At 38.7% G+C, this 66071-nt stretch overlaps 4 protein-coding genes and 1 non-coding gene across 6 annotated transcripts; 4 read left to right on the forward strand and 1 right to left on the reverse strand.

The window, feature by feature from the left end:
• The first annotated feature begins 38888 nt into the window (after positions 1-38888).
• On the forward strand, positions 38889-43738 carry LOC110914112 (kinesin-like protein KIN-5C). Its single transcript, XM_035979377.1, has 8 exons — positions 38889-39009; positions 39239-39407; positions 40260-40341; positions 40905-41063; positions 41148-41231; positions 41319-41523; positions 41894-41995; positions 43209-43738. The coding sequence occupies exons 3-7, from the start codon at positions 40312-40314 to the stop codon at positions 41917-41919; spliced, it is 504 nt and encodes a 167-aa protein (XP_035835270.1). The 5' UTR covers positions 38889-39009; positions 39239-39407; positions 40260-40311; the 3' UTR covers positions 41920-41995; positions 43209-43738.
• A 906-nt stretch (positions 43739-44644) lies between these two features.
• On the forward strand, positions 44645-49315 carry LOC110912312 (actin-related protein 8). Of its 2 annotated transcripts, XM_022156999.2 has the most exons (9): positions 44645-45051; positions 45212-45404; positions 45575-45609; positions 46820-47305; positions 47805-47947; positions 48211-48326; positions 48542-48675; positions 48767-48885; positions 48970-49315. In XM_022156999.2, the coding sequence occupies exons 5-9, from the start codon at positions 47891-47893 to the stop codon at positions 49045-49047; spliced, it is 504 nt and encodes a 167-aa protein (XP_022012691.1). In that variant the 5' UTR covers positions 44645-45051; positions 45212-45404; positions 45575-45609; positions 46820-47305; positions 47805-47890; the 3' UTR covers positions 49048-49315. The 2 variants fall into 2 exon arrangements, with proteins under 2 accessions (XP_022012691.1, XP_022012694.1); XM_022157002.2 differs by lacking the exons at positions 44645-45051; positions 45212-45404; positions 45575-45609; positions 46820-47305 and having other exon boundaries at positions 47321-47947; positions 48124-48326.
• A 1060-nt stretch (positions 49316-50375) lies between these two features.
• On the reverse strand, positions 50376-51926 carry LOC118484006 (pentatricopeptide repeat-containing protein At5g66520-like). Its single transcript, XM_035979864.1, has one exon. It carries the CDS (start codon positions 51924-51926, stop codon positions 50376-50378), a length of 1551 nt encoding a protein of 516 aa, XP_035835757.1.
• A 3578-nt stretch (positions 51927-55504) lies between these two features.
• On the forward strand, positions 55505-56806 carry LOC118483787 (sufE-like protein 1, chloroplastic/mitochondrial). Its single transcript, XM_035979378.1, has one exon. It carries the CDS (start codon positions 55517-55519, stop codon positions 56690-56692), a length of 1176 nt encoding a protein of 391 aa, XP_035835271.1. The 5' UTR covers positions 55505-55516; the 3' UTR covers positions 56693-56806.
• Positions 56807-64036: 7230 nt separating this feature from the next.
• LOC118484476 lies at positions 64037-64143 on the forward strand. Its single transcript, XR_004873587.1, has one exon. It is a non-coding gene; the product is annotated as a small nucleolar RNA R71 (small nucleolar RNA).
• The last annotated feature ends 1928 nt before the right edge of the window (positions 64144-66071 follow it).

The raw sequence follows: 66071 nt of genomic DNA on the forward strand, positions 1-66071 counted from the left end.
AGTCTTTAGGATAGAATGTTAATAGTTTATTCCTTTTTGTTTTGCACGTGCACATCATTGTATGGCTATATATTGGACTTGTGTTTAATAAAATAGTGTAACCCCTTTCATTTTTATCGAAACAACAGTTTGCAAATCCTCTGCAATTTTTCCTTCGCATATACTACATACTTGCGTGAGTTTGAGAGTGTAGTGTGTGGGACCTGAACCAACATTTAGTATCAGAGCCTAGGGCTCGTGAAGATGGAGAAGGCCGGTTTGGGAGTCGGTTTCGAGAAAGGGTGTAGGATGTGGCACCTGGGGAAAATCTGCAGCAATCTTGAGTTACCACTTCATTTCTTTGGGCTTACTTATCAAATTTCGGGACGAAATTTCTTTCAAGTTGGGGATGATGTGACAACCCGAACTTTCAAGGTTAGTGTCGTTTAGTCTTGTGATTCTAACTTCTTATAATTCTCTCCTTCCACGTTTTTGCTATATTAAACATTTTGTAAAATGTTTTGCGATGATAACTTGTTAAGTGTAACGTATTTGAGTATGACTAAATGCATAGTTGGATTATTTAGATGTCAAGTTATTTATAGGAGCCGCAGATGTTATTGGGCAGCAACACATCAAATCTGGCCGTAGCATATGTTTTGGGCCACACACACACTCTAAATCTTCACATTACTCCCAATTCACCTCGACCCACACTTGTAATCAGGCCCGAATCGTCTGGGCCCAATCCTTTATGGGTTACGCATGCATGTAGAAATAGGAATACGCACTTATGATTTTGGAAAACAAGAACCAACCCTAGTTCTTTTCTCCTTCCTCTTGGCGACGACAACAAAAAGGAGGTCCTCTTCTTCTCGTTTCTGTGATCTCCTGCTTGTATCCCTCGGGTAGTAAGGTTAGTTATGTTAGAACCTTATTAAGTGTCTTGGTTATGTTAGACTTGTGAATAGTTGTTTATGATCTAGGGTTCTTCTTCTAGATGTTATGATGTGTGTTATTCTATGAATCTATGTGCGTGGGGAGGGGTTCTGATTTGGATTGGGCTGCGCCACTAGTTACTGTTAGAAGGTATCTTAATTGGAGTTCCTGTGAATCTCGATTTCTTGTAATCACTTGGTTGCTAGGAGGGAGCGAGCAAGGAAAATAAAACCGGCTAAGTAATTGTGCCAATTCTTTAGTTGCACACCCCTGGGTTGCATATGTACCCGAACTACACATGCCTTCGATGCCCACCACCCATGAACAAATAACACACTATTTTCATTAAACACGACAGTAGGTTGCAGGTTTGTGTTATGAGTCTTAGAGTTGATCACATGCTTTATTAGTGGGCCTTACATGCTATTTGGGCTGCACAGTTTAATGAATCGGGCATAACTATGGTTGGGCTGCACGCTGTCTCGGGGGCAGCCATACGCTCGAAGTGGGATGGGCCCTGTTGGGTCATTCACTCTCCAATAGGTTACATGTCAAATTGGGTCGTCAAGCCTGTTGGGCTGGTGCACATTGGATCGTACATTGGCAGCGGAGCTGCACACACTTAACTGTTGGGCCAACAGCCTTTGGGCCACGTGTTATAGGTACGGGTTGGGTAAATAATGGACCGCACAAGGTTAAGGGTAGAGTATGAGACTGTTAAGTGATATTGGGAATGTACGGTTGTGTTTGTGTTGTACGTGATCCAAATAATTAATGTAGATATACTATGTGATGAACTTTATGCATTCAATGTTAATCTATTGATTGAGAACATGAACCTGTGTTATGGTCCAGTGCATGTGCTAAATGTCTAATGTGTAATATGATATTATGTGCATAAGAATGCAATGTGTTAATTATGTAATCTAAGTGTATGCGAAAACTGATTTGTATTGGTGACCATGCTAGGACTTGGTTGACCGACCTTGAACAAAGTAACCTAATTAACCGAGCAAAACTAAGGTGAGTTCATTCCTTTTGAGCATGCGTCCCGGTGGGTGGGACAGTCAAATAGGTATTCCTGAGAGGAATAAGTCTTTTGGGTAAAATCCGGGATGTTTGATAATACACTCTTTTCCAATCAGTTTAAGTCCCACCATATACCGAATAGTTACCTGAGAGGTAACGGGGTATTAGTTGATAGCGCTATTAGGCTTGGCAACCTCACACCATACCTGAGAGGATGGGCGTGAACTAATGACCTTAATCATGACCGATGCTTAGATAGGGGGCATTGGGGACGGGCAAAACAATCTGGTAGCCATCTTGTACGGAACTCGAGTTATTATCAACATTATTATCAATGAACTGAACTAGACACTTGGTAACTAACGTTTTCATAAAACTATGAACTCACCAGCGTTGTCTGACATACGTGTTGCATGCTCGCAGGTCGTTAGATTTCTTGGATATGGAACTTGCTGTCTGGAATGGCTGGAGTGGTCATGGGTCGAACTGATTGGATACACATGACAGGCTTATTGATTTTAATACATTTGGTTTTGAAACATTTAAACAACGGTTTACTTATTGCTTCCGTTGAACTTGTTGGATTTTATTAAACTTATTGTTTGATACATTTTTATTTATAATTGATAACTCCATTTGAAATGATTATGAGTTCAATATGATTAGTGGCTAGATCCTGGTACGTCACACGCCCAACAGGGTTTTCTGCATGTGGTATTTTGGGGGTGTGACAGTTTGGTATCAGAGCCACTGGTTATAGTGAACTTGGTTTTAAAATGTTTTTATAAAACCAGATTATAACTAAACAGTTCCGAAATCGACCATGACACTCAGCTCCAGATTGCAAGGTTCGTCTCTCGTTTACTTATTGCACAGTATATCTGGTGTACACTTATGTATGACATAACACGTGAATGCACACTTGACACAATAGTATGAGTTCATGTGTTACTTGCCTATGTTATGTGGATGATAGAGTCATAATGCGACCTTCCTCTAGACTTTCATGACCCATGTTTTGTGATGTCTTTTGTCTCGTTACTTAAATTTTGTGGAACCTTTTAGCACAAGTTGAGAGGAGCTGAGATAAACACGCAAATTTCCTTGTTGTTATGGGTGCACACATAATAATAATGTGAGGTGCATGTGAGTCCCAGTGAGGCTTGACGAGTGTGAAAGGGATTCCGCTCTGTTGTCTGATGTAAACTTGGTAGTCTATAGAAGTCATCGTGATGTTTGACTCCTACTCAAGTCTGACCCTTAATCTTTTTCCCTTCTTTTATATAGAATCATGAATGGACGTAATGGTGGGCGTGGTGGTGACCGCGGTGGTGGACGTGGCAACATTGCTATGACTAAGGCCGAGTTAACCGATCTGATCAACACTCGTGTGGCTAAAGCCCTAGCGGCTTATTAGGCTGGTACGATATGTGCCAACTATCCCTTATCCCTGTGTTGCGTACCCAAATTTTAACCGTGTGTTGTACTCTCTTTTGTTTTTTAGGTCAACCTGCGAATCAAAACAATCCGCCTGTTTGCACGTTTAAGATGTTCATGGATTGTAAGCCACAGACATTCAGTGGGACTGAAGGAGCCGTGGGGCTACTACGATGGTTTGAGAAAGCTGAGTCAGTCTTTGCTATGTGTAATTGTCCCGTGGGGGACCGGGTGAAGTATGCTACAGGCACATTGGAAGATGGTGCCTTAACTTGGTGGAATGCCCAGGTGCAAATGTTGGGCATCGAAATGGCTAACGCAACTACTTGGGATGATTTCAAGGAATTGATAGTAGAGGAGTACTGTCCTCGTGATGAGATTCAGAAGCTTGAGAACGAGTACTACAATTTGAAGATGGAAGGGTCTGAAATTGAAGCGTACACAAAAAGGTCACATGAGCTCGCGAATATGTGTCCTAACTTATCACGACCACCACCCTGAAGAATCGAATTGTACATCAAAGGTTTAGCACCATCAGTCAAGAGTTTGGTCACTGCTGCAAATCTTGACAACCTGCCTCGAATCATCCGCTTAGCCCACAAGATCACGGATCAGGAGGTGGAGCGTGGCTCGCTACCACCACATGCTTCTGTTACTACTGCTACCACTGCTACAGTTGCTACTTCTGCTACTGACAGCAAGCGCAAAGGGAATGAGGTCGACAAAGTGTCCAACTCGACTCAGCCACAGAAGAAGCCAGACACTGGTAGCAACCGCAGTTTCAGTCAGTCGTCTTCTGTTAATCAGAACCAGAGCAACAATTCGAATCAGGGTACTTATGCAGGGAAGCAGCCAAAGTGTAACAAGTGCAACTTTCATCATCGTGGGCCGTGCACCCGAGTCTGTCACAGGTGCAACAAGGTGGGTCATGTGGCTAGAGATTGCAGGGCTCCACTCCCAAGACAGCAACAGCAGCAACTCCCACAGCAACAGCAGCCACAACAGCAGGATAGGCAGCAACCTCAGTAGAATCAGGGTAATCGCAAGGGCTGTTTTCAGTGTGGTGATGAGGGTCATTTCAGGCGGGATTGCCCTCAACTGAATCAGAATACTGGCAATAATAACAACAACACGGGAATAACAACAATGGGAACAATGGTGGGAACGGTGCACATGGGAGAGTGTTTACTATTGGTGCTGGGGAGGCTAGGAATGATGGCAACGTGGTGACCGGTACGTTTTCAGTAAACAATCTATTTGCTTCTGTCTTATTCGACTCTGGTGCCGATTGGAGTTATGTATCTTTGGGGTTCATTCGTCAGTTAGAATTGAGTCCTACACCCCTCGTAACCAAACATATAGTAGAACTAGCTGATGGTAAAACAATTGAAGCTTCACATGTTCTTATTGGGTGTAAACTCGATCTTATTGGTCAAGCGTTCGACGTTGATCTACTCCCCGTTAATCTTGGAAGTTTTGATGTGGTTGTTGGCATGGATTGGTTGTCTAAGCACCAAGCCGAAATCCTTTGTTTGGAGAAAATCGTGTTTATCCCTCTTTCCACCGGGGAATTCCTATCAGTTCAAGGTCATCATGGTGGCACAATGGTCGGCATTATCTCAGCAATGAAAGCCCAGAAGTGTCTACGAAAGGGCTACCCTGCTATTCTAGCTCTTGTTATTGAACCTCAACCTGAGGAGAGAAGGATCGAAGACCTTCCAGTTGTTCGTGAGTTTTCTGATGTGTTTCCTGAAGAGCTTCCTGGTTTACCTCCACACCGTCAGGTGGAATTTTAGATTGACCTCACACCCGGAGCAGCTCCGATTGCCCGTGCTCCTTATTGTCTTGCACAAGGAGAGTTGCAGGAGCTGTCAAATCAACTCCAAGAACTGTTGGATAGAGGTTTCATCCGAACCAGTTCTTCGCCTTGGGGAGCCCCAGTTCTGTTTGTGAAGAAGAAAGACGGGTCCTTTCGGATGTGTATAGATTATCGTGAACTCAACAAGGTGACTGTCAAGAACTGTTATCCTTTACCACGAATCGACGATCTGTTTGACCAGTTGCAAGGGTCAACTTTCTACTCAAAGATCGACTTGAGATCGGGCTATCATCAGGTGCGAGTCCGAGAGGAGGATGTTCCAAGAACGGCTTTTCGAACGCGGTATGGCCACTATGAGTTTTTGGTTATGCCATTTGGGTTGACTAATGCACCAGCGGTTTTCATGGACCTCATGAACCGCGTGTGCAAACCGTATCTCGACGATAACGTTATTGTGTTCATCGACGACATCTTGATCTACTCCAAGAGCAAGGAAGACCACGAGTGACACTTGCGTCTTATCTTGGAGCTCCTGAGGAAGGAGCAACTTTACGCGAAGTTCTCTAAGTGTGATTTCTGGATTAGAGAAGTGCACTTTCTTGGCCACATTGTTAACGAAATGGGGATACACGTGGACCCCGCTAAGATTGATGCTATCAGAAATTGGGTGGCACCGAAGAATCCTTCGGAGGTGTGACAATTTCTTGGTCTTGCTGGGTACTATCGCAAATTTATTAAGGATTTCTCAAAGATCGCTCAACCTCTCACCTCATTGACACAGAAGGGCGTTGTATACTCTTGGGGAACAAAGCAGGAAGATGCTTTCCAGCTCTTGAAACAGAAACTCTGCAGTGCACCGATCTTGTCTCTACCTGAAGGCACCGAGGATTTTGTGGTATATTGTGATGCTTCTATTCAGGGTCTCGGTTGCGTGCTAATGCAACGCGAGAAGGTAATAGCTTACGCTTCTCGGCAGTTGAATGTTCATGAAAAGAACTACACGACTCACGACTTGGAGTTGGGGGCCGTGATTTTAACGCTAAAGATTTGGAGGCATTATCTGTACGGTACCAAATGCACTATCTATACTGATCACAGGAGCCTTCAGCATGTTTTCAATCAGAAAGAGTTGAACATGCGACAGCGTCGCTGGGTAGAAATTTTGAACGACTACGACTGTGCCATCAAATATCACCCAGGTAAAGCTAACTTTGTAGCTGATGCACTTAGTCGAAAGGAGACGAAGCCTGAGCGTGTCCGCGCTCTGCAGCTCACTATCCACTCTAACTTACCAGATCAGATTTGTTCCGCTCAGACCGAAGCATTGAAAGAAGAAAACCTTGAGGCTGAGTACTTACGGGGCATGGAAAAACGACTTGTGGAGAGATTTGACGGCATTTATTATTTTATGGAGCGGATATGGATTCCTTTGTATGGTAATCTTAGAGAACTTGTGATGGACGAAGCGCCCAAGTCTCGGTATTCTGTTCACCCAGGTTCAGATAAAATGTATCAGGATCTGAAAGTCATGTATTGGTGGCCGAAGATGAAGGCTAACATAGCGACATATGTGAGTAAGTGTTTGACTTGTGCTAAAGTCAAAGTAGAGTACCAGAAACCCTCAGGCCTGCTTCAACAACCAGAGATACCCATGTGGAAATGGGAGCAGATTGCCATGGATTTCATCACTGGTTTGCCTAGAACTCAAGGTGGAAATGATACCATTTAGGTGATCGTTGATCGTCTCACGAAGTCAGCGCAATTTATCGCGATAAAAGAAACGGATAAGTTCTCACAATTAGCTGTTGTTTATCTCAAGGAAGTGGTTTCTAGGCACGGGGTGCCAACCTCTATTATCTCTGATCGTGATCCGCGATTCATATCCGATTTATGGCAGTCAATGCATAAATCATTCGGCTCACGTCTCGACATGAGCACTGCTTACCACCCACAGACGGATGGTCAAAGCGAACGAACCATCTAGACGCTTGAAGACATGCTGCGGGCGTGTGTGATTGATTTCGGTAAGGGGTGGGAGAAACATTTGCCGCTGATAGAGTTTTCTTACAACAACAGCTACCATACCAGTATTCAGGCAGCTCTGTTCGAAGCATTGTATGGGCGAAAATGTCGTTCCCCTCTTTGTTGGGCTGAGGTGGGTGACAGCCAGATCACAGGTCCTGAAGTTGAACTTGAAACTTCAGAAAAGATTGTCTAGATTAGAAAATGTATGGCGGCAGCACGCGACCGTCAGAAAAGCTACGCTGACAAGCGTAGGAAACCTTTGGAGTTCGCCGTGGGCGATCGAGTTATGTTGAAAGTCTCGCCTTCGAAGGGTGTAGTACGTTTTGGGAAGCGCGGCAAGCTTAATCCATGCTATGTCGGACCATTCAAAATTCTGGAGTGAATCGGTAAAGTGGCTTACAAGCTCGAGTTACCTGCTGAGTTGGGTAACGTTCATTATGTCTTCCATGTTTCGCAACTAAAGAAGTGTTTATCTGATGAAACACTTGTGGTGCCGTTTCAAGAGCTGAGGATTGACGACAATTTGCAGCTTGTCGAAGAACCTATCGAAATTATGGATCGGGAGGTCAAGGTTCGTAAGCATAGTCAAATCCTGATCGTGAGGGTTCATTGGAACTCAAGATGTGGACCAGAGTTCACGTGGGAGCGCGAGGATCAGCTGAAGCTTAAATATCCTCAACTCTTCCCTACTGATCAATCTAATTCTGGCACAACTGGTGAATTTCGGGACGAATTCCACTTCAAGTTGGGGATGATGTGGCACCTGGGGAAAATCTGCAGCAATCTTGAGTTAGCACTTCATTTCTCTAGGCTTGCTTATCAAATTTCGGGACGAAATTTCTTTCAAGTTGGGGATGATGTGACAACCCGAACTTTCAAGGTTAGTATCGTTTAGTCTTTTGATTCTAACTTCTTATAATTCTCTCCTTCCACGTTTTTGCTATATTAAACATTTTGTAAAACGTTTTGCGATGATAACTTGTTGAGTGTAACGTATTTGAGTATGACTGAGTGCGTAGTTGGATTATTTAGATGTCAAGTTATTTATAGGAACCGCACATGTAATTGGGCCGCAACACATCAAATCTGGCCGCGGCATATGTTTTGGGCCACACACACACTCTAAATCTTCACATTACTCCCAATTCACCTCGGCCCACACTTGTAATCAGGCCCGAATCGCCTGGGCCCAATCCTTTATGGGTTACGCATGCATATAGAAATAGGAATACGCACTTTTGATTTTGGAAAACAAAAACCAACCCTAGTTCTTTTCTCCTTCCTCTTGGCGACAAGATCAAAAAGGAGGTCCTCTCCTTCTCGTTTCTGTGATCTCCAGCTTGTATCCCTCGGGTAGTAAGGTTAGTTATGTTAGAACCTTATTAAGTGTCTTGGTTATGTTAGGCTTATGAATGGTTGTTTATGATATAGGGTTCTTCTTTTAGATGTTATGATGTGTGTTGTTCTATGAATCTATGTGTGTGGGGAGAGGTTCTGATTTGGATTGGGCTGCACCACTAGTTACTGTTAGAAGGTATCTTAATTGGAGTTCCTATGAATCTCAATTTCTTGTAATCACTTGGTTGCTAGGAGGGAGTGAGCATGGAAAATAAAACCGGCTAAGTAATTATGCCAATTCTTTAGTTGCACACCCCTGGGTTGCATATGTTCCCGAACTACACATGCCTTCGATGCCTACCACCCATGAACAAACAACACACTATTTCCATTAAACACGATAGTAGGTTGCATGTTTGTGTTATGAGTCTTAGAGTTGATCACATGCTTTATTAATGGGCCTTACATGCTATTTGGGCTGCACAATTCAATGAATCGGGCATAACAATGGTTAGGCCACACGCTGTCTCGGGGGCAGCCATACACTCGAAGTGGGATGGGCCCTGTTGGGTCATTCACTCTCCAATAGGTTACATGTCAAATTGGGTCGTCAAGTCTGTTGGGCTGGTGCACATTGGATCGTACATTAGCACGGAGCTGCACACACTTCACTGTTGGGCCAACAGCCTTTGGGCCACGTGTTATGGGTACGGGTTGGGTAAATAATGGACCGCACAAGGTTAAGGGTAGAGTATGAGACTGTTAAGTGATATTGGGAATGTACGGTTGTGTTTGTGTTGTACGTGATCCAAACAGTTAATGTAGCTATACTATGTGATGAACTTTATGACATACAATGTTAATCTATTGATTGAGAAAATGAACCTGTGTTATGGTCCAGTGCGTGTGCTAAATGTCTAATGTGTAATATGAGATTATGTGCATAAGAATGCAATGTGTTAATTATGTAATCTAAGTGTATGCGAAAACTGATTTGTATTGGTGACCATGCTAGGACTTGGTTAACCGACCTTGAACAAAGTAACCTAATTAACCGAGCAAATCTAAGGTGAGTTCATTCCTTTTGAGCATGCATCCCGGTGGGTGGGACAGTCAAATGGGTATTCCTGAGAGGAATAAGTCTTTTGGGTAAAATCCGGGATGTTCGATAATACACTCTTTTCCTATCACTTTAAGTCCCACCATATACCGAATAGTTACCTGAGAGGTAACGGGGTTATAGTTTATAGCGCTATTAGGCTTGGCAACCTCACACCGTACCTGAGAGGACGGGCGTGAACTAATGACCTTAATCCTGACCGATGCTTAGATAGGGGGCATTGGGGATGGGCAAAACAATCTGGTAGCCATCTTGTACGGTACTCGAGTTATTATCAACATTATTATCAATGAACTGAACTAAACACTTGGTAACTAACGTTTTCTTAAAACTATGAACTCACCAGCGTTGTCTGACATACGTGTTGCATGCTCGCAGGTCGTTAGATTTCTTGGATATGGAACTTGCTGTTTGGAATGGCTGGAGTGGTCATGGGTCGAACTGATTGGATACACATGACAGGCTTATTAATTTTAATACATTTGGTTTCGAAACATTTAAACAACGGTTTACTTATTGCTTCCGCTGAACTTGTTGGATTTTATTAAACTTATTGTTTGATACATTTTTATTTATAATTGATAACTCCATTTGAAATTTGATTATAAGTTCAATATGATTAGTGGCTAGATCCTGGTACGTCACACGCCCAGCATGGTTTTCTGCATGTGGTATTTTGGGGTGTGACAATGTAGCCCTTGGCTGCGGGGCAGACCCAGCAGGAAGAAACCGAGTTTTGGTAGTTATTCTTCGCAGCCTGTTTTTGGGTTTTCAAAACAGGGTATTTGCGGGTGTTTTGGGACAGCAGGGTGGGCTCTTTCGATGTCGTTTTACAGCAGAAGACAAAGGCGTTAAGGTGTTTTCGGTTCAGTCGTTGTCGGGTGCGACGACAGGGGGTGACCGGTGATGAACATCAGGATTTTTCGTAGCTGTTTGTCATGATTAAAGGCATTGAAAGGGTTGTTTGGTTGTTAGTTGTGGGTTTGCGCTACTAGTATATAACCGGTGATAACAGTAGATGGTGAGAACGGGTACCTTGATTGGCATGTTCGTGATAAGAGGAAACCAGCGTGTTGCGTGATAAACGGGCGTAAGAGATCTGTCAAAGCAGGTGTCTTTGGATTTGGTTCGTTTGGCAAGGTGAGAAAACGTTAAAAACGGGTGGTTTGTTTTCTTGGTCGGTGGAGAGGCCTCTTGAATAAGGTTGATAGGAAAAAAGGTATGGTTAGAGAAAAAAAATAACACGGGGTGATATTATGGCGTTGGAGTTCAATCGGGTGGCTTTGGATGTGGTCGGGGTAGGTCGTTGATCCGTGATAAGTCAAGATGTGAATGAACGATGTTCCAACATTATGCCATGTTACATGTTACGGGCATGGTGTTTTTTATTCGGGTTGAACCGAGACATTGGATGTGATCGAGGTGAAGATCGGGTGTCCGTTAGATGTCATAGTGGTTCGAAACCGAGGTGATTCGGTGCTGCGCTGAAGGCGTATACAAACACCGATTAAGGGGGTGATTGTTGGATTATTCGGGTTTGTATACGAGTCACGGGTCGGTGCGTTATCGGGTTCGTTTACGGGTCGGGTCAAGCTAACAATCAAGAACGTGGGAGCTGGAATAAAGGGATTAGTCACATTCTTTATTAGCTGCACATTAATGTGAAATAGTCACTTTTGACCGAGAATTGTGGATGTGGACGTTAACTAGTTATTTACGTGTACCTAGTCTTTAGGATAGAATATTAGTAGTTTATTCCTTTTTGTTTTGCACGTGCACATCATTGTATGGCTATATATTGGACTTGTCTTTAATAAAATAGTGTAACCCCCTTTCATTTTTATCGAAACAACAGTTTGCAAATCCTCTGCGGTTTTTCCTTCACATATACTACATACTTACGTGAGTTTGAGAGTGTAGTGTGTGGGACCTAAACCAACAGTCATGATCAAAATGTATATCTATTTCGACACGTTTTGGTGCTAAACTTGATTACGAGTGAGAAAAACGACAAAAGCATTAACGCAATAGACAATAGTAGCTTCACGAGTGGTGACACTGAATTCAAGAAGTAAGTTTCGAATCCAACTCGATTTGAAAACTGCAACAGAGAACCCCCCAGTTCGCATCTGAGTAAGCGATGAGTTTCGTGGACGTAGATGGTGTAATATGAATGCCAAACTCAAGAGTGCCTTTTATGTAGTGAAGAATCTGTTTGAGAAACGACAAGTGTGGCTCCCGGGGATTGTGCATGAACAAACATATATGATGAACGACATAATATATATATATATATATATATATATATATATATATATATATATATATATATCTGGTAAGGGTGAAAGTAAGTTATTTAGAGCACCCCTGCGAGGTTTTGGTATAGTCTACCATCGACAACAGGCGAACCAGAATCTGCACTAAGTTTTGAGCCAATGTCCACAGGCGTAGAAGAGGGCTTACTAATGAAATATAGGGAGAATTCATATACTCATTCATTTGTAATATCACACGTTATTAAGTTACTTTGGACGTGTTTATGTTTTGTGGTTTAAGTTGTGCAGTTATTTTAGTTGAAGGTTCTGATATGTACAACTACGAATCTTTGGGACTTGGAACGGAACTTTGAAGGGTGCAAAGTGAAACTTGTGATAGATGCTGATATAAAAGGAAGATTAGGGTTTCAATCCCTGATCACTCTCTCTCACTTCATAATATACTGTCTCTCACTAGATTCTGTTTAGTTTTGATTACTTTCAGTTGATCCGTTGGGATCTTGTATCATTGTATTGTTTGTGATGATCAACTAATATTTCATCAGTTGATCGTGTTTGTATTCTTGTTGTTACAAATCTTACACTTTGTAAGATCTAGGGTTTGGTGGGAGATTTTTCGGGGTTGGTTAAGCAATAAAACTTTTATGCACTGTTTTCTCGCTACATCTCGTGTTCTATATCATTTTGGTCATTTTCATCATGGTATCAGAGCCATTAAGCTCTTGATTGTTGGTTTTTCCGCTTATATTCTCTTATTTTTTTGTTCGATCTGGGCTGTTTTAGGGGTTTCTTGACTCAGAAACCTATTGCTGTGTTCATCGGAGTTCTTTAGGGTTCTTGATTGTTGAAGATTTTTTTGGGGGTTCCTTAGAGATTTGTAGCTGATTGTAGATTTGTGTTGGTCTCTGTAATTCTTATAGATTACAGATTACAGGGCAAACTGACCAGATCTTGGTGTTGGTTATTCTGATCTGTAACTTGTAACCCTAGAAGGTTACGGTTCAGATCTGCTTGAGGAGGGAGTTAAATGCCTTTGTAAGATCGTTCTAACTTTTCTCTTTATATATCTTGTTGCATTTGCTGTCTGAGTCTAGCCATTTCTGTTGCCGGAGTAGTGTGGGTCAGCCTTGATCGAGTCTTTGTGATATATGTGTTGCATTGTTGTTGCTATACTTTTGCATCTTTCTTGTTTTGTTTTTCTCTTTGATTGTTTGGTTATTCGTTGGTTATTCGCTGGGAAGGCAAACGCGGCGCCGAGTTCACTTGGAAACTCGAAAGTGATATAAAAGCTAAATATCCACAACTCTTTGTTACGCCTGCTCCTTAATTTCGGGACGAAATTTCCTAAAGTAGGGGAGGCTGTAACAACCCGACTTTTCGGGTCATTACTTATCGTTGTTATTCTTCTCGTAAACGCTTGTATTCCCGAGATTTTGATTATCGCAAAGGGTTAAACTATATTTCAAACGCACATCTTAAACGCTTATTACAACGCTTATTCAAAATGCAGTTAACGCATTTAAACGCTGTTTATAACGCTTACTACTTAAACGCATTTTATCGCATGTTACATCGCTCGTTTAGACTAAACGCTATCGCAACGCAAACTCAACGCAGACTCGAAACGCGGATTTACTTATTTATTTTATGTGTATTATTTGTGTGATTATTTGTTTAAATGTTATGTGGTTATCAACGCAACGCTTATACGCTCAAACACTCACTCGCAACTCGATTAAACGCAACACAACACCTAACAAACGAAACGAAGTTGGAAAACTAACTCGCGCACACACAGCTGGTCGAATGGCCTACCGATCGAATGTACATCCGACCGGATGACCATCCGATCGGATGACCATCCAACCAGATGACCATCCGCCACAAACGCTGCACTCTCCATCGCCTTAACTCTCCACCCTCACTCTATAAATATTGCCGTACACCCTCCTTTCTCTGATTTGACACTTCCATCCGCTCAGTCGCTCTTAGTCACTCTCAATCGCGAATCAAGGCTATTTTGTAAGCAATTCTTCTCAATTCTTGTACAATCTTCATCTCTAATCACTTCTACATCATCTTCTTCTTCAAAATTACACACAAACACTAACTTTTCTCCTGAAATCACTTATTTGGACCTCTTGAAGGTGGTTCTCCTTTCGGTTTGCTTAGGCAAGCTAATATGGAGCTCCATTCAATCGAGATTGGTTCAGATCTAAGGGATTTCCACACATTTTAACTTAATCTCAATAAGATTTCAACACTTTTCACCTATTCTCAACTTTTCTTCACTTTTCTACTCAAAACCGATAGAATATGGACTCAACCAAACTCTCGACTCGTTCCTTAGTCGAGAGCCGGCTTGAAAAGGATTTCCACCGGAGAGATGACCGATTAATGGGTTGAACATGGATCATCATCAAGAACAGCAAGTTTGACCGAATGGGCTGAGACCATCTGATCGAATGAGCTAGACTTGGTGTATTCCCGTTGTTTGACACGTCATCACGCCGTCTCTGTTAACTCCGTTAAACTTCAAACTTTTTACTTAGAAAATTTTACAAGTTTTCAAATAACAGATCGCTCACTCGAATGGCCATCCGACCGGATGACCATCCGTTTAGATGACCTAATCCTTACAATTCTCAATGATTAAACGTTTTAACTAAACTTTGAATTTTCAACAATTTACAAATACCGCACACCACTCGAATGGCCACTCGTTCGAATGGTCATCCCCTCGGATGACCATCCGTCCGGATGACCATCAGCTCGGATGGGTTATACCCATTCGCCCGGATCACCATTCGACACTCAAGTATCCGACATTCTGTTTACGCACTGTTCAACACCCTGCTCAAGACTTATGCTTCTGTGCACAGGCTAACTCAATGCGCTCCCTTCAATCCAATCAGATTGTGTTTACTAGCTAAACACGCACTGTGAGTATACTCGAACCCATTTTCATTTAACGCATTTTTGGGTGTTACATACGTTCTATATCAAAACACAACACACAACGCAAACACTTTATAACGCAAACCGTTCCCGCATGCTATACGTGATCTATGAATGCTTGTACTATGCTTATACAGTGTTACACTATACCGCCTCTAGCAACGATAGTACTATAGTTTGGACTCAGCACCTGTCGTAGACAGAGGTTGCTAGGGATCACATTACTTTACTTCACGTGTTCGCTGAACATGTGTCACGCATACTCTACAACGCAGTCTTGTGGTTAAGTTGTAATCATTGTTTGATAGTTACTTGCTTCGCCCGTTACGTGTTACATGCTGGTTATGCGTAAACGCTTTTCATACTATATGTTATGCAAACTTATGTACTCACCTTTACATTTTATGTATTGACTTTATTTTAACGTATGTGACAGGCTGATAGGATGTTATGATATGCTGAATCAAGTTAGGATGTCTAGAAACCCACAATAAAATCTGAGTTGTCAGAATAGACTTGTTTTTTAGATTTATTATCTGTAATGACTGTTTTTGCTTTATCTGTTAGTAGTATGGGATATTAACATTAAAGATATTGTCATTTAATAGTTGTTGTGGATTCTCTTGAACAATCTGTTTTGCTCAGTGCCACACCCCGATGATTCCGCCATCGGTTGGGGTGTGACAGACCGGTTGTGGAAAGGTGAATGATCGGCGATGATCGCTCCGATGGAAAGTAGGTGAATCGTATGGTGTGTGTTTTAGAAGATTGGGTTTCCATAAGCACAGGGCATTTTGGAAGAGAGAGGGGAGGTGTGGTGATGATGGGTAGTTTGTTTTTTGTTTTATGTACGTGTATAGGAAGGAATATGTATATATACATATGCGCGTATTTACAAAAATCATCCTTTATAGGTAAAAAGACTAAAATACCCTCATGTGATTTGCACGTGATGAGATTTAACAAGAAAATCTAACTGGGTTAGGATTAAAGGACAAAACGTGCAACAAAATTGCCTATAAAAGGCAAAATCTGTCAAAATTCGTTGAAAAGAACACCGCCTACAAAATGGTGTTAAGATAAAAGACAAAACGTGTATTTTTTTCTTTTTAATAATATAAGGTTTGTATGGGATTAACATGACTACATGTGTAAATGTGTAATGAGTGAAAATCGTTGGTTAAATTCAAATGAAGACATCAATGTGTTGAACGTTGAAGTAGCTGATTGTACGGCTACACAACATCCAACTTGAATTGCTCGGTTTCAAAGTGACGTGTACGATTCAGATCATCATGTGTTCGTCAGGTGAATTTGATCGGATCACTGTTGATATATTTGTGCAAATATTGGAGCTAAAGAGGCGGTTAAAGCTGACAGTTGTTTGTAAGTCATGGAGGCTAATTGTTTCTGGTAATTTGTTGTGGATATATTTCCTTCAGAACCAGCTCGATCCCTGGGACTCTAAATTCTTCTCTGAAACCACCTTACACTCCAGTTATCCGCTTCGGTTAGTTAGTTTCTGTTTCTGGCTGTTTTTATAAATTTTTCATATATTGTTTGTATTAATTCACCTTGATTGTTGTTAGTTTAAATCATATGGGTCTAAATTGAAACTGATGTGTGTCAGTGTGTATATATTTTAGGTGTATATTTTAAGCCCTTTTTACACTTTTTAGCCAAGTTTTAAATTTATAAACACGATATTCACTAACACTAAACACACATATGGGCAAGTGCACCCATCGTGGACGTAGTATAGTGTTGGTAAGATACCGAGGTCGTCCAAGGACACAAGAGCTTTTAGTACCGGTTTATCCTCAACGTCTAATCAAATCAGAATGTTAGAAAAAGATTTTTAAACTAGAAAAATAAAACTAACTAAAATGCTGAAAAAGAAAATAAAAGTAAAAACAGATAGATAAGATGAATCACTTGGATCCGACTCATGTGTAGTGTAACCTTTGATTATTTTCGCACTTTTGCACTTGCTTAAGAGATTATCTTAGTTATTGTAGTAGGCCCCTCTTTTGAAGGTGACGTTACCCTCAATCCAGTAGTTTGAGTCAGCAAGGATAGAATCCTAAAGTGTCGGATTATTGAAAGATAATTAATTAAGTTATTAATGCATAATGTGGTAGGCCCCTCTTTTGAAGGCGACGTTACCCTCGGCTAAGTAGTCTGAGTCAGCAGGGATACAGTCCTAAGTAGCCGGGTTAAAGTTTTAATAGTAGTTTAACTTATGAGGGGATCAAAGAGTTTGGACCCCCGCCATCCAATACCGTTGGGTATTGAAGGAGGTCCTACTAAATTTGACCCAGGTCCTTTGCAGGATCTATACACTGAACAATGGCAAGACTCTTACCAAACCGTTCCCTTAACCCCCGACCAGGTAGCCAACATACCTCCATATAGACCGTGGAGATATGAATGGTGAAAATCTTTTATTTTATATAGACAGTAAAATAATGCCAAGACACCACGGACAAACGATAAGGAATAATTACCTTCAACATAAGAAACTAGTAATTAAAGTCATTAATACAAAACCAATTAAAAAGTGCAAAAGATTAAAAATAAAAAGTATTACACTAAACACTTGTCTTCAACAAGTGATGTAAGAGACTTAGGCAAACATGGCCTTTGATTGTCAATAACTCTTACGATCAATCTTGGACCGAGATGACTCACACACGCTATGATGGACAATGGATGATGGTGGTGGATGATGGTGTTGTGATGGTGGTGGGTGAAGTGTGAGAGAGGTGGTGTGCCAAGGGATGAGTTGCAAGAGCTCCAAGCACTCCTATTTATAGGCTGAACAGAAGCCTGGGCACGGCCCCGTGTCCATCCGAGTCTCCCTCTTCATTAATTGCAATTCGAAATTTCATTAAATGCGTCTGCAATAGTTGACCACGCCCCCGTGTCCGCTGAGCATAGCCCCGTGGTGGGCAGTAGAAGCTTCTATCACTTTGTCTTTTCTGCTGACACTTGGGCACACCCCCGTGCTCACTGAGCACGGGGCGTGTTCAGCCTTCTGCCTTCTTAATTTGCTTTGGGAAGATGCTGTCGGGAGGTCGAGCATGCCACGTTTGTTCCTTTTCTTGTATTTATGTTAGATTTAGCTGTATTTTTGCTTCTTTTGTTCATTTGAGCTCATTTAATCCTGAAAATACAAAAGGAAGACAAAAGCACACTTTTTCCAACATTAGTACTAAAAAAGGGTTAGTTTTATGACACAATTGATGTAATTTATGTTATGGGTCATTTTCTGTGCGTACATATCCTGACTAATATCTGCTTTTGGTTTTTTGTTTGTGATCAGGATACTGAATCGGGATACTTGTAACATCCTGAGCGATATCCTGGTGTTAACCTAATAATTCACGTGCAGGTAAGAGGCTACAAGTCACCAACGGTCAGATGGACTTCTTCTCCTCAAGACTCGGGCGTATCTGTTACGTGAGAGACGTTGAACCTGAAAGACCAGGTCTACAACGTTCGAGTGGGGAATATTCGCCGGATCCCGGTTATTTAGGATAGTTTGTTGCATTTCTTTTACTATAAATAGATGGGGGCGGATCAGATTAAGGCACGCAACTTACACACACACTTTTGAACACTTTTGCTCTCTAGCTCACTTCAAACACTATACACAAACACTTGTATTCGAATTACCTTGTAACACCTAGTTGATCCGCACCACATCCTGCACTGTATCCTGATATTTGAAGCAATAGAAGAACTAGGCAGCTGCGACTGTCAGCTCCCGAGGTTTTGTGCCGGCGATCTAGATTGATCAAGGGCTTTCCTCGTACATCCCGTGTCAACCTTTACTTTTTTGCTCATTGTTTGATCATAGATACACCTCTATATTCTGAGCTGTATCCTTAAACTGTTTTTTGTAATTAACTTGGCTAATATATTGTTCAACACACATTTCTAGCACACTACCTCACTAAACTAATTTGATTACTTAATTACTTCGGTAATTTTTGACCAAAACAATTTGGCGCCCACCATGGGGCAAGTGGTGCTATCTTTACTCAAAATCTTTGTAAAATCATTTATTGGTTTTCTGTTTTCAAAGCTTTTTGCCACATTACTTGCAATGGCCACAAGATCAAGCATGAGCTCCTCCACTGTGTCTGCTACGACTTCTGCTACTACTGGCTCGGTGCTTCCACCACCTCCTCCAAGGATGCCCGCTCCTTCACAACCTCAGGATGTTATCCATACTCGGAGTATTCAGGGATCTGCTCCCGTTTTAGCTTCTAATGATGAAATTCTAACCTTATTCGGAAGTGTGCAGGAACAAATGAGGCAGCAACAGGAAACAAACCAAATGCTGTTAAGGGAAATACAACTCTTGAAATCTGGTTCAAGCAGAACCACTGAAGATATCCTCACTCCTCTACAGCCTAGGGCTTTGAACTTCAGCTCTGCAGTTTACACTGAGGATAATCGAGGAAATATTGTGCCTAGCCATCCCCAGAATCCTACTCTTGAGATGCCCTCTTCGGTTAGAGTGTCGACTATGAGGAGCTCAGGATATGCTTCAGGATATGGCCAAAATCCTCAAATCGGTAATGTGTCTAGTAATAATAATACTCTTGCCACTAACAGTGTTGGATCTTTGCAGGATACAGGTGTGACGTCGGCATTATCTAGGGAGCTTCAGAAGCTGAAGGATATGATATCCAGTGTACCTGGGGTGGTTCAGCCGATCCCTGAAGTGTCCCAGGATAGCCACAGGATATCTCGGTTTGTGCATCCCATTTGTGATGCTGAAATCCCAAAAAGATCCAAACTCCCAACATGAAGCTTTATGATGGAACCACGGATCCTGAGGAGCATATTGCCCAATATAGGGAATGGATGGAAATCAACCCTATCCCTCTAGAACTTAAGGAAGCATGCTTATGCAAGGGTTTCGGCTCTACTCTAACAGGATCAGCCTTAAAATGGCTGCTAAACGTTCCTCCTCACTCAATTACTTCTTTTGCTCATTTGGTTAACTTTCTTGCAGCCGGAGTTTTGAGAAATTAACCAGTGACCTTTACAGGATAACTCAAGGACCTCATGAATCCTTGAGGGATTATGTGAATAAGTTTAGCCGAGAATCCTTGGATATCCCGCACCTTGATGTCGCAACAGCTGTGCAGGCTTTCAAGATGGGATTGCAGAAAGATTCCCAGTTTTACCAGGATCTTGTTATGAATCCCTGCAGAAGCCTGGATGAAGCTCGTAACAGGGCATTGAGATATATCAGGCTGGAGGATGATAAGAAAATGCAAGAGAGGATGAATGCATCCTCAACATATGAGTCAACTAACAGGAAGTCAGAATCCTCGTACAAGCCGTACCGCTCCAAACCGTATGGTAGAAATGATAACAAGAAAGTGAATGTTGTTGAAGACGAGGATCATGAGGAGTATCCGAAGTTATCTGAATATTGTTTTTCTGTTAATATACCTGAACTAATGTATGCTATGCAGGGTTTAGGAGACAAAGCCAGGTGGCCTCGGAAGAATCAACAAAAGGCTGACTGGAAGGATAAGTCCAAATGGTGTGCCTTCCATGAAGATTTTGGACATATTACAGAGGATTGCATTGCTCTAAGGAAGGAAATAAGCTATCTCTTGAGCAAAGGTTATCTGAAGGATCTCCTGGGAAGAAAGAAAAACAAAGGTCAGGATACTGAGAAGGATTCTGAACGTGCAGCATCACCTCCTACGGATGCCAAGATAATCAACTTTATTTCAGGAGGATCCGACATTTGTGGAACTTCATATTCAGCAGCCAAGAGGCATGCAAAGGAGGCTAAAGCTGAAAGAGGGGAGAGACCGACTAGGATGACAACCCTCACAGCTGATAAAGTGATCACTTTTGATAGCGATGACAGGGATACTGTGCAGGATCCTCACCATGATGCTCTAGTAATAACATTATATGTGGCTAACCATTTTGTACGCAGGATATTGGTGGACAATGGAAGCTCCGTCAACATAGTCCAATTAGAGACATTAAAGAGGATGAATGTATCCCCAATGGATATCACTTCAAAATCCACTGTACTCGTTGGCTTCAGTGGAGAAGCTAGGAATACCGTGGGAGAGATTAAGTTACCAGTATATGTTGAAGGGGTCAATTCGATACAACGCTTCTGTGTAATGGACTCCCTATCCTGCTATAATATTATATTGGGCAGGCCATGGATCCATGATATGAAAGTTGTGCCATCGACTTACCATCAATGTATCAAAATCCCTACACCTTGGGGAGTTGTCAAAGTAGACAGTGATCAGCAGGAAGCAAAGGAGTGTTACTCATCCTCCATGAAATCTTTACAAAACCTAATGCCGCATAGCAATTAAAGATACGGGCCCAGGATATCGCGGAAGCTTCGGAGCAGGATGTGAAAAAAGTTATCCTGGATCAAGATAATCCAGATATCTCGGTGCTCGTAGGGGCCAATATCCCGCAGGATATTGAGCATCAATTGACTAACTTTTTGAAATGCAGGATGTCAACATTCGCATGGAAACACGAGGATATGACAGGTATTTCCGAGGATGTTATAACACACAAGCTTGGCATTGACAGGTCATTTAAGCCTGTCCAGCAGAAAAGAAGGAAATTTGCTCCGGAACGAAATGCAATTATTCAAGAGGAAGTAGAGAGATTGTTGAAGTCAAAAATGATCAGAGAAGTCAAATTTCCAAGGTGGCTAGCAAATGTAGTAGTGGTACAGAAGAAAAACGGGAAATGGAGAGTTTGCGTGGATTATACAGACTTGAACAAGGCTTGTCCAAAGGACCCATTTCCTCTCCCTCATATTGACTCAATGGTAGATGCCACTGCCGGCCATGAAATGTTAACCTTCATGGATGCATCCTCAGGATTTCAACAGATCCAAATGGAACCTTCGGACCAGGAGGATACTGCCTTCATGACACCAACAGGTATTTATTGTTATACTGCTATGCCTTTCGGTTTGAAAAATGCAGGTGCAACATACCAAAGATTGGTGAACATGATGTTCAAAGATAAGCTGGGAGACACAATGGAGGTATACATCGATGATATGGTGGTGAAATCTAAAAAAGCTGAGGATCACCTCCAGGATTAAGGGAGCATTTGATATCCTGGATCAGTATAACATGAAGCTGAATCCCGCTAAGTGCCATTTCGGAGTGGGGGCAGGAAAGTTTCTAGGATATATGGTAACCAAAAGAGGAATAGAGGCAAGCCCGGAGTAGATAAAAGCCATCTTAGATATCAAATCACCTTCAAATATGAAGGATGTTCAACGGTTAACAGGACGAGTAGCGGCGTTAAATAGATTTATCTCAAGATCCTCAGAAAAATGCAAGGAATTTTATGATATTCTGAAGAAAAATAAGAAGTTTGAATGGGGGGAGAAGCATGAAGCAGCCTTGCAAGATTTGAAGCAGTATCTATCAACCGCACCTCTACTGATGAAGCCCGAGGATGGAGAACCATTATCCCTGTATCTTGCAGTATCGGGGAATGCAGTAAGTGCTGTCCTTGTAAAGGATCATGAAGGTCAGCAGTATCCTGTTTATTATGTTAGCAAAAGTTTATTAGATGCTGAAACTAGGTATTCTTATCTAGAAAAGCTAATATTAGCCCTAGTTATGGCATCAACAAAACTTAGACATTACTTTGAGACGCATAGGATTCATGTTAAAACTAATTATCCTGTTAAAAATGTGCTTAGGAAACCAGAGATGTCCGGTAGAATGGCTAAGTGGTCGGTGAAATTGAGTGCTTATGACTTAGTGTATGAACCTAGAAATGCCATAAAGTCTCAGGCTCTAGCTGACTTTGTGGCTGATTTCAGTAGTGACATCCAAAAAGAAGTAGATTTAGAAGTACAACACCTAGGAGAAAACTTAGAATCCTGGATATTATATACTGATGGTGCATCTAATGTAAGAGGTGTAGGTCTAGGTATACTACTAAAATCACCACAGGGGGACATATTACCCCAGGCTATTAGATGCGAATTTCCTGCCACTAATAATGAAGCAGAATATGAGGCTTTGATTGCGGGATTAGAATTGGCTAAGAACATGAATATTAAAAGTTTGCAAGTATATGTTGACTCCTTGTTAATTACTAATCATTTTAATGGATCCTATGCAGTTAAAGGTGAGAAATTAATCGAATACCTCGATATTCTCAAAAAATTAGCAGGATATTTCGATGTTTTTACACTTGAACAGGTACCAAGAGAGGATAATGCTAAAGCGGATGCCTTGGCAAACTTAGGATCGTCAGTCAGGATACCGGAGGGAACCCAAATACCGATACTTCATATCCTGTATCCTGCTACGGATCCCTTCAAAGCTCAGGATAAAGAGGTAACAAGCATTCAGGATTCTGGTCATGATCCTGAAAAGGATACTGGATCCTGGATGACTCCAATCATAAGATATCTCAAGGAAGGACGCATTCCTGAAGACGAAAATCCTAAGGCATTTAGGATGAAGGTTCACGATTCACAATTATAAATAATATTTTGTATAAGAAATCTCTTGCAGGTCCATACCTAAGATGCTTGAAGGATCCTGAGGCTATGGAAGTGCTTCAGGATATACATGAAGGGGATTGTGGTAACCATACTTGGGGCAGGTCATTGTTTTCGAAAGTATTGAGGACAGGATACTATTGGCCGACAATGAAGAAAGATGATGCGGAATATGCTCGAAGATGTGACGTATGTCAGAGGCATAGCAACATTCTGCACCAACCAGCTGAACCATTGTATCCTATAGTTTCCCCTTGGCCATTCATGAAATGGGGGATGGACATAGTAGGGAAATTACCAAAAGCTCTAGGAGGAAAAGTCTTTATGTTGGCAATGACTGATTATTTCTCTAAGTGGGTGGAAGCTGAAGCATTTGTGTAAGTCAGGGACCAGGAAGTAGTATCCTTTATAAAGAGAAATATCCTGACCAGATTTGGAGTACCAGCTGAAATCATTTGCGATAATGGATCCCAGTTTATAAGCAAGAGGACTACCAATTTTTGCGAAAGTTGGGAAATCAAAATGATCACATCCACACTAGTACATCCTCAAGCGAATGGACAAGCGGAATCCTCAAACAAGATAATTGTCAACAACCTGAAAAAGAGACTAGGAGCCAAAAAAGGAAGATGGGCAGAAGAATTACCCTTTGCTTTATGGGCTGATAGGACAACGGTGAAAAATGCAACTGGCCAAACCCCGTTTTCCTTGGTGTTTGGAGCAGAAGCGGTGATCCCGACGGAAATGGTAATACCTACAGCAAGGTCCAGCCTCCGGGATCCTGAGCGGAATCCTGAAATCCTATGCCAGGAATTGGATACTATTGATGAGACAAGAGATGCAGCAAGGCCAAGGATGGCAGCATATCAACAGAGGATATCCAGAGCATACAACAAAAATATAAGAACTAGAAGGTTTCAGGTTGGAGATTGGGTATTAAGAAAAGCTTTTCAGAATACTACCAATCCGGCCAATGGAAAGTTAGCTCCAAAATGGGAAGGACCCTATGAGATTGAATCAGAATCGGGGAAAGGAGTGTACCGACTTAAGAATATGGAGGGGGACATGCTATCGAGATCCTGGAATGCTATACATCTCAAAGCCTATTTCAAGTGAGTTTAGAACTTAATTTCTAACTCAGGGTGGTATGAATTCTGTCTCTTTTAAATATAATTTATTTTATTTGAACTCGATACTAACTTAAGCATCGAAGGGGTGTTAGCCAGGCTAACACCCACCTTAGTTTAAGGTTGTTTTGCAGAATATGATTCGGGATATAGCTCCAGGATACGCACGCATGATACTTCGAAAGATTAGAGGATTGGCCCCCTCTCTCACGTTTAAGGGATCCTGATCCCTTCACAGGTTTAAAGGTATTCACCTTTCTCACGAATTGGGTTTAAACACCCCGCCTGGAGTGCAAGTTATCCGGGGATAGTTCAAGGTGGCGGGACCAGTTCATGTAAAAGTGGCTGACAATTTCGTTATTGTTGGCTATGCCCTGGATCCTTAAGGTATATGAGGATTGATCACCCTCTCTCGCGAAAGGGTATTTTCATACTCTCTAAGGTTTAAAGGTTTTCACCTTTCTAAGTCTTGGAGTTTATACACTTCCGCCTGTAGCGCATGAAAATTTGGGATTTTCCCCAGGATACTAAGGAGTTATCCCCAGTATATCTTTGGGTTTCGCCCCTGTAATGCAAGAATTGTCTATCCAGTTGGAACTAATGTTCTAAATTTTTCTAAGTGTTTAAAAGCTTCATGCACAGGGGACATTCCTTCTAGAACAATTATGTGAAGCTCAAAAGATCAAGGTGGGGCTAAGTGTCTCGGACTGGGGACATTTTAGTGGGAAAAGTTGCAAAAGGGATTGGAGTTTGGTACTAAGGTTACACTCAATTCCTGGTATGATCTTTCTTATGTGAATCTTACACAATTTGCTTGATCTTTTGAAATCATATTTAAAGTTTGTATCCTGATTAGGATATATTTTAGGGTATATTCTCGAGATGTATCCTCGAAATATGATTCAGGATATTTGGTTGGTATGTTCGGGACACGGTACTTGGGTTTAAAAGTCAGAATTGAATTTGTTTATAAATCCTAAGTAAATTATCTTTTTTAATTACTGGAGATTTTGGAAAGTGAACTATTTTTTTTTAGAAACCTTGTCTAAATTGTTTGGATTTTTAGAAGTCCTATTTGATGAAAGTCTTTGAAGGATACCACTAAGTATATTGGTCAGGATATTTTCAAAAGATAGTTGTACAAAATTTTGCAAAGCTAAAATCTAAACTAAGGAATGCATAAGAGAAATTAAAAGGCAACAACAGATAAGTCAAAAGATGGTTATATTATTAACAGGTCAAAAGTTGTGCTTTTGGTTTCACCTCAAACCGAGGCCCATCCGCCAAAAGCACAGTTAAGTTTTTACCATATTGACGCAACAGTTGAAGGTTTCATCTCAAAATGAAACCCATCCTCCTCCAACCATTGCATCATTCAAAACAAATTATACTAACTGATGACCAAGGGCTTCATCCTGAAACCCAGGACCCATCCACCTTTGATCATCATATTGTTCTAATGCAAGAAATATAAATTGTTCAAAGACAGGAAATGTAAATTGTCTAGACAAGCCACAACCATGAAATTTAAAGAAAAAGTGGGCTCCGGCCTCGACAACAATATCCATCATCGCCCACTTCGGTGCCTAAGGGGCAGCACCTTCTTGACCAGCACCTTCTTTACCAGCGTCTGCACCAGCATCCCCCTTAGGATTCTTCTCGGCATTATCACCAGCATTGGCCACTTCCTCTGCCGCCTTGGAAGGCTCTTCACCAGCATGCTTTGCAGGATGAGCGACGGGATGACCTCCAAGATCCTGTAGTTTCGCTTCCCAAGCCTTTACATTCCAGGAGGGGCATTCAAAGCCCAAGCTCTCGGCCTCATAAGCCATCCTTAACCTAGCTTGGAGAAGGGAGATAACAACGGATGCTTTGAGACTGTCCCGATATGAACTCATATCCTGCTGGTATTGGAGGAGAGCGGCATCTAATTTGGCTTGAGCATCCTCATTGGCTTTGTGGAGGGCAGCCTGGTGTTCCTGGGTCATTGCCTTGTATTTGTCTTCATAGTGCTGGGATTTAGCAGTCGCGATTGTTCCTTGGTCAGCTATGGTGGCTTCAGCTTTTTCGAGCCTAATCTCCAGCATCTTGTTAAGCCCACAGGCATCTTCATACAAGTGCATGAGACGTTCCAAGCCCTGCAGTTAAAAATACAGGTATTATTATAAAATTAGCAGGATAATGACTACCATGCATGTTCAGGATATTGGAAAGGAATTTTTACCTGCTTAAGGAATGAAGTGGCTTCATTAAATCCATGATTCTCGAGAGAGAATGTCTCAGAGGCGGCTAGAGAATCCGTTTCTTTCCTCTTCCGGGAGCTAGAGGCCCGGGTCCTGGATGCCGGAGGAGCTTTAGGAGCGGTAATAGTCTTCGAAGTAGTAAGTTTCGGTGTGGCAGATGACTTCGGCTTAGGTTCTTGTTTGACTGATGCAAGGCTGGAGTAACTATCCAACTCGTCAAGTTGGAAGCATTCGAGGTTGACAACTGGTATTGCACAAGGGAAGATATTTTTAAAACTCATAATACCTCTGAAAAACAATCGGTTTAATAAATAAAGATGATTATTGAGAATATGCTTACTACACATCTCTGAACTTGATTTTTGGCTTGAATCTATAAGAGGCAAGGAGATAGTTCTTTCACTGGCAGGAAGTCGGTAGATTCCTTGGATCCTGGACTTGGATTCCGCACTGGGGGGAGCTAAATCTCTGAAATTCGCTGCATAGAAACATCAGGATATAAGTTTGGGTTATGGTTTAAGGATACACTTGGGAATATTCCTAAAATCCTAGGTCCTACCCTTCGTTAACCATCTAACCGGCAGATCGAAACCCTTGTCAATAGAGTCTCTTTTCACGAAAAAGAACTTTCGCCGCCATCGGTCTTCGTTCTTGGTGGCTTTAAGAATTAAAGGGCTCTTGGAGGTGGAAAACAAAAGAAAACGGCTATCGCCATGGGACCTTAACCGGTATGCTATAGGGAGGTCTTCGATACACAGGTCAGGGCAGTGTTTAGATCTGATTTGATCTAGTACCATCAAAACTCGCCAGACCATTGGCACAGTTTGAGCATAGCTAAGGCCGGTGAGGTTGAAGAAACAAGAGATAAAAGGTGGAAATGGGTACCGGAGCCCCAAAGAAAAGGGGTAAGCGAAAAAATAAACCCATTCGTCTGATGACACGTCTGATCGGATTTCTCGATCAAAAGGGCGAATGACTGTTCCAGCAGGAAAGGCGCCGGAATTCTTGAGGGCAGCGATATCGGCATTGTTGAAGCAACAGATTTCTTTTTCCGGTTCTCGTATAAGGTTTTGACTCACAAGGGTTGGGACTGGTTCATCCGAACGAGATCTTGTCCGAGATGCCATGAAGTATATTAAGCAAACTAAAAGAAATTCTGGAAAAAAGAACAAAGAATGAAGGGAGAGATGGTTACCTGAGAATCGCATGGAGAGTAATGATAACAAGAAGAAATATCTCAGCTAATTATAGGCTGGGTATAGGGGGTACAGAGTGAATATTGCATTGGAAACGGCACAATGTCACCTCAACCATCGTTTCGTTTTAATTGCCTTGGTTTACGAGATAGACTTTTTAAAATATATTCGTTGGATTGGTATACCAACAGATATATTTGGGGACAATTGTTATGGGTCATTTTCTATGCGTACATATCCTGACTAATATCCTGCTTTTGGTTTTTTGTTTGTGATCAGGATACTGAATCGGGATACTGGTAACATCCTGGGCGATATCCTGGTGTTAACCTAATAATTCACGTGCAGGTAAGAGGCTACAAGTCACCAACGGTCAGATGGACTTCTTCTCCTCAAGACTCGGGCGTATCTGTTATGTGAGAGACGTTGAACCCGAAAGACCAGGTCTACAACGTTCGAGTGGGGAATATTCACCGGATCCCGGTTATTTAGGATAGTTTGTTGCATTTCTTTTACTATAAATAGATGGGGGCGGATCATATTAAGGCACGCAACTTACACACACACTTTTGAACACTTTTGCTCTCTAGCTCACTTCAAACACTATACACAAACACTTGTATTCGAATTACCTTGTAACACCTAGTTGATCCGCACCACATCTTGCACTGATCCTGATATTTGAAGCAATAGAATAACTAGGCAGCTGCGATTATCAGCTCCCGAGGTTTTGTGCCGGCGATCTAGATTGATCAAGGGCTTTCCTCGTACATCCCGTGTCAACCTTTACTTTTTTGCTCATTGTTTGATCATAGATACAGCTCTATATTCTGAGTCGTATCTTTAAACTGTTTTTTTGTAATTAACTTGGCTAATATATTTTTCAACACACATTTCTAGCACACTACCTCAATAAACTAATTTGATCACTTAATAACTGTTTTGGTCAAAAATTACCGAAGCAATTAAGTGATCAAATTAGTTAAGTGAGGTAGTGTGCTAAGAGAATGTGTTCAAAAATATGTTAATTGAGTTATTTGCAAAAACAGTTTCAGGATACGGCTCAGGATATAGAGCCGTATCTGTGATCAAACAATGAGCAAAAAAGTAAAGGGATTGACACGAGATGTACGAGGAAAGCCCTTGATCAATCTAGATCGCCGGCATAAAACCTCGGGAGCTGACAATCGCAGCTGCCTAGTTCTTCTTATTGCTTCAAACTTCAGGATACAGTGCAGGATATGATACGGATCAACTAAGTGTTACAATGAGATTTGAGTACAAGTGTTTGTGTGTAGTGGTTGCTAGTAGCTAGAGAGCAAAGAGTGTGAGGGAAAGTGTGTGAAAAGTCGTGTCTACCTATGATCCGATCGCCCCTTTATATAGTTACAAAAAACAAACTAACTCTCCTATTATTCCGAGATGCTGGGAATATTCCATTCTGAACGTTGGGGGACTCTTTCTACTTGTTTTCCACGTGCTTATTGACTATAAAACCGGGTCTTCAGCTCATATAACCGTTACAATGTCAATAACATTGACCAACATCCGATATTCTCTCGGAATATGCCTTTCTGACCGTTACAAGACCCATTCTTCCACCATCAACGTCCATTTTTCAACCACCTTGAGCGAATCTTCAGGTAGATCAAGTCTTTTAACGTTGGTACCTTGCAACCAACATTTTACAAGCCAATCGTTAGTAATAGTCAGGATGCTGCCTCAGGATATTACCAATATCCTGGCCCGGTATCCTGATACGGTATCCTGATCCGGTATCCTGATCTGGTATCCTGATCATATACAACTAATAAAAATCAAGATACAAAATCAGGATATGGGCTCAGAATTTCACCCATAACAATTGTCCCCAAAAATATAACTGTTGGATATCATGATTCCAACGGATATATTTTTTTAGTCATTCCAACATGTCTGGTAAGGATATCTGTTTTAAATATTCCTGCATAGGTTTGGTTACTTCAGAATACTATCATGTAATGAAATTAGACTTACTCCCTTTTACGCAGATTCCATCAAGGACCCTGCTACTTTTGATCCAGATGAGCTTGACAGCTTTTCTAAGCCTGTCTTGGTGAAAAAGGAGCCATATGTTGCCATCAGCTCTAAGCCCTCTGCTGCTGCTGCCAAAGGTTTCTCTTATGGTGACCTTGGCTTCATGGAATTCATCGAGCCCATGATCTCCTTCCCTAATAAGGTAAGTATCCAGATCCTGTATCTCGTACACATATACTGAACCTGTATCCTGGTTAGTTTGTCTTTAGTGATACCTGTATTTTGTAGGGTCTAAATTATCTGGTCGTCCTGCACTTAGAACAATTTTCATTTCCTACAAGTAGAATAGTTTGATAGTTGAAGGTGGAGGGATCCTGTGTTTTCAGGATGAAGCCTTCAACTGTTTATGTAAATATGCTTTAAAAACTTAATTGTGTTCTTGGTGAATGGGTCTCTTTTTAAGATGAAACCAAGAATACAATTTTTTGGACCAATAATAATAAACTAACCTTTTCGACCTCATCTCCGTGTTATATGTTATTTTGAAAAATTTGTTCTGAATATCCTGATCAGGATACTGGTATGATACTTAATTGCTTTGTCACCTTTGTTCAGAATGTTTGACAAAAACTTAGTTAAATACAAATTTTCATAAAAACTTAACTTACTCAGATAAGGCCTTCAAACTTAGGAAAAGTAAGAATCCATACCAGAAACACCTAGGCAATAATCTTCATTCTTATACCTTTGAATCATTCGCAATGTCCCCAGTGGGATATAATGTTGGCATAGGTTTCCTTCTTGCTCCAGCATAAATGTCCCCAGTCGGATATAGTATCAGCATACGTCATGTTCCATCACGGATGTCCCCTGTCTGTGCAGGACCAGTATGTTGTACCGGGATATGATCCTTTAGCAATTCTTCAACCAGTTGTTTAAACTTAGCAATCTTTTTTCAAAAATTTATGTAGACTTGTAAATGATTATGTTTTTTGAAAATATACTTTGGGATTATCCAAAAAATTTGTATTTTATTGGGACTAAACCCAGTTTCTAGGCATTTAAGCTGGAGTATAAGAACCTCAAGACTTGAAAAGGTGAAAACCTTTAAGTCTTTGAGTTTTACCGGGGATTTTACCCACGTTTCGTGCGCTACAGGCGAGGGTGTGGAAACCCCGAAACTTAGAAAGGTGAAAACCTTTATACCTTAGAAGAGTGTGAAAACACTCTTGTTTTCGTGCGCTACAGGCGGGAGTGTATAAACTCCAAGACTTAGAAAGGTGAAAACCTTTAAACCTTAGAGAGTATGAAAATACCCTTTCGCGAGAGAGGGTGATCAATCCTCATATACCTTAAGGATCCAGGGTATAGCCAACAGTAACGAAATTGTCAGCCACTTTTACATGAACTGGTCCCGCCACCTTGAACTATCCCTGGATAACTTGCGCTCCAGGCAGGGTGTTTAAACCCAATTTGTGAGAAAGGTGAATACCTTTAAACCTGTGAAGGGATCAGGATCCCTTAAACGTGAGAGAGGGGGCCAATCCTCTAATCTTCCGAATTATCCCGAGTGTATATCCTGGAGGTATATCCTGAAGCATATCCTGCAAAACATCCTTAAACTAAGGTGGGTGTTAGCTTGGCTAACACCCCTCCGATGCTTAAGTCAGTAATCAGTTCAAAAGAGTAAATAATATTAAACATATTAAAAGAGATAGAATTCATACCATCCTGAGTAAGAAATTAAATTCCAAACTCACATGAAATAGAGCTTTAGATGTATAGCATTCCAGGATTTTGGTAGCATATCCCCCTCCATATTCTTGAGTCGGTATGCTCCTTTTTTCCTGATTCGGATTCAATCTCATAGGGTCCTTCCCACTTTGGAGCCAATTTTACATCAGCAGGATTCATAGTATTCTGAAAAGCTTTTCTTAACACCCAATCTCCGACTTGAAACCTCCTAGTTCTTATATTCTTGTTGTATGCTCCGGATATCCTCTGTTGGTATGTTGCCATCCTTAGCTTTGCTGCATCCCTTGTTCCATCCACAGTATCTAATTCTTGAAATATGGCTTCAGGATTCTGTTCAGGATCCTGTAGGATAGATCTTGCAGTAGGTATCGCCATTTCCGTTGGAATCATTGCTTCTGCTCCAAATACCAAGGAAAATGGGGTTTGGCCTGTCGTATTCTTTACCGTTGTCCTATCAGCCCACAAAACAAAGGGTAATTCGTCTGCCCATCTTCCTTTTTTGGCTCCAAGTCTCTTCTTTAAGTTATTGACAATTATCTTGTTTGAGGATTCTGCCTGTCCATTCGCTTGAGGATGCACCGGGGTAGACGTGATCATTTTGATTCCCCAACTCTTGCAAAAGTCAGTAGTCCTCTTGCTTATAAACTGAGACCTATTATCACAGATGATTTCAGCCGGTACCCCAAACCTGGTCAGGATATTCCTCTTTATGAAGGATACTACTTCTTAGTCTCTAACTTGGACAAATGCTTCAGCTTCAACACACTTAGAGAAATAATCCGTCATTGCCAGCATAAAGACTTTTCCTCCCGGAGCTTTCGGTAACTTCCTTACTATATCCATCCCCCATTTCATGAACGGCCAAGGGGATGCTATAGGATATAGTGGTTCAGCTGGTTGATGTAGTATGTTGCTATGCCTCTGACATGCATCACATCTTCGAGCGTATTCTGCAGCATATTTCTTCATTGTCGGCCAATAGTATCCTGTTCTCAACACTTTTGAGAATAAAGATCTGCCCCCAGTATGGTTACCACAATCCCCTTCATGTATATCCTGAAGCACTTCCATGGCTTCAGGACCCTCCAAGCACCTCAAATACGGTCCTGCAAGAGATTTCTTGTATAAAACATTGTTTATAATAGTGAATCGTGATACCTTCATCCTAAATGCCTTAGGATTTTCATCTCCGGGGATATGTCCTTCCTTGAGATATCTCATGATTGGAGTCATCCAGGATTTAGGATCCTTTTCAAGATACTCTGCTCTAGGATCCTGAATACCTGCTACTTATTTATCCTGAGGATTCGTTGCAAGATACAAGATATGTAATATTGGTATTTGGGTCCCGTCTGGTATCCTGATCGATGATCCCAGGTTTGCTAAGGCATCTGCTTCAGCATTATCCTCCCTTGGTACCTGTTCAAGTGTAAAGCATCGAAATATCCTGCTAATTTTTTGAGAATATCGAGGTATTCGATTAATTTCTCACCCTTGACTGCATAGGATCCATTAAAATGATTAGTAATCAACAGGGAATCAACATATACTTGTAAACATCTAATATTCATATTTCTAGCCAATTCTAATCCTGCTATCAGAGCTTCATACTCAGCTTCATTATTGGTAGCAGAAAATTCACACCTAATAGCCTGGGGTATTATGTCCCCTGTGGCGATTTTAGTAGTATACCTAAACCTACACCTCTTACATTAGATGCACCATTAGTATATAATGTCCGGGATTCTGAAGATTCTCCTAATTGTTGGACTTCTAGGTCTACCTCATCCTGAATGTCACTACTGAAATCAGCCACAAAGTCAGCTAAAGCCTGAGACTTTATGGCATTCCTAGGTTCATATACTAAGTCATAAGCACTCAACTTCACTGACCACTTAGCCATCCTACCGGACATCTCTGGTTTCCTAAGCACATTTTTAACAGGATAATTAGTTTTAACATGAATCCTATGCGTTTCAACATAATGTCTAAGCTTAGCCGATGCCATAACTAGGGCTAATATCATTTTTTTCTAGATGAGAATATCTAGTTTCAGCATCTAATAAACTTTTACTCACATAATAGACAGGATATTGCTGACCTTCATGGTCTTTTATAAGAACGGCACTTACAGCATTCCCTGATACAGCGAGGTATAGGGATAGTGGTTCACCATTTTCAGGCTTCATCAATAGAGGTGCAGTCGAGAGATATCGCTTCAAATCCTGCAAGGCTGCTTCATGCTTTGCCCCCCATTCGAACTTCTTATTCTTCTTGAGGATATCATAGAATTCCTTACATTTTTCCGAGGATCTTGAAATAAATCTGTTCAATGCTGCTACTCGGCCTGTTAACTGTTGAACATCCTTCATATTCGAGGGTGATCTTATATCCAGGATAGCTTTAATCTGCTCCGGGCTTGCCTCTATCCCTCTTTTGGTCACCATGTATCCTAAAAACTTTCCTGCCCCCACTCCGAAATGGCACTTGGCAGGATTCAGCTTCATGTTATACTGATCCAAGATATCAAATGCTCCCTCGATATCCTGGAGGTGATCCTTAGCCTTTTTAGATTTCACCACCATATCGTCAATATATACCTCCATGGTGTCCCCCAGCTTGTCTTTAAACATCATATTTACCAATCTCTGGTATGTTGCACCTGCATTTTTCAAACCAAAAGGCATAGCCGTATAACAATAAATACATGTTGGTATCTTGAAGGCAGTATCCTCCTGGTCAGGAGGTTCCATTTGAATTTGCTGAAATCCTGAGGATGCATCCATGAAGGTTAACATCTCGTGCCCAGCGGTAGCATCCACCATTGAGTCGATGTGAGGAAGAGGAAATGGGTCTTTAGGACAAGCCTTATTCAAGTCTGGGTAATCTACACAAACTCTCCATTTCCCATTCTTCTTTTGAACCACTACCACATTTGCCAGGCATTTGGGAAACTTGCCTTCTCTGATCATCTTGGATTTCAATAGTCTTTCAACCTCTTCTTGAATAATTATGTTCCGTTCAGGAGCAAACTTCCTTCTCTTTTGTTGAACGAGCTTGAACAACCTGTTAATTCCAAGCTTGTGAGTGATAATATCTTTGGATATACCTGTCATATCCTCATGCTTCCATGCAAACGTTGACATCCTGCATTTCAAAAAGTTAATTAACTACTCTTCAATATCCTGAGGGATATTGGTTCCTACGAGCACCGAGATATCAGGATTATCCTGATCCAGGATAATTTTCTTCACATCCTGCTCCGGATCTTCCACGATATCCTGGGCCCGCATCTTTAATTGCTATGCTGCACTAGGTCTGGTCGAGGATTTCATCGAGGATGAGTCACATTCTTTCGCCTCCTGCTGATCACTATCGACTTTGACAACTCCCCAAGGGGTAGGGATCTTGATGCATTGGTGATATGTTGATGGGACAGCCTTCATATCGTGAATCCATAGTCTTCCCAGTATGATGTTATAGCAGGATAGAGAATCCATCACACAGAAACGTTGTATCGAGTTGACTCCTTCAACATATACTGGTAACTTTATCTCTCCCACTGTGTTCCTAACCTATCCACTGAACCCAACAAGCATGGTGGACTTTGAAGTGATATCCATTGGAGATACATTCATCCTCTTCAAAGTCTCTAGTTGGATTATGTTCACGGAGCTGCCATTATCAACCAATATCCTGCGTACAAAATGGTTAGCCACATATAATGTTATTATCAAAGCATCATGGTGAGGATCCTGGACAGTATCCCTGTCATCACTATCGAAATTGATCACTTTATCAGTTGTGAGGGTAGTCATCCTGACTGGTTTGTCTCCCCTTTCACTCTTGGCTTCCTTTGCATGTCTCTTAGCCGCCGAATACGAAGTCCCACAAATGTCGGATCCTCCTGAAATAAAGTTAATTATCTTGGCATCTACTGGGGGTGATGCTGCTCGTTCAGGATCCTTCTCGGGATCCTGCCCTTTATTTTTCTTTCTTCCCAGCAAGTCCTTCAGATATCCTTTGCTTAGTGGGTAGCTTATTTCTTTCCTCAGGGCAATGCAATCCTTAGTAACATGTCTGAAATCCTCATGGAAGGCACACCATTTGGATTTATCCTTCCAATCAGCTTTTTGTTGATTCTTCCGAGGCCACCTGGCTTTATCTCCCACACCCTGCATAGCACACATTAGTTCAGGTATATTAACAGAAAAACAATATTCAGATAATTCAGGATATTCTTCAGGATCCTCGTCTTCAACAGTATTCACTCTCTTGTTATCATTTCTGCCATATGCTTGTAGCGATATGGCTTATATGAGGATTCTGATTTCCTGTTGGTTGATTCGTAGGTTGAGGTAGAATTCATCCTCTCTTGCATCTTCTTGTCATCTTCCAAACGGATATATCTCAAAGCATGTTACGAGCTTCGTCGAGATTCCTGCAGGGATTCATTACAAGATCCTGATAAAACTGAGAATCCTTTTGTAACCCCATCTTAAAAGCTTGCACAGCCGTTGCAACATCAAGATGCGGGATGTCCAAGGATTCTCGACTGAACTTGTTCACATAATCCCTCAAGGATTCCTAAGGTCCTTGAGTTATCCTGTAAAGGTCACTGGTTAATTTCTCAAAACTCTGGCTGCAAGAAAATTGACTATTAAATAAGTTAACCAAATGAGCAAAAGAAGTAATTGAGTGAGGAGGAACGTTTAACAGCCATTTTAAGGCTGATCCTGTCAAGGTAGAACCGAATCCCTTGCATAAGCATGCTTCCTTGAGATCTGGAGGGATAGGATTGATTTCCATCCATTCCCTATACTGGGCAATATGCTCCTCAGGATCCGTGGTCCCATCATACGGCTTCACGTTGGGAGTCTGGAATCTCTTTGGGATTTCTGCATCACAAATGGGGTGAGCAAAGCGGGATATGTTGTGACTATCCCGGGATACTTCCGGTATAGGATGCACTATCCCAGGCACACTTGATATCATATCCTTCAACTTTTGAAGCTCTCTGGTTATCGCTGATGTCACACCTGTATCCTGCAATGATCCACGATTATTAGTAACAAGGATACTGGTGTTAACGGACAAGTTACCATTTTGGCGATTCTAGCCATATCCTGGAGCGTATCCTGGAGCATATCCTGGATCCCTCACAGTCGACATTCTAGCCGTTAAGGGTATCTCCGGAATATTGCTCTGAGAATGACTCGGTATGATATTGCCCTGATTATCCTCAGTATATACTGCTGAACTAAAGTTCAACATCCTGGCCTGCAGATGGGTATCAGTATCCTCAGCAGGTCTCTTGGAGTTGGACTTCAAGAGTTGTATTTCCTTCATTATGACTTGGTTAGTCTCCTGTTGTTTCTTCATTTGATCCTGTATATCACCAAACAAAGTTAAAATTTTATGATTAGAAACCATAACAGGAGTTCTCCCTGGAACACCAGATCTGTTGACATTCTGAACGGAAGGAGTGTCTCAGGATATTTGGCTTTCATTTCTCTTTAAGGAGCTTGAACTTGTGGAGGAGGAGGAAGCACCAAACCAGTTGTTGCAGAGGTTGTAGCTGACATGGTGGAAGAGCTCATGTTTGATCTCGAGGCCATTGAAAATAATGTAGCAAAAAGTTTTGAAAAATAGAAAACCAAGTAACGATTTTGCAAAAGTTTTTAGTAGAAATAGCACCACTTGCCCCACGGTGGGCACCAAATTGTTTTGGTCAAAAATTACCGAAGCAATTAAGTGATCAAATTAGTTAAGTGAGGTAGTGTGCTAAGAGAATGTGTTCAAAAATATGTTAATTGAGTTATTTGCAAAAACAGTTTCAGGATACGGCTCAGGATATAGAGCCGTATCTGTGATCAAACAATGAGCAAAAGTAAAGGGATTGACACGAGATGTACGAGGAAAGCCCTTGATCAATCTAGATCGCCGGCATAAAACCTCAGGAGCTGACAATCGCAGCTGCCTAGTTCTTCTTATTGCTTCAAACTTCAGGATACAGTGCAGGATATGATACGGATCAACTAAGTGTTACAATGAGATTTGAGTACAAGTGTTTGTGTGTAGTGGTTGCTAGTAGCTAGAGAGCAAAGAGTGTGAGTGAAAGTGTGTGAAAAGTCGTGTCTACCTATGATCCGATCACCCCTTTATATAGTTACAAAAAACAAACTAACTCTCCTATTATTCCGGGATGCTGGGAATATTCCATTCTGAACGTTGGGGGACTCTTTCAACTTGTTTTCCACGTGCTTATTGACTATAAAACCGGGTCTTCAGCTCATATAACCGTTACAATGTCAATAACATTGACCAACATCCGATATTCTCGCGGAATATGCCTTTCTGACCGTTACAAGACCCATTCTTCCACCATCAACGTCCATTTTTCAACCACCTTGAGCGAATCTTCAGGTGGATCAAGTCTTTTAACGTTGGTACCTTGCAACCAACATTTTACAAGCCAATCGTTAGTAATAGTCAAGATACTGCCTTAGGATATTACCAATATCCTGGCCCGGTATCCTGATACGGTATCCTGATCCGGTATCCTGATCTGGTATCCTGATCATATACAACTAATAAAAAATCAAGATACAAAATCAGGATATGGGCTCAGAATTTCACCCATAACAATTACTTCGGTAATTTTTGGCCAAAACAATTTATATGTTGCATTTTGTGCACATCAGAAACCGACATGGACTTTTTAGGATTAAGTTATAATCATCATTATCATTATATAAATATAAATATATATTTATATTCTATCTTACTATATATTAAAGGAGAAGTAGAGCTGATGTCAGTTTGCATACGTGTCAACTATCCAGCTATGCCACGTAGGTTCTTCTGATGTCATAAATAACAATTAAATTGTTAATATATTCTATTAATTAGTAATACATAATTTGGCTCCACTTTCAAAATTTCAAAATTCAAACCATTCTTTAAAGCCCTCTCTCTCTTTAAATCCCTTCTCCACTTTCAAAATTCAATCCATCTCTTATATATATATATATATATATATATATATATATATATATATATATATATATATATATCATCCAGATCTTTCATCGATGAAGATGGACACGTTGAGGACAAAGCTTCATGGTAGCTTAATCGATGAAGATGGTTTTGAGGGCAGTTCAGATCTTCGACCATGACTCCTTACATTAGGGTAAATTTGTTTCCATCTATATAAATTTAGGGCTAATTTTAATACTGTCCAAATTTAGGGCTAATTTTAATTCGAGATTTTAGGGTTTCAGTAAGCTCAAATTCTCTAAATTCAAGCGTGTAATATAAGTTTCTACAGCTTAATTTCTCGAATTTGATCTGTTTATCTGTATATATATCTGTAATTTGTTCAATTTTTTGGTTTCTGAAACCCTAATTTCGGTTTGAAGGTTTTGTGGTTGGAGATGTGCTTCGGATTCGTAACAGAGGATTTGGTTGGAGGAAATGGAAGAGTGAAGAAGAATGAGGATGTAGTGTGTTTGTGTCCGTTTACTTCGGCTTCGAGTGCGACTCAGAGGAGGATTAAGCAACAGTATGATCAGCTTGAACATATATTCGGTAAATGTTGATCTTAATGGAGGTTCTTATAGTATGTGCATGATGGAGTTGCCCTACGGTTTGCTCTGTGTTTAGTAGCCTACCGATAACTAAGTTTATAAAATGTAGTTCTTTTTTCATTTGTTTCTTGGTTTGGTTAGGGTGGGGAAGGTTGTAAACTTTGTTGATGATAGTTTTTGGCTCAGATGATTGTATTTGATTTGTTAAATGTTACAGTTACCTTGTAGTTCTTATTCATAAGAAGGAATATATCTGTGCGGATTTTTTCAGTTATTACTTTTCTTAATACTTTCATGTCTAATGATTGAAATGGAACGAAATGGCTTTTGAATTAGGGTTCTCTGTTCATTTGTGTAATGCTTGATTGGTTATGGTCAAGCTTTCCCATATTAGTTATGTGTGTGAAACTGTGAATATAATTGTAAATCGGGCTTAAAGTACAGAATTATATTCTTAGATTCAAGCTAACTATTGTTCATGCAAAGTTGCCAAAAGAAAGCTACTTTTGATGTATGAGCGAGAATTGTGGAAATATAAGTGCAAAAAGGAAACCATACTTTTGGGCTTTTTCCTCTTTTTCCAATAATGCTCTAATTTTCCAGGTTCTAGGCTTTTTTTAATAACGATTATATATTAGGATGCATTTATTTAACAAATGTTTGAAAATATGAGATCATGGCTGCATTTGATAATTTGAAACTAAACCTACAAAAATGTTTTTTATTGTATCAGTAATTTGCTAATTTAATTTGTGGAACAATTACTGGCAATATTCAGTGGACTAGCAGAAGGTTTGTTAATATATAAAGATCACTTATCACTAATATTTGTTGTTTTAAATCTCGATTACAGGTTAAATTAACTCGTGCATCATTCTTATTTAAGTATTTATCATCCTGGCATAATGTTAGAACTGGATGTGATTAAACCCGAGGTATCATATTCACTTTTCTTCTTGATTTATAAATTAAATTCAAACAACTTTTATAGACCCGTAATTAAACATGTTATCTCGTATCAATGTTGAGATCTTCTCGTATGTCATGAAATAACTTTTATAGAGTAAATTGTCATTTTAGTCCCTGAGGTTTGACTAAAATTGCCAATTTAGTCCAAATAGAAGGTTGTGATGGGGGTAGGTGGTGGGAGGTGGTGGTGGTGGTCGATGAAAATGGAAAAAAATGACAAAAGTCAGCGACTAAAATGACAGAAAACAAAACTATTTGGACTAAAATGGCAAGAAAAAAAACTATTTGGACTAAAACTACTTGAAAAACTCCTGAAGAAATACGTGAAACTTTTCACATACCTGATGATTAACCGAAAATCGAATGGTTAATGAAATAGATTAACCGATGACTTTGGTTATGGTTTCGGTTTCGGTTAATGTTAATAACCAAATAGAACCGAATCGTGCACACCCCTAATTATACAGGACACCATTGTTTAAAATAACCTACTAATATTTTTTTCTTTTCTGGATTTTGAATTTTTCAGAGATTTAGTGTCAGTGTTGAACATACAGTTGATATATCCAAGTACATTAACGAATTCTTCGATATGCTGATGAAAGAATCGAAAGAGCTAGCGAGTCACGCTGTTCAAGTTGATGGGAAACAAACAAACAACATTGATGAATTTAAGAAGGCATACGAGGTAAATAATGGATAATGTTAACTACAAGTTTATGAAAAGTTAAAAACAATCATTATATCATTACATTCTATATTGTATTTTCAGGAACACTCAAAATCGGATGCACAAAAACTCATCGCTGAAGTTACAAGTTTGGTCTCGAACCATATTTGTCATCAAAAAGAGATGGTTTGTTTTTTGTAATGCCTTTTGTTTTGTTTTGTTTTGTTTTCTTTTAGTTGAAGAAAGATTGATTGTTGAGTCGTGAATGTACAGGTGGATGCTCGGCTCGCAACTATCAGAGAAACGACTGCAGGAGGCAAGAAGGTTTTGGAACAACACGTGTCATCTGTTGACAGAATCACATCGAATGCCAAAAGAAAATGGCACGATTTCTATATGCAAGCGGAAAACGATGCTAAAGAGAATGCAGTTTTTGCTGCTGCAAAACACTGTTGTTTCGAGTCGGTGTTACAAAAACGTAAGCAAATGTTGTTTTTAAGATATGCAGTTAATATCGGGAATACATCGCTGTCAAATATTGGTCAGAATATCAGTATCGATATTATTGGCGATATCGACCAATACTTGATCAATCCATATTATTGGCCATGTTGACCAATATCTGACCAATATAACCAATATATCACCGATATTTGACTGATATATCACTGAATTGTTAGTGCTAAATTGCTATATATATAAATTCTGCATGATATTAAAATTACTGATATCTCAAGTATCGGTCCTTGACCGATATCTGATATTTTACCGCATTAACTGCATAGTTTTTAAGTTGCAATCTCCTTTGGTTAATTATCCTACATTTAAATTGTGGCTCTTTCATTCAGTGTTGATGCTACTGAATCGGCTCTAAACCATTCAAAAACAACACATGACTCGGTGATTGAAATGGGAAAACAACATCTCACAACAGTGGACACCCTTATCAGGTTAGTTATCTTATTTAGTGTAGCTTTGTGGTTTTTGCACTTATTCTAATATTAATCATAGTATGATGCAAACAAGTAACGGTAAAATATAACAATGAATGTTGCAGCAGCGCGTTAGATAGTAACGATCAGCATGATCATGAGTTTAATTCTTTAAGGGTGACTGCCAACTTGACTAGTTTGGGGCATAGCTGTTAATAGCGAGCATAACGCTCGCTATAGCGAATAGCGTAGCGAAATGGGAGTTTCCCGCTATGCCATGTTTAGCGCCTAAATAGCGTGAAAATAGCGGATTTAGTTTTTTTTTCCTTTTTTGGGATAAATAGCGGATAAATATAGATAGATTTGAAAAAAAGGAGCGTAATTCTTCCATATACGAGCTAAATTTACAAAAGGAGCAGTGAAGGTTTGTTTAAATTTACAAAAGGAGCAGTTAAATTTACAAGTTGTAACTGTTGAAGTTGACAATTTAGGAGCAGTGAAGGTTCGTTTAATATACCATTATTTTTGTCAATGTTTGGAATGTGAATAACCCATGCACAAATACAAGCCAAATTAGATAAAAATGATGGGGGAGCCTTAAGTTGGTAGGTGTACTCCCCATGGGATTATTTTGTTTAGAAGGTATTTTATTTTTTTATTGTTAGTTATTCTTATAAATTAATCATTTTTAATTGGATGTGTTTATTGAGTTGAGATCGTATACTTTCATATGGGAAGGGATGCGGCAACTATTGCTACAAACAAGCTAAGACTCTCAATTCATATATATGTAGTTGAAGCATTTTACAACGGGTCATTTCCTAATGCAAAACTGGAAAACTATTGCTCGATATGTTTAAGATCAAAACATGTCAGCGTTTTTATATGTATCCGAATTATATCTATTATAATGTTAAATTATTATTAATTAGTGGTATATGAATTGTATTAAATTTCCAAGTTATGAATCCTTAAAAAACAAGAATTCATGTTGAAAATGGAAGGCAATGTAATTTTTTGTTAGTTACTATTGCCTATTGGAGATTTATCAACAAGTGAGTGAGAATTTAATATGTTAGATGATATGATCATAAGGCTAGATGTATGTTCGTGGCAAAAGAAGTATGAAATTTGCATTTATTTCTTGTGAAGGTTGGGCACACATTCGTGTTATAATTTTTCTTTTTCTTACTGTATTGAACTAACTAAAGTATTCCTACGGCGAATGCAGGAGCTATTTCATTTACAGATGGAATGTAATTGAGCTTTAAAACTAAGAATGGCAATTTTACATAAGCTCAAAATGCTCCGGAGGTCGCCCTCAGTCGAGGAATAAGTGGTTGAAGAAAAATACGCTTACATATAGATAGCACTTGTGAAGAATCTTTTAATCCGCAAAAGTGTTACTGTGTCCTTTTAAACCGTTCTTTACTTATTTTCCTAATAATAAGATGATGATAATTGAAAAAATCTAGAGTAGTTTTAGTGTGCCTTAATGATGATAGATGGAATGGAGTGAACCATTTATTCAAATATTCATAAAATTTGTTGTTGGTTTTGCGTCTTATGTTATGTCTTTCATAATACATAATTCAATAAAACATTTGTAAAAACATATTTTTATTTTTTACGACATAAATCTATTAATTAAAATTAAATTTTCCTACCCGTGAAGCTCCGTGGTGAGATACCTGCCTCATATTTCGATCATGACATTTGTAATTCTATATCTATAATTATTTAACATTTATTATGCTTTCATTGCAGGTCGTGTATTAAGCGTCACTTGGAGTACAGATGCAAAAAGGATATACTCAGGCAGTAGTGACGGGTATGAACTATTTTTTGCATTTCAAACTATTGGTATATTTTAAACCCTAATTTAATTGCAGGTTTATAAGATGTTGGGATGTTAAACTGTCTCATGAAGTTTACAGAATAAATGTTGGTCTTGGAGGTTTAGGTAGCATGTCTCAACTTTGTGTTTGGTCTATACTTGCACTGAGGTAACCATTTGTGAGGGCGGTGTGTGTGTGTATATATAATATGCAACCTGTATCGACTAAGAGTGGCCGAGCTTCAAGTATTATACATGTTTCTTTCAGGTATGGGACCCTTGTGAGTGCAGATAGTAGCGGTAGCGTTCAGTTTTAGGACAATTTACATGGAACTCTATTGCAAGCACATTCTTGCCATAAAGGCGATGTCAACGCTTTAGCAGCCAGCTCTAGCCATACAAGGGTGTTTTCTGCTGGATCAGATGGTCAGGTACTTACTTTCTTTTGTTTGCAAATATGTGGAGTGTTTATTTATTTATTTTTTGGAGTAAAATGTCATTTTTGTCCCTAAGGTTTGGCCTGTTTGCGACTTTCGTCCAAAAGTTTGTTTTTTCTGCATCTGTATTGAAGATATATAGTGTGAAGTCGTTAGTAATGCCACCCTGGCAGTTTCTAGGTTAGAAGCCACGTTTCCCGACTTGGCTAGACAAGCAGTGGAAGATGGGACCCAACCTGCTCTAAAATCCCATCCTTATGCTCCATTTGATGCATCAGCTTCATTACAGGTATCCCTTTTTAACTTTTGAGTTAATTACACAGATAGTCTTTGTGGTTTATTGAACGTAACACCTTTGAGTAGTAACTTTTTTAGTAACCGATTCAAGTTCTATGCTTTCGATTTGTAACACCTTCGAGTATGAAGGCTAACTGCCATTAATTTTTTTTTTGTTAAATCAGTGTAAAATGACTAAAATACCCTTTTATATCTTTCTATTAGTACTCGAAGAGGTTACTTTCAATAAACCACAAGGACTATATTTGTAATTAACTCTAAAAAATATAAAACTCAGTATTTGTAACAAAATATATTATAAAGGTATTTGTAAAAAAATTATTTACTCATTTTACACTGATTTAACAGAAAAATTAACGTCTGTTAGCCTTAACACTCAAAGGTGTTAAAAATTTGAAACCGTAGAACCTGAATTGACCATGCCACCATCAAGAGGAGTTGATGCCGAGATCAAGAAATGGCAGAGATCAAGAAATGGCAGAGATCGTTGACCCAGATCCAAGGTGTGCTTATTGTTGCTTCTCATAAAGAGATAACCAGTGCACCTGTGAAACGATGTCTCAATGAACTTGAGTGACGAAAATCACATTTTACTTTTTTATCCAGTAAATTATTAATCATTTGAAATTTTTATTAACTTTTAGTCTTTGGCATGCTTGCTAGAAAGTACATGCCAAACCGAAAAAGTCGATCAAGCGTATGGAGATCACAAACGTCCAAAAAATCTCGACTCAACTTCTGAAACTGGGAAAGTGGCTGCAACCGATCCTGACCAATCACAGAAAAGGAGGGATATAGTGGCTAAATCTGTTTTGGAACCATCTCCAGATGCTACTCTGCAAGGACGGCATGAAAGGTACTTCAAACTATTTTTTGTGACACCCCTAAATAGTGTTCAATACGGCACAATATAGTACATGTACGTGTAATTTTTTTTATTTAACTGCTTTATGTTTGATATTATTATTATTTTTAGAATAATTTTCTAATTTTCTAACTTTATAAATCATCGTCTATATATTTCAGGTTCAAGGTTCATGTGAGGGTTCAAAATGAAACCGGTAGTGTGTCTAAACTTAATCAGTCGACAAGTTTAATGTATTCTTAAGTATAATGCGAACGTGAATTCATTAAATAATTTCACATCAAATTTTACATATAAATGTAGGCTTACATTCAATGTTTACGATGTACCCGCGTCCATCGGACGGGTGTACCGCTAGTATACTATAATAAAAGAAACCAACTTTTGGACATGTGTCATTCATTGAATGTATCCTCAAATATATACTTATCTTATATTAACTAAATAAATAAATAAATTAATATTAAATTTTATCATACTTTAATAAAATATTATCCTCATATCTAAATTGTTAATTTAATATATTTTTAAAACAAATACCTCTCTTCCCTACTTATCTTATATTAATTATATAAATAATAAATTAATATTAAATGTTATCCTAATTTATTAAAAATATAACTTTTTTATTACTTGGTATACAAAATTATATTTATTCAATTCGTGTAAAGCGCGGAGTTTTTAAAATCTAACTTTTTATTATTATTTACTATACAAAGTTACATTTATATAACCCGTGTAATATATGAAGTTTTTAAAGATATAACTTTTTTATGATTTGCTATGTAAAATTAGATTTATTCAATACGTGTAATACACGGGGTTTTTAAGGATATATTTTTATATTATTTGGTAGATTTTTCAAACTGACTATACACGGGTTTTTTAAAGATACGACGTTTTTAGTATTTAATATACAAAATTACATTTATTTAATCTATGTAAAACACATGGTTTTTTAAGATATAACTTTTTTTAGATCTATTCAACACGTGTAATATACGTGGTTTTTAAGGATGTAATTTTTTTTATCATTTGGTAGATTTATTCAACCCGATTATACACGGGTTTTTTAAATGATATGACATTTTTAGTATTTAGTATATAAAATTACATTTATTTAATCTGTGTAATACACATGGTTTTTAAACATATAACCTTTTTTTAGTATTTGATATATAAAATTACATTTATTTAACCCGTACAATATACGAGTTTCATAAAGATATAACTTTTTATTATTTAATATATAAAAGTACATTTATTCAACTCGTGTAATACAGAGGGTTCTAACCTAGTATATATATATATATAAAAGACTAAAATTTTGTTTGGGTTCCTTTAGACTTGCAAGCGTAAACGAGTATTGTATTTTAGACTAGATAATTAAACGAGTTCTATTTCAGGTTCATAGTTCAGACTCGTTAAGGCTCGGCTCATTCGAGCTTTTAGTGGTGCCGCCGATTCCTAGTACCTCTCGAGCCCTTACACAGTTACACCCAAGTAGGGACTATATAAGTGGTTGGTTAAATTCAAATGAATCAATGTGTTGAACTTAAAGAGTTCAATTGGTTGATTCACAATGTCTTATTTCCTGCAAATCGTTTCAATTCCAGCAATTCAATATCCAGCTCATCATCCAATTCGGTTTCAAGTGACCTGTACGATTCGGATCAGATCATCGTGTGCTCCACCGGTGAATTTGATCGGATTCCGATTGATATTTTTATCCAAATATTGAAATTACTTGGACCTAAAGAGGCAGCTAAGCTGACAGTTGTTTGTAAGTCATGGAGGCTAATTGTTTCTGGTAATTTGTTGTGGATTTATTTCCTTCAGAACCAGTTGGATCCCTGGGACTAAACCAGCTTACGCTCCGGTTATCCGCTTCGGTATGTCAGTTTCTATTTCTGATTGTTATTATCATATGTTTTTACAAATTTTCAAAAGGTTTGTATAATTCACCTTGATTGTTGTTAATTTGTATGTGTTGAGTTTTGATTGATATATTATATTCTATTGGGTCAGAAAAAGGTTGTGTTACTGTGTAGAGTTTAAGCGGAATTTTTGTATAATAAGGGAAAATTAACAGGAGTGTATGCAATTATATGTTGTTTCTAGTTTGATGTATGGCAAGAACAAAGTTTGTTTTCTTCATGAACAGAATTAAGTCAAAATGTGAGGGCTCTGTACGAGGACTAGTTTAGTTGTAGGTACAAACATGCCTATGTTGACCTTATCAGAATTTATCAAACATGTATTGTACCAAGTATGCTATCTCTCGCTCTTTTAATCGTTCTACTAATATCAGAATTTATAAACAAAATCTTGTGCAAGTGTGAATTCAGTTTGAACCCTTTTGTTTCATAAATTCTGATTTTATGTCCCCAGTTTTACAAGGTAAGATAATGTACAAAGTGGGTATAAAAGTTGTGTCAGCTGGAGCTTGAAAGCTTATTGGATACCTCAGAGAGCAAATGCAACAGCAAAATCAACGTTTTTCTTCGTTATACACAGTGAGAACATTGAAAGAGGTATCTATCTTTTCACCAATTGTTGAAGTGAACTTGAACTTAATAGTGTAATTTTCACCGTCTTATTTCACAAGATTTGACCAAAATTTCGCTCCTTATCATTAGATATGAACCAAATTTACTGAGTTTTAAAAAATACTTGTAGTGCTACTTACAACTGATTTTATTTTTTATAGGAAAACAAATTCCACTAAAAAGGAAACAAAAATGGTCTTGGTATTTCTTCATATAGCCTAATGTTATCCGGTTGGATGAACTTGCAGAACCTTTGTTATGTGGCTATTTTTTCATATGAAGTTCCTGTTGTGGGTTGGTTTACTCTTAAGCAAGAACCTTTTCTAACAGGAGAGATTTTGTTCCAACCACTTATTGCAGGATTGTATGTACATGTTTCCTCCATCCTTTCGTTGTCTGTATCAATTACAGCTGGCAATTTCGACCCCTCTACTAATAAAGCCCTTGATTTGGGTTGTGTTTTTAACTTTTTATCTCAAACGGGTTAAACAAAAATATCGCTCAAAAGTCTGTTTCTTATGCACACAACTTTTTCATATAGTCAAAATTTTAAATTGATTTTTGTAATAATAATCATAGGAGTTCAAAGGGTTTGCATCAAGCGGTGGCACTTTGCATTGAACAATGCCATGCTGCGGGATTGTCCCCTGATGATTCTTGGTTCAAGACCGTTGTTTTGGCTGGCGGCACTGCGTGCTTACCAGGATTAGTTGGTATAAATCAATATTTTTATATAAATACATGTGATTCATAAAGTGACGGGGTGGTATCTAGATTTTTCAACTTTGTATTTCCCGCGTGCAGAAAGATTAGATAAGGAACTCCGTCTTCTTCTTCCCCCATCGATATCTAGTGGGATACGCGTTATTCCACCCCCGTATGGTGCAGATTCTGCATGGTATGGGGCCAAGCTTCTCAGCAATGTAAGTTATATCCATATCATATCATTTTTATTAAATTTCACGCACTTTATGTTGATGCTATGCACACGTTTCCTTTCAACGCAGTTGAGCACCTTCCCTAGTTCCTGGTGCATTGACAAAAAAGATTTCCGACCCAAGTCCAAAAGAAATTTCTTTTGGTGAAAGTTGGTTCTTTTACGCGCGTTGAAATTCTAAAGGTTTTAATGTCATTGTCCTCAATCATCACCTATTAACATTAGGCCATTAATAATGTTATATCAGGGTTGTGTTATGTTCCTCATTTGTCCAGCTTGTAAAATTTTATATATACCTGTGAAAACTTGTATAGTATCATATCTAGGGGAAGGTTCAAATGAAAACCACTAGTTATTGTGAAAACTAGAAAACTAACTAAAACCCACTAAAAAGGAGGGGGGTAATAATGAAGGAGGGGTAAAATTGGAACAAAAAATATATAACTTTTCAAACATTTCCCATTTCTCCATACGTTATCATTTTAAAACAAAAATGGCACCATAAGATCACAAATTTTCTTATCTTTCATTCAAGTATATTCGAGCATATTTTTTATGACATAAAAAAAGATTTATGGTGTCGTCTTGTTTTCAATACTATTATTATAGTAGTGCACATGTGCAATATAACATGTACTACAATGTGCATTACATGCTTAAAATTAGCTTTTTGAGTCTAGTTTAGCTTTTAGGGTTAGTTTTTTTTGGAGGTTTAGGATTAGGATTAGGTTTTTAGGTGTGGGGGGGAGGGGGGTTTAGGTTTTTGGGGGGTGGGGGTGGGGGGGTTAGGTTTTTTTCGGGTTTATGTTTAGGGTTTAGTTTTAGGTTTTCGGGAGGGTGGGGGGTGGGGGGCTTTAGGTTTTGGGGGGGGGGGGGGGGTCGGTGGGGGGTGGGTTAAGTGGTTTAGGCTTTCCGTATTAGTGCACATGTGCAGTACAACCATTTTTTTTTTTTTTTTTTTGAAATTTTTTTCCATATATAAAAAGTAGCGATTTTTCTAAAAAAAATTGTAAAAAAAAAATTGTATGTTTTTTAGGTTTTTTTTAGGCTTTTTTAGTTAGTTTTCGAGTTTTCACAATAAAAGTGGTTTTCATTTGAACCATCCCCATCATATCTATCCAACTAAATAAATTAATATCAAATATACCTGTTCAATATACTTTAAATTTCATATGTACCCATTTCATTTAATATGCTATACCTTCTCTTTCTTCAGACACTCTAAACTCATATATCCTAATGTAAGATTAAAGAGGAGGGTATCCAACTATACAAGTAAATATGATATTATACCAAGTTTTGAAAGGGATGATGAAGTTATACCATAACAACATGTATGTTGTGTAATAATATTGTTTTATACTAATAAGTAACGCGCGATACATTTATAAGTGTTATCTAAAATGTATTTGCGGGTCGATCCAACACAACTCGGATCGTTTAATCTAAACATGACTCTTATCTATTTTGCCACCTCTACTGGACCGAGTGTCCCTGGAACACGCTATATATTTCTTGATATTTTTTATGATCAATGTCACTTGCAACAAATTCATGAATTTCCCCATCAATCTCAATCAAGCTCAACCCTTGTGTTACCTCTAAATTTCTGTCTTGAATTTCTTTTCTAAGTTTATGTGCACGTTCCCGTTCACCTCTATCTGCCAACAAATGACTCGCTAGCTTATACCGCTCACCTGAATCTGGCTCCAACTTAACTAGTTGTCGAAAAGCATATTCCCCTAACCTAAAGTCTTTATGGATTCTACAACCTGCGAGTAACGCACCCCATATAACCACGTTTGGTTCTTCTACCATTGTTGAGATTAGCTCTTCTGCCTCGGCTAACCTTCCAGCACGACCAAGAAGATCAACCATGCACCCATAGTGTTCAATCGATGGTCTAATGTTACATAAACTCGACATTTGATTGAAATATAACCGACCCAAGTCTACTAATCCCGCATGAGAGCAAGTGGTGAGTATGGCTACATATATAACTTCGTTTGGTTGTGTCCCATCAGCGACCATTTCATCAAAAAGTTGAAAGCATTTTTCGGCAAGCCCGTGTGTTGCAAACCCGTGAATGATAACTCCCCATGTCACGACATCTCTCTCGGGCATACTTTTGAAAACTTCATAGCCAAACTCGACACACCCACATCTCGCATACATGTCAATAATGGATGTGCCGAGATTAACGCTAATCTTATTTGTATTTTTGTTGACGTAAGCGTGTATCCATCTACCCTGATCCAACGCACCCAAATGACCGCACGCAGATAGCGCGCTCACAAGGGCCGGCTCGTTTATTACAACTTTAGAAGCTGTCATTTCTTGAAACATGACTAAAGCCTCTGTATGCATACCGTTTCTAGCGTACCCTGTTATCATCGCACTCCAAGATGCAGAATCTGTTGTAGACATATTATTAAACACTTGGCGGGCAACATAAACTTTGCCCCGGTTCATGTAACCAGTAATCACGGAGTTTTTTCCATGCACGTTATCTTCCGAAAACTCAGCAAGAACGCGTTCCGCACAATCCATCTCGCCTGAATTCGCATACATGTTTATCATCGAGCCGTGAATGTACCCATCGGGTTTCTTTCTCACCTTAATGATCTGGGCATGCAGTTGCTTCCCTTCAGAAACGGCTTTTACGCGGGAACATGCTTTTAGAACATAAGTGTAAGTGTGGTTATCTGGTGTTAGGTTCCCCTGCAAGAGTTCAATGTAAAGTAAGAGTGAATCATGTGGACACTCAGCCAATGTTAAGCCTCTGATAATGTTGTTATAGGCAAACACATCAGGATAAGGTATTGTGTGGAACACAGACAAAGCTTCATAGATTTCACCACATGCCACATAGGATGCAATCAGCCTCCCTGCATTAACCCGTCTATCGATCAACCCCGACACCACCAGCCGGGCATGCAATTGCCTGATTTCCTTAAAATCGGTACACATTTGCAGCAACGTAACAGGGACCGGTACACGTGAAGAAGCCATGGTCTGTGCCACCATTTTTTTGTCTTGCTTAGATAATTTGACTTAGAGTATGTGAAGTCTTCTATTCATTCACAGCCATCCAAACATTATCCACATTATCAATAGACAAAAGATTTGGGAATGGTCCGGTTCGGCTGATTTAAACAAAAATTTTGCGCCGAGCCATTAACTACGGTTTCGTAAAACTACAAACCAAACCGGTCGGGTTAGCTGGGTCGGATGTGCCGGTCGGGTTTGGGCTTGCTTAGTTTACACGGCTGGTTTCAAGTTCTAAACTGTAAACCGAATTGTAAAATTGTCAAACCACATTGTAAACTTGAGCGTATACATTTCAAACCAACCAAACCGACAGACTTGTTTTGATTTAAACAGTTCAATGAACCGGTTTTCAATCTTTATGAACACAAGAAAACCGTAGCAATAAATCCAAAATGAGCCATTCTACACACATTTGTTGTAAATATATTGTTTTTACTGTATACTAATAAGCAGTGATTATACACAATAATTTCATCAAGTGGCTAATTGATACATTTGTTTGACGATATAACATCAAAAAGCTCGAACATACGTGGAAACTATGGAGAAACGAGCATTACCCATTAACAAAGATCTGTTTTTTTTTTTTTTTTTTTTTTTTTTTTTTTTTTTTTTTTTTTTTTTTTACTTTATCTAAAACTGAAGTTTTTCTTGATGTTACAACCTGCAGGATGCAAGTGAAATCATATACACAGCCAACTGTTGTCTCAATTCCGATCACTCAGTATGGAGGTATGCTATTTTTTTATTTGTTGACATTTATATAAATAATATTAGAATCTGCTTCACTACTGTTACGTTTTTAATATGTTCAGATACGCAATATGATAAAACGGCTAGACGGAAACTAAAAGAAGCCATCTACTCAGTTGATGATTGTTGTGATTCGATTAGACCATCGGTGTGAACGAACGCATATATTTAATATTTGGATGCAACAATGTATTTACAGAATCTAAAGACTGAAAGAAATTATCATTTAACTACAGATAATAACCCTTCAATTACAGACCAACTTAGTTCCTCAAAAATAAACACACTAAAAAAACAATTACCATATAACTAATCATAAGATTTCGAACAACCTTCATCTTCAATTTCATTTACCGGATATTCATTGAGGTCAACATCAAAAACCACATTAGCACCTACACCTTCATCGTTCTTGATCACGTCTGATACACCTTCATCCGCTACCTTCAACTTCTTCTTTGGGGGTAATAAAACTTCAACATTCTTCGCATCCGATCGCCCTCTTTTGTTTTTCACCCGACCCGTCACATTCCATGCCGGTAGCACCTCCATCAAATCAACCGCCCCACCATCACGACTCATCAAACATTCTTCCACGTCTAAAGAGTCCTCGTCATCTGAATCTGAATCGCCTAATATGGGATTAGGCAACTTATGGCGGACAACAATGGCAGTGCAGCATTCAAGTTTTTTGGGTAGCGTGTTCCGCCAATCAGATAATGTGTGACGACGCATATGACGGTACAGAGTGTAGGCGGATGTGGCATACGTGTGACACAAGTAACATCGAAACCTGCCGTAGTCGTCGGCGCATCGCAGAACCAATCGAGTAGGTTTATCGTTACCATCGCCCATCTTCAACAACTTCAACAAAGAATTTGCAAAAAAAAAGATTATGAATATGTTTGGTATGGGCAGAAAATTCGTTTGAGGGTTGTATGAAGAGGAGAGGATGATATTATTTATAAGTTATAGAAGTAAGAAGATTTATTAGGGTTAGTTTGTATTGATGGGGAATAGGGAGGGAGTCGTTTCGTTTCTACCGTAGAAATTCAAATCTCACATTAATTAGACTTCCTAATTTATCTAAACTAGTTTTTTTTACGTCGCGCATTGCGGCGAAACCAAGCAAATGATAATGTAAAACAAAAGTGACTTGAAAATAAATCATGTTTTTTAGAAAGCCAAACCATTAGAACGGTTTAATTTATCATTGTACGGTTTTATGATACCAAATAAATACTTTATTTTGAGTACAACTTCGTTTTTAACAAAACTTATAACGGAATGTCGAGTGAAAAAATCAAGCACAACTACGTATTTAAGTTTTTAGAAAAAAAGTTATACACGTAAATTATTAACGAAGTAAAAAATTATTTAATAAATTAATATATGTTCTAAAAAAAGAAAAAGGAATTATTAAAAAAATGGTAAAGGAAATATAGGGTTTTATAAAAGGGAAAAAAGGAAAAATATGTTATTAATAGTAAATTATAATAATAAACTATTATAATATATTAAATAAATAAATAATAAAAAGCTATATATTATTTTAAAAATAAAGTTACTATTCATCATACTTCGTTAACTATATATATATAATATAATATAATTCAGTTGAGGTTTGTTTCTTTTTTTCTTTTTTCTCATCACATACATTGTCATGGCCGGCCCATCTTTATTATCAGTCCAAGAAATAAATGTATATACTTATTTTTCACTTTTATTTAAATTCAGCCCATTAAGCCACCAAAATTTTTAGTCAACACTTTGATTCATAAAAGTATAAAGCCTTTTTATTTTATTGATCTGATTTCTTTTTTTTATTTTTTAGAGTGTTAAGATTATTTTTAATTAATAAAATTGTTTTATCAACTTCTTGATTAATAAGGGTATAAAGGTTTGCTGACTTATACGGTCAGTAAGAACTATATAAGAAAATAATTAAAAAGAAGTTAAATAATTGATTTATAGAAGCTAAAAGGATGTCACGAGATCATCTCACAAGTTTTAATATCAAAAAGATCAGATGAAAAAAATACATTACTTATATATACTAGTGGGATAAATCCATTTGAAAATACCCAATGATGTTGATAAATTAGATAAAGTTTAAGACTATGATATACAAGTTTAGCCATTAAAAAGAACTAGTGGGACGATAACTAAAAAGAAGTTAAATGGCGAAAGAGAAAGAGGTCAGAGTTGAGGAGAGGTAGATGAAGTATGGTTGTTGCAATGAAGAGATGGATTCTAGGATTTCATAAGAAAGGGAGTAAATTGCCGAACGGGTCGGGTTTTAACATCCTCGGATAAAAAAATTGAGTTTTAACATTAAAACTCTCCAATGACTTACCATGTGACCGTGTGTCTTTTTTAAATGCCAAGTGTACAGAATAAAAAAAATATAGCAAATTACAAGTTTTGTCCTTTATGTTTACATCATTTTGCAGGCGGTATCATTTAGCGCAAAATAGATCCTGAAAAGATGAAATGACAAGAATGTATACTTAACCAAAAAATCTAAGTAGGTTTGGCCTAAAGGATAGAAGATGTAAGATTTTGAAACTTTAACTACAAAATTTATCAACTTTTGTACTAAAAGACAACGCATCCAATAGGGTGTGAGATAAAGTATAAAAGTTGTAATTTACTCCAAATAAAAATATATCACATATCAGATTTATAGGATAAGACTCAGTATACCAATTTTAGGTCTTTTATTGTATATTCTCCAACATTTTTATTAAATAATTTATTATTTATATAACCATGAGTGGTTATGTTCTTTTAAACGCATAACAAAATAACCAATGTCAAGATCGCCGGCTAAATGGTGTGCTTTGATGCACCAACCCTTGTATCAAACCAAACCAAACAAAATCAACCCAATTTTTTTTTTGACACCAAACAAACTAACAACCATGTCTTTCTCTTCCTCTTTCCGTTTGTTCTTCCCCAAATTCCCCAATTCTTTACCCCTTTTCAAAACCCTAACCCTCTCTCCTCCTTTCCCACTTTCCCCAATAAATCTTCAAATCATCAAACCCATCACAATCCAATCAATACCCACAAGATCATTTCCCATTAACTCCACTTCTCAATCATCATCAAACCCCAACAACAACAACACACTCCAACCCATTGAAGAACTCCCCCAAAAGCTTCAAGAAATCATCAATCTTTTCCAGTCCGTACAAGACCCAAGAGCCAAGTATGAACAGCTGTTGTTCTATGGCAAGAACCTTAAACCCCTCGAAACCCAGTTCAAAACTGATGAAAATAAGGTCAAAGGTTGTGTTTCTCAGGTCTGGTTAAGAGCTTACTTTGATTCTGATAATAAAAATGTCATCTTTGAGGCTGATTCTGACTCTGTACTTACTAAAGGTTTAGCTGCTTTACTTGTTCAAGGTTTGTCTGGTCATACAGTTCAAGAAATCTTGAGGGTTTCCCCTGATTTTATTGTGCTTTTGGGGTTGCAACAGAGTTTAACACCTTCTAGAAATAATGGGTTTTTGAATATGTTGAAGTTAATGCAGAAAAAGGCCTTCACTTTGTTTGTTGAAGCTGAGAAAGGGGTTGAATCACGGAATGAGATTAAAAAACCTGTCGAAAAAGCCGAGTCTGGTTCGAATTTTGAGAACCCAATTGAGAATTCAAAATCCAATAATGATGATGATGATGTGGATGTGGATGTTGGTGTTTTGGGTAGTAGAGGACAGAGGATATTGGAGATATTAAAAAGGGAGCTTGCGCCGGTTGAGTTGGAGGTTAAAGATGTGTCGTATCAACACGCGGGGCATGCGGGGGTGAGGGGTAGCAACAATGGGGAGACACATTTTGAGTTGAAAGTGGTTTCGAAGGAGTTTGAAGGGAAGAGTATGGTTAAGCGGCATAGGCTTGTTTATTCTCTGTTGGCGGATGAGTTAGAAAACGGGTTACATGCTTTATCGATCGATGCAAAGACACCTACAGAAATCGGTCAGTAGTAGATGAAATGGATTTATTGAATGAGGTTATGCGTTTGTTTTTCACTCAAATTGATGTTTTTGCTGTGAAACTTATATTGAATTCAATACATAATAAAAATGTTTATTTGTGCATTTGGTGTCAAGAATTGCATAGTCTAATGCCTTACTCGAGGATAACTGAAACTTAGACCTTTATTTTCGCTCCAGTTCCATGTCGGTAGTAAACAGATTCTAATCAAGTTGTTAATGCTTCATATATGTAGACGGGTTGTCATAATTTGTAGTGAACAATGCATGCGTTATGGACGTTTATGGTTCAACATAATTGTTTATCCTCTGATTGATTTACAGATACATAGGACCTGTATTTTTATGAGTTTACCATTGCATGTCATTTGTTCTTTACATAACACATACTCGGGTTTCATGATAAAGACCGTCCAGCGCTTGGCCCCTAACCCTTTCAAGAGTCTCGATTAAGATGGGCAGATGGCCCAGTCGTTGAACCAGTTGGGCCTGCGAAGTGGAATCCTCGACTGTTCGCTTCACATGGGTTGCATCATCACTGGTTGGACGCCTGTAGTTTGACAATTGAGGGTTTATTCGGTGCCCCAGCTCTATAGTTGGACCTGTTTTGAGTAAAAACAAGAGTAAACTGCCAAAATGGTCCCTGAGGTTTGGTTACTTTTGTCACATTAGTCCAAAACTCAAACCTTTTGAATCTGGGTCCCGTGGTTTCAATTTTGTTGCCATTTTCATCTAAAATCAGAATCTGGTCAGATTTTTCAGTTAACATCCAGCTTTTCTGTCTTTTTCCTCCCTTTTAATGAATGGCAAAATGGTTTTTTAACATTTTAATATAACAAATAAAAAAAATCTGACCATTTTGCCCTTCATTAAAAGAGAGCAAAAAGACAAAAAAAAATGGATGTTAACTAAAAAATCTGACCAGATTTTGCTTTTGGATGAAAATGACAACAAAATTGAAACCACAGGGACCCAGATTCAAAAGGTTTAACTTTTGAACTAAAGTGGCAAAAGTGACCAAACCTCAGGGACCATTTTGGCAGTTTACTCTAAAAACAATTTGTACATTATAAGATGTGAACTTGAGATCTCATACATATGGCAGTGTTTGTCAACCAATCAATCTTGATATTTAAACTAAACTAGTCTTTTACCCCTTGCTTTGCTGCACGGCGCACTTCTTCCGTTAACTTGAATTTACGTCGCTTCTGGGTCCACCCAACGACGCAGCGCCGCAGCTTCATTCCAGCAGCAACCAACCAGAATTATCCGGTTTGACCGAATTTCGGTCCTTTGACCCAGTTTTGACCACTTTGACCAAGAAGGTGTTCTTGGGTCACATGTTCGGGTTTCGGGTTTTTAATATTCGCTTCAAGGAGTTGATTCGGGATCTCGGGTTTCGTGAACAATTGTCAACTAGTGTGATGGTTCATCATTACATCGTGTGAAGCTTAGGTCTTTCGTCAAAGTGTATGTATCCACGAACACACTATGGTTTGTTTAATTGTTTTAATGAATTGCAGTTGGATCACTGGCGTGATTTTAATCGGTTTAAAATATTGTATGTGATTCCGCTGCTAATTAATATGAGATATTAATTGATTTAATAAAATAAGATTTTATTTAAAATTAAATTGTACACCGATGATTCCCAACAGAAATAACAGACCTCAAACAAATAATTGTTGTTTTTTTTTCTTTTGAAAACCGGAGATTGCAGTTTCAATTATACTTCATTCCAAAACCGTTTCTAAATGTTTGTTATTCATCATATATTACCAAATTTTATTTTTTTGAGCTTACAGTTTCAATACTAAATTCATCAATAATTTGGTTAACAACAGTTTTGGCTTAAAAGTTAGGACCCAAATTTATTATTTTGGGCCAACCTAAATTAGTGGTGCACAAATCGGGTTTTTTTAAAAACCGGGTTTCGGGTAGGATCGGGTTCGGGTAGGATCGGGTTTTACAAAATCAGGTTTTTTTAAAAACCGGGTCGGGTCCGGGTCCGGGTTCTCTACCAAAAATGTATACCCTATACACACGGGTTCGGTTAGGGTTCGGGTCGGGTTTTATAAAACCCGGGTATTATAATACCCTATTTCCGGGTTCGGGTCCGGTTCGGGTATTCATCGGGTAGGGTTCGGGTATGCATCGGGTTGGGAAAAACCCGCACCGGGTATTAAAAAAACCCGACCGGAACTATGCTTATAAAATGTATCAAACATAACTCTCACACATAGACATCAAATCTATTGATAAACAGAGGCACAATTTATAAACAGAGGCACAATTTATAGTTCTTCATGTGGTTATTCTTGAACTTAATAAACAGAGGCACAATTTATTAAATACAAAAACTAATAATGATATTAAACAAACAAAGAAAATAGAAGGGCCAACATATATTGGCATATTTGTTTCCACTTGTAATGAAATATACTAAATAATTAAGTAGCGGTGGCAAATATTATTAGAAACCTAATAATTAAACAAGATTACATCAAAGTGCATACATAATTTTGTTAAATCATAAGAACTAGAAGTCTTAATGCATACATAATTAAACAAGATTACATCAAAATCGGGTTTTTTTAAAAACCGGTTCCGGGTATTTATAAAACCCGGTTCCGGGTTCGGGTTCGGGTATTTATAAAACCGGGTTTCGGGTATAAACCGGGTATAAAAAAACCCGGTTCCGGGTTCGGGTTTTAGATCAAATATGCATACCCGGTCCCTACCCTACGGGTAGGGTCGGGTTCGGGTTCGGGTATAAAAAAACCCAGGTTTTATAATACCCGGTTTCGGGTTTTTTTTTCGGGTCCGGGTCCGGGTTCGGGTTTTTTGTGCACCACTAGGCCGAAGCATTTCATACTAACCGAACCGAATTTGTACTTAAAATATAGGGAAATTTATTTTTGGGGAAAATTACTTTTTGAGTCTTGTGTTTTATAGTTTTAACCACTTTGTTCAAAATCAAAATGTTTAACGTCCTGAGTCCTTACAGCCACTTTTCTTAACCATTTGAGTTCAAAATTCTAACACCGTTAGAATTATTCTGTCAACTTTTGTTAAATGACCAAATTACCCCTGTACTTAAAAAAACAGTTTATTATTATTAAAACTACTATGTAATATATACATATCTATCTCTACATCTCTACAGATTTCACACACACTCTCTCTCTCTCTCTCGCTCTCTACCTAATATCTTTCTCTCTCTTACTTATCTTTCTCTTTCAACAAAACCACCACCACCACGATCACCTCCATCAGATCTGACGATGGTGGAGGTGCTGCAGTGTTGGTGGTGGTGTTGCGGTGCTGGTGAGGTGGTTGTGCAGTGGGGGAGGTGGTGCGGTGGTGCGGTGGTGATGGTTGTGGTACGGTGGTGATCGTGGTGGTGGTGGATTTGTTGAAAGAGAAAGAAAAGGAAAAGAGAGAAAGATATTAGGTAGAGAGAGAGTGTGTGGAATCTGTAGAGATGTAGAGAGAGATACGTATATATTACATAATAGTTTTAATAATAATAAATTGTTTTTTAAGTACAGGGGTAATTTGGTCATTTAACAAAAGTTGAAAGAATAATTCTAACAGTGTTAGAAATTTGGACTCAAATGGTTAAGAAAAGTGGCTATAGGGACTCAGGGTGTTAAACATTTTAATTTTGGACTCAAGTGGTTAAAACCTCTAAAACACAGGGACTCAAAAAGTAATTTTCCCTAAAATATAAAACATAAACCGAAGCCAATGTTTTTGGTTTGGCTTAAGCCTAACATATACACACCATGTTTTTATTTATATCTATTTGTTCCTAATCTCGATCAGTAGCGGAGATAGGCCATTAATTTAGGTGTATCCCAAAAAAATACCGTACAATCATGCTACAATAAAAAAACGATTATAAAAAAATTGTTTTGGGATTTGGGCTATGTTTATGAATTGGGCCTCTTTCAATTATATCATACTTAATTTGGGTTTAATTATTGTACAAGTTTGGTGTTGTAAAAAGTTTGAGCCTGTAAAAATTTGGAATTTTAATAAATTATAAGTATCCTATTTTTAGGGGTATCCCCGTATTTATTCAATGGTATCCTTTATATAAAACAAAAAAAAAACAAACAAACAAACAAAAACACTACGAAGACGGGGTTAAGTCGTAGCCGGTGATATCCCTACTTATCCTATACCTCCGCCATTGTTTTCGATGATATTGTGTAGGGTAGAAGGGACATCCATCTTGGACCCGTGGGAACGTATGAAGCCAATCAATAAGATGATTTCACCTTTTTTTTTTTTTTTTTTTTTTGAATAATTGAACTCACTCCAACTCATTTTAACCCTAAATTGATGGGGCAACCATTTTAGAAATTAGAACCCATTTAAACCCATGACATTCTTTAATTAATTAAGATTAAATGAAAGCTCCAATTTTTTTATCAACATTATTAGTTATTAACATTTTTTAATTATGATCGAGAATTAAATAAAACAATCAAATAAACTAAAAACATATTTTCATCTGTCATAGGGCGATCACTTTGGCAAGAAACTCAACACTAAAATGAGTTGAGTCAAGAAATTGATGAGTCGGGTATAAAATAAATTTATTCCATTTAAATAAAAAAAGGTGTTGAGTATTGTTTAGGTTGGTTTGTGAGAAAATGTTGAATAGATTTGTTTGGTTGTGTCTAAAATTAGAAAAGGATTATATATGTGTGAAAAATGTGATTTTCTTTTAAATTTGTGGTAATATTACCGTTTGCAACGTTCAAAATATTCCATCAAGCAACGGGCTTGTGAACTCACAATCGAAGCCATGTTGCCAACCCACAGGAGTTGCGATGATGTTTATGTGAAACATGTATGAACCCGCTAACCCATCTAATGGACCCCCGGGTACCCCTGGTGTTGATTTTTTCACATCCTAAAAAATCTATACATTATCTTTATCTAGATTTTAAAACTAACATATATTATTTTATTGATTTAACTTATAATTAAATGATCGATATAGAAGCCTCATAAATGAGTAAGGCATTTGTTGATAGGGTGCCAAGTGTTTGTTCCCTTTAGGAGACATGACCCATCCATCTTTACTCTTCTTTACAACCATCATTCCTACCTTTTGAAATGCAAGACAATAGGTGGCATTTTAGCCTGTGGTTTTCCTCCATGTGTCCCCTGTTTTAAAATAATACGTCCATTTCTCCTGTTACCCTATCCAAAGGAAATAAAAAAGGTTCATGTATATTAAACATTATTATTATTATTAATTAAATTATTAATTCATCCATCCATGCAACAGTTATTTAGTTAGCCTTTGCCATCGAATCACACCCTTGAATTAAAATATGTTCTTAAATAAACATTGATATCTACAATCTACGCATTTGCTTTAAATAAACATTGATATCTACAATTTACGCATTTGCTTTTATTATTTTCAAGTGATTCGTAAGTGATTTAAATTTGCCGTTAAAAAAATACGCATTTACTTGAAATTATATATATAAAAAAACATCGGTACAAATAGACGATCTCGGGTTCAAAGAGAACGGTTGCTTTTAGGAATGATCTGTTCATCTAACTATCAATTTAATAAGAGAATAAAGAGCAAGTAAAGTCAAAAAGTACGTCAATCTGCCAAATACTATACGCTAGGAAGAACTTAATTAAGGTAGTATTAAAATTCTCTTTTACGCATTGTGTTTTGCACTTTTTTTGTAATTGTCTTTTACACACTGCGTTTTATGAAGCGTGTATTGTCTTACAACACGTTTCCATCCACCACACACCACAATAACGTGCGGCAAGCAAAATACTAGTTGATAAATATAGTCCTCAACTTTATCGTGTATGAGTTATAAATTCTTTAAAAAAACTCAAACTGTTTAAGATTTTTTAATTATATGTTCTTTAAGGATCTGACATTTTAGTTTACTTACGAATTAGAGCGACAAAACGGTAGCTTATTCGAAACCTTTTTTCTTCTAGGATTTTAGGATTTTAATTTTTCATTTTTCGGCCTTTTACCATGCCGGGTCTGTTTTCTTTCGGATCGAGTCAAGGCAAATAAAAATGTTTTTGGTTTCCTTAGATATATGATATACGATTTGATTTGGTTCCTGACGACAGGCCAATGGGAAATCCCATTTCACCCGCTTTGGGCTACCTTCATGTGGGCCCAACAAGGCATAAGCCCAAACATCAGTTTGCCTTGCCCATTAAGGCTCTCTTCATGAGAAATGGACGGGAAACTAAAATCAGAGATTGCAGCCCGCAATTAATGGCTGATAAGAAGAGTATCTTGGCTGGCATCGTACTTCTCCAGCCGGAGCATTAAATGAAGCAGATAATCTAACCATTAGGGGTCAGACACGTTTCTGAGCCCCTCGAAGACTTCTTAAATCCGTCGGATCACCTTAACAAAATATCTCACATGGGAGATAAGGATTCGTGGTTATATAAGAAACCGAGGAAGACAATCAGAGGGCAGATTAACGGTATTACATTAAAAGCTCTCTCATTTACTTCTCCCTCATTTATTCCGACCAATATTCTTACACATTAAACACACACATACATTTATTGGGTATTACCAGGTAACGCGTCTTGTGGTCTCTCGGAGAAATTTTGAGCTAATTGATTTATTTTTTTTCAATGTTTTGTATACTAGCTTGTTGATTTCTGAAATTCGATTCCAATTGTTGAAATCGATCCGAGTTTTTCTTTTCAGTATCGGAGATGAGGCGAGATACAGTATCTTCAAGCCTTTCTCGTCCACCTTGTTGTTGAGAGAAATTTTGTGACTCGTTTCTTGGTTGTTGAAAGTTTGTTCGTTGGTTTAGGTTTGGTTGGTTACTACTATTGTCGGGTTCTCTCCAACCAAGGTTAGGGTGGTTACGCCATCCTTGGTTGTAGGTACCCGTTAGAGGACCCGACGGCCTAGGTCTGTTATCAATGTAGTTTACTGACTCTTGTTGATCATCTGTTTCTTTCATACAACTCCAACTTTCATGTGGCCCACCACACCCTTCATAAGCCATAACCGAGACCGTTTTTGTTATTTCTAACTTTTTGATTTTTGAAGACAGGGCCTCGATTGGGGCTTGTAAAGAAGTGCTTTCATCAACCTTATGGGTGCCCGGGGCAATAGATTTATTGCCTCGGGGAGTGTGCCACTGAAAATTGGTTTGAGCAATTTCCTCAATTTGATTGTATATTTCATGTGGGCGGCGATTACCTAAAAGTCCCCTGGAGCTAGAGTCAAGTGTTTGTCTTGTGTGTGGCAACAACCCATTATAGAAGGTGGATACTTGTTGCCATACCGCAAGACCGTGATGAGGACACTTTCGCAATAGCTCCTTGAACCTTTCCCAAGTTTCATATAAGGATTCCCCATCCTCTTGTGAACATGTATTAATTTCAGTCAATAATTTAGCCGTTTTAGCGGGAGGAAATATTTATATAGAAACTTTTGGGCTAGTTCATCCCACGTGTTTACCGAGCCAACTGGGAGGGCATTGAGCCAAGCCTTTGCTCGGTCCTTTAACGAAAATAGAAACATCCGAAGGCGGATGGTGTCGTTTGATGCTCCATTGATCCGGAAGGTATCACATATTTCTAAGAAATTGGTTATATGTAGATGGGGATCCTCGTCCGCAAGCCCATGGAAGGTTGCGGAGTTGTGAAGCATCTGTATCAAATGTGGCCGAAGTTCGAAGTTGTTAGCTTCGACATTCGGGGTGTTGATAGCGGCGCCGAGATTACCCACGGTTGGTCGTAGGTAATCCATGAGGGTACGTTGGTCCGCCATTGGAAGTGGGTCCCCTGAAACTTTCTCTTGGTTTTTAGCTTTAAGTCTTTTTCTGAGAAAGCGTTCGGGTTCTTCTAGAGGTTCTTTTATGTCTCTACTAGAACTGGAGCTCATACACTACGTAGAAAGGTCAAATGTGGTGCCTGGGTTCCAGGTCCTGCAATAAAAACAGAAAAGAATGTTGGTCAGAAAGTTCACCACGGCCCCGTGCTCAGTGAACACAGCCCGTGGTCGGAGATACAGTGATTGTTTTCCGGATCCCTGTTACTGGGAAGTTGGACACGGCCTCGTGCTGCACCGACACGGCCCCGTGCTCAACTCTCTGTAACTCGGAAAATAAAAACTGTCAGTGACACTACTGAGCACTGCCCGTGTCCGACCAGGCACGGCCCGTGCTGAGCTCTGCAGAGGCTGAAAAATAAAAAAATAAAAATCTTAAAAAAAATAAAAAAAATGAAAAAAAAATGATTAGGCCGCTGATTCCTAACTTTCTTAAAATCCTTGTGTCCCCGGCAACGGCACCAAAAACTTGATGCGTGTGAAGTGTTATATATATTAGGTGTATATTTTAAGCCCTTTTTACACTTTTTAGCCAAGTTTTAAATTTGTAAACACGATATTCACTAACACTAAACACACATATGGCAAGTGCACCCATCGTGGACGTAGTATAGTGTTGGTAAGATACTGAGGTCGTCCAAGGACACAAGAGCTTTTAGTACCGGTTTATCCTCAACGTCTAATCAAATCAAAATGTTAGAAAAAGGTTTTTAAACTAGGAAAATAAAACTAACTAAAATGCTGAAAAGTAAAATAAAAGTAAAAACAGATAGACAAGATGAATCACTTGGATCCGACTCGTGTGTAGTGTAACCTTTGCTTATTTTCGCACTTTTGCACTTGTTTAAGAGATCATCTTAGTTATTGTAGTAGGCCCCTCTTTTGAAGGCGACGTTACCCTCAACCCAGTAGTTTGAGTCAGCAAGGATACAATCCTAAAGGGTCGGATTATTGAAAGATAATTAATTAAGTTATTAATGCATAATGTGGTAGGCCCTTCTTTTGAAGGCGACGTTACCCTCAGCTAAGTAGTCTGAGTCAGCAGGGATACAGTCCTAAGTAGCCGGGTTAAAGTTTTAATAGTAGTTTAACTTATGAGGGGATCAAAGAGTTTGGACCCCCGCCATCTAATATCGTTGGGTATTGAAGGAGGTCCTACTAAATTTGACCCAGGTCCTTTGTAGGATCTATACACTGAACAATGGCAAGACTCTTACCAAACCGTTCCCTTAACCCCCGACCAGGTAGCCAACATACCTCCATATAGACCTTGGAGATATGAATGGTGAAAATCTTTTATTTTATATAGACAGTAAAATAATGCCAAGACACCACGGACAAATGATAAGGAAGAATCACCTTCAACATAAGAAACTAGTAATTAAAGTCATTAATACAAAACCAATTAAAAAGTGCAAAAGATTAAAAATAAAAAGTATTACACTAAACACTTGTCTTCACCAAGTGATGTAAGAGACTTAGGCAAACATG

This window comes from Helianthus annuus, chromosome 11 (assembly GCF_002127325.2).
Source record: "Helianthus annuus cultivar XRQ/B chromosome 11, HanXRQr2.0-SUNRISE, whole genome shotgun sequence".
Taxonomy (NCBI): Eukaryota; Viridiplantae; Streptophyta; class Magnoliopsida; order Asterales; family Asteraceae; genus Helianthus; species Helianthus annuus.

Bases quoted from the DNA above. Each gene is read 5' to 3' on its own strand.
- LOC110914112 (XM_035979377.1), top strand. From the start codon at position 40,312: ATGTTAGAACTGGATGTGATTAAACCCGAG. The intron at 40,342-40,904 runs GTATCATATTCA...TGAATTTTTCAG, and splicing joins TGGATGTGATTAAACCCGAG to AGATTTAGTGTCAGTGTTGA. The intron at 41,524-41,893 runs GTAAGCAAATGT...TCTTTCATTCAG, and splicing joins CGAGTCGGTGTTACAAAAAC to TGTTGATGCTACTGAATCGG.
- LOC110912312 (XM_022156999.2), top strand. From the start codon at position 47,891: ATGCAACAGCAAAATCAACGTTTTTCTTCGTTATACACAGTGAGAACA. The intron at 47,948-48,210 runs GTATCTATCTTT...ATGAACTTGCAG, and splicing joins CAGTGAGAACATTGAAAGAG to AACCTTTGTTATGTGGCTAT. The intron at 48,327-48,541 runs GTATGTACATGT...TAATAATCATAG, and splicing joins CAACCACTTATTGCAGGATT to GAGTTCAAAGGGTTTGCATC.
- LOC118484006 (XM_035979864.1), bottom strand. From the start codon at position 51,926: ATGGTGGCACAGACCATGGCTTCTTCACGTGTACCGGTCCCTGTTACG.
- LOC118483787 (XM_035979378.1), top strand. From the start codon at position 55,517: ATGTCAAGATCGCCGGCTAAATGGTGTGCTTTGATGCACCAACCCTTG.